We start from the raw sequence: 60,948 nt of genomic DNA on the forward strand, positions 1-60,948 counted from the left end.
TTATATGAGTGATCACTATGATATTTTACATTCTGTTCTGCTTTATTCTATTTCACTTTTTGGTATTATTTTATAACATTTTAAATTGATTTCATGATCCACCAGTGGTCCTAAAGCTTGAAAAACACTAGTAAGAATTTCCTGAGAAGTTCTAAGTGTTGACCTCTCCTGCTTTAAAAATATTTGATACTAAGTCTGAAATTATGAGAAAAATTAAACGAGAAAAGATACGATAGAGATTGGTTAATTAATACAATACAATACTTTGAGACTTTCTCAGTTAAGGATATTTTATTTGATGAATTTTCACTTTTATTACTAGTATCATTCTCTCTATTACCCATAATAGAAGGCTCGGATTCATCTTCATAACCACCTCTGTCATCGAATCAGTCACCAAATTCTGTGGATTTTATCCTCACAACACATCTCCTATCTTCGTTCCTCCTTTCATCTTTATCTGGTTTAGACACTTCCCATTTCTCCCTGGATGATCACAGAAGCTTCCACTTACTCTCTCTGACTCCATCTCTCACCCCTCTGGTCCATCCTTCACCCAGCTGCCAAGACTTATCCTCCTCCTCACAGGTCACATGATGTCATTCATTGCATCTTCTGCCTAATGATTAATGCCTGAGCTCCTTAGGATGACGTTCTAGACCCTCCCTGCTTAGTTCTTTGTTGGCATTTACTATTTTAGATTAGATTCTCTCTCTCCCCATTAGGTTGTGAGCTAGGACTATATCTTTGCCTCTTTTTAAAAGCATACTATATTTGCCTTAGCGGGTGCTTAGTAAATATTTGTGGAAGGCACTGAACAGAACTTCCCTTCTGACCTTCACTTCTCTCTATAGTCCTGTGCACACCCTACATGTCATTTGCTGCTCTAATAATCATTCCCTGAATTCTCCTTTTATTAATTGATTAGTTTTTTATTTACTTTTAAAGAATGTGGATTTGCTCAAGTTTTTTTCTGGGCTGCCTTATTCTCTGTTTTCTGCCTGTGGAAATCCTTTTCGCCCTCTAAACACCAGCTCAAATGCCATCTGTTGCAAGAAACTCCCTTGGTCCCCAGCAGAATGAACCCCCACAGCTTAACAGGAGCTCCACTTTCTAGTCAATGCTGATGCCATCGTTCCCAGTTGTAGATTAGGTTTTTCTGTACCTGTCTCACTTGATTGCGAACATCTTGAGGGCACGGGACATGCCTTGTGCATCTTTCTAGTCCTTAGTGCTATTCCAGGTGTTGAATATATGTTCGTTTACTTGAACACACTTGTTGCATGTATCTTTCTAAATGCGGAGAACTTGAGCCTGCTCACAATCATTTTGAGTATAGGTCAGCCAAGTTTTAGATGGGCTATTTTAAGTTTCAGATCAGGGATTTCACCAAGCTTTCTAGTGTGAATTATCAGTCCACCCATCAACACTTTTTTTCAGTATCTATGGAGCACTACATGCTGCTGCAAATACAAAGAAGTGGAAAAGCCAGCTGCCACTTGCGTACAATGAAGGCCCTGTCGGATGGCCCTTCTCCGTGTGCCCATAATGACCTGTACCTTCTTCTCTCGCTGAACTTCCTCCTTGTACTGCACGTATCTGTTTCCCTGAGCTCCGTGAAGGTAGGGAGTCTCTCTTCTTCATTTGTTTACTCAGCAACTAACCTACCACCTGCCATAGCAGATGCTCAATAAATATTTATTGAACGAAAGAATGAGAGACAGAATTATAATGGATAAAAAAGAAGTATCAGATATTATGTCCCTCTTCAAGGAGCTTAGGGAAATGATTACCTAAACATTCTGACCATAATGTCCTACACTTAATAGACATTCGATACATTTTAATGAATTACAATTAGTGAAATGAGAGCCAATTTCTATGTGCAGGAAAAATGCTAAACACTTATCAAGAGGTTTAAGTGGTTGTCTCTGACCTCTAGGACAGCATAATCAAGTGTGAGGTAATAAAAATCTTCACAAATACATTACTCAACAGGTTGGGTTTCCTGCCAAATGTGTCTTAGAGATATCACTGTAAGCTGGAGTGGTTAGATAAGGCTTCCCAAAGGAAGAAGGTCTTTGTCAAGAGCTGTGAAAAGTCTGAGATTTTACCCTATTTGTAAGCTGAAAAGTTAGTCTGCCACATTTTCATAGATGCTGACAGAGGACACAAAGCTCCTGGGTCAGAGGCAACAGACTTGATTACCCACAGCACAGCAGGCAGCAGGAACTTCATGTTCGCATTGGTTTTCCTTGCCCTTTAAGTCTCATACAGGTGATAAGGAGCAGCCCAGGGAGATGCTGCACACTCTGTGGGTTTATATATCAGTCAAGGAACCCTGAGCTAAGGAAACCCCAATCTTCTAAAGGGGCCGCTAGCAAACCTGTCCACTCTTTGCCCTGGGAGACATTATCCTTATTATCCTAGTCAGAAAAAGAAATTTGTCCTCTCCAAGAAGCAGATGCTATCTCTGTGTTCCAAGGCTGTTTGCTATACAAACATCCTTGAAAAGACAGGCCACAACAAAAGCTGTCAATGCTTTTCCTAAGAAGATGGACAGGAACACAAGAGACCCATAAAGAATGTTCTTCCAACACTCTTAACTTGGTTCTTGAAGGCTGAGTGTGATTTGATCAAGCAATGGAAGAGAATGGATATACTAGGGGAAAGAAGCATTTCGCAAATATTTATTTCATGACAGACATTTCTGGGCCTTAGTTTCTTTACCTGTAAAATTGGAATAATATCTACTTCACAAGGTTGCTGTAAAAATTACATGAGGTAATGTATGTATGGTATCCAGCCTAGTGACTGACACGTAGCAGGTGCCAAACTGTTAGTTCTTTTCCATCTCCCCCAGAGTGTATAGGATGTGACTTTGGCAACTGCCATGACATTAAGAAAGGGAGAAAGAAAGGCATTTAACCAGTCAAGTCACAAACTTTTTTATTGAGCATCTACTATGTTACAGGCACCAGGCTAGACACCATGCCTGTCCTCTTAATGCTTATAGTCTGCTTCATGAGGAAAATAGAGGAGAGTAGAATTATCTTGCTTCCAGCAAGTAAATTTGTTGAAGGTATACCTCCAAAGTTTTACGGCCATGTCATCTGACCAGGAAGCCAGGGAACCATCGAGACATGGGAGGAGCATACACCTAAAATAAGAACAGAAAAATGCCAAAGTTCAGTGATGGCATATATCAGTCGACAACATGCTTTTTCAGGATCATGTTGAAAAAAGGATGCTAATAATCGCAGCAGGAAGATTTCATGTGAACCCTATCACCAGCTATGTGTGATTGTTAAATCATTCATTTGATAACATTTGAGCACTCACCATATGTTATGTACTGTATAGTCATAGGCACTGGAATTCGTTGGAGGATGAGATGGACCCCAAGGGACAAGGGATTGATGTTTCACAGTTGGTGTCAATGTTCATCTATATATGAATGGAGAGAGAAATGTGACAATCTGAGAGATACTATGAATAAGGTATTCAATTTAAAGATGATTAGAGTATTGATTTATTGGACAACCCGAAATTATACCTTGAATAAGGAGAGAAGAAAGTTGTTAAAATTTCTGTCTTTATCCATGGAGAAGGTAAACAATTATTTGTTATATTATAGACTGTATTTATGCCTGAAATATTTACTAGTAATAAAATAATCTTTCAAGAGAGAAAAGAGAGTTATAAAGACCATCCCCACTTTGGGGGGTAGGACTCGATAATTTAACAACTATATTAAGCCTGTTTAATGCATTGGAATAGTCTATGAAAAGGCATCTTCAGTTGGTTTTTCTGGATGAACTATAGTAATAGTTGTTTGTTCCTACCTTGTTTCCAGTGCAGTGCAAACTGGATTTCAGTTATTTGTCAAGAATCTACCTACTGGACTAGATTGTGAGAAATGGCACACATTGTTTGACAGCTGAGTGATGGAGGCTACCCACGAGAAGTGAATTACATTTGAAATGAGAAGCTGAGGAGAAGGGTATACAAGCAAAGCCAAAGGGAGCAGGGCTCCAGCTTTAGTTTTTATTACTCATGGATCATGAGATGGCTTTAGCCAATGCTAAGAGTTGGCCTCGTATTGGACAGCCTAGGGGACTGTGGGTCCAGCAGTCAAATGACTTGAAAGACTTTAAAAACTCTCCAGCTGCCAATCGCAGCCCCTTGCCTACTGCCCTTTGCTGCCTACCTGGCTGTTTTCCTTCACGTTAAATCGTGTTAGGACCTGGCTTTTCCCAGAGAGGGGAGACGCATTATTAGTAACACCACAGTTTGGATTTCTTTGTTTTGGCCTGAGTTTGTGAGAGAAACAAGAAAGTTCAGCACAAAGTGCTGAAGTGAGAGAAGAAAAGACTGGAGAAATCCCAGGTGAGGAAGCAGCTTCTCTCTTCCACATATTGTTTTCCCTAGGGGCCCCCTTGTTAACCAGATTTACTGCTAAATCTCAACAGAGATTCTAAAACCTTTCTGAACTAACGAAAGCGACAGTGCAGGAGTCATAATGATCCATCACAACAACTCTTGTCCTATCCAAGTCATGCTAGTGGCTGCTATCTTGAAAGGTCAGGTTCACACCAGTGTTTCCTAAGGCTGCAGGGCCCCCAAGATCCTTTCACAGTAGCATTTCAATGTAAGAACAGCTCAGTATGTAGAGTGCCATTTTTGTGAAAATGAAGCACTTTTGTCTTTGTTCCACACAAAATGCTTTTCTCTCTCTCTCTCTCTCTCTCTGTCTGAACTTGGCTCTGATTGGTAGAGTCCTTTGCATTTCTATTAGGTAAAGACAGGTGAAAGCAGGAATGGTGGTTATCCAGGGCTGAAGTTAAACCTTACAGAGCTCTCTCTCCTTGGCTGTCCCTCCTCCCCCACAGTGTCTATCAGTAGACTTCCAAGGAAGCTTTCCTTTAGCCAGCTGTTTGCTCCTACTTTACGCGACAGTTCTCAGTGTTCAGCAGCAACAAAGATCACTAATATTCCCGTTGGGTTTATCAGAAGCAACTGAGAACAATGAGCTCTTTCTATGTTGAAAAGAGAGATATAAAAATTATTCATAATGCTTACTTCTTCTCCCAACACATTCTCATCCCCATGGGCTCCTTTCACTAATTAGCTGTGCAAGTCTTCACACTAAAATTTAGCTACATATTATTGGTAGGATATCTTGATCTTTCTCCCTATACAAACGCAGTATATGCTTATATTTAAATACATTTTGTCTATGTTTCCAAAATGAATATATAAAAATAAAAGCTTATGAAAACATTACGTCTGATTCCATTGCTGAGATAAAAGTGCATTTCTAATTTGTCTACTCAGAATCATTGGGCCACTCTTGAAAATAAGTTCCTAGATAAGTCCAATTAATACAAAATATAAAGTTAAGATTAACATTTATGAAGCTCCTACTATGTATCAGGTGGTATGCTATGGATTTTACATTCATTAGCTTCATTTAATCTTCATAACACTGTGGAGCTATAAATTATTATCTACATCCTACAGATAAAGAAACTGAGATTTGAAGAGGACACGCAGAATCCAAGTCTGCCTGACTTCAAAGCCCGAGCTTTCTATTAAACTATATGAATATCTGAGTCAAAAGAAATCTTGGGGATTATCTAGAACACAGTGGTTTTCCAAAATGCACGAAGGTTATCAAAGGCGGTAGTACACGGAGACATTACATTTAAAATGCAATAAATGCCATAGTGAAGAAGTTCATTTCTTTTCAATGCTCTTTACATACTTCTGATAACTCAGTTCTGTTACATGTCTCTAACACTTACTCATCTTTTCTGTCATAGAAAGAGCAGGTCTCAGAATCACACATTTTAAAGACAATACCTAGCTAAGATATGTCTACATTTATTTTCATTGTAATTATTTTTATAGCTACTTTCTAGCAATGGCAAATGATGCTGATTTTTCCTCTTCATAGTCATGTAAATGTTTATTTTGAAAATAAATGTATTTAGATTTTTTTAAAGTGAGCTTAAAGAAAAATGGTTATAAATAATAGTTTAGTAGTATACACATGTGGTAAAAATCATGAAGATGCCATAGGAAATCTAGATTTTGGGGGTATGGATTTGGAGAGCCTAGGCTGAAACTCACATGATACAATTGAAGAAACAGAGGCCTAGAGAGATGTAGATAAGTGTCTATGACGCACAAGTTTCCTGAATTGCTGAAAAACGATCATTTACTTTTTAAAACATACAATTATCTCCTCACGAGCAGGTCAGTTTCCACTGTTGTTCTCCTGGTTTTTCCTGGTGGGGCATCAGACATCTTCTGAGTAGCAAATACAGATTGGAATTAAGGAAACAAGAAATCTGTTTCCTTCCAGAGCAGTCACATAGTTCCAGTTTTCTTTTACGCTGAATGGTGCTAAATTGAAGTGGGTGGTATTTTAGATTAGCTTGACAAACTGGGTATTCAGATTAAATCAGAAGTAGATATTTGGCATTTGTTTTTTTAAAATTTACGTTAATTTATTTAGATATTTCAATGTATAGCTGTCAGCAAATTCAAATATAAGCTGTAGCTGTTACAATAAAAAGGCTGTTTGCTGGTAGGAGAGCAGATAAACTCCCTAAAAAATTTAACAAGTGAAACAGTTTTCCAACATTACTTCTCGAAAGCATAATTATCAGAACAACCTCTTTGGAGGCCTTTGATGTAACTCTCCAAGTGTACCTCTGGCAATTTATTGCTTTCAGTACCTAGAGGTGATAATGTGCACTGCTTCCAATATAATATGCCTGCATTTCCACTCAGTTACTGGGGACCTACAAGATAAGCCAGTATTCTGCTCTATTCTAATGGACAGAGTGTCACTTCTTACCAGATAGACTTCCTGAGGCTGCTATTTAGGACTGGCAGATGTAGCATCTTTGTTTACAACACTTAAAATACTTCAACCTGGCATATATGAGCTCAACAGTGAATTTCATAAAATGAAAGGTTTTTTTGTTGTTCTTAGAACTGGGGTCCCCGAGTACAGGACTTCTGGAAAATAAATGGCTTTAACTTGTTATTTATTTTGTCCTTATTAAAAGGCAATAATATAGATCTGCAGAGATGCCACAAAAATTCACCAGCCTACCAATATCAGCAATAACTGATATGCTGGTTAGGAAAAGAATGGGGCAACACTGGGAAAAATACACATCTTTCATTAGTCTTTTATTACATTCTCAGCATCTACTTCCAGAGTTTCAACTACTACCTTTCCGCATCTGAATCCCAATCTCTTTCAGCTCCTTCCCATTTCGTCTCTTCGCCCCATGAGATGGTGATGTATAGTGAGAGGCACTGTGGTGTGTGGGCTCTGGGGTTAGTTTACCTGAGTTCGAATCCTGGCTCCACCACTTTCCTGGTTAAAGCATTTCTTTACCACTCTGTGCCTCACTTTCCTTACCTGCAATAGGATGATGCTATCTATCTCCTACGGTAACTGTAAGAATTTGATACAACTAAGTAAATTGTATTAGAGAGTGATAAATGCTATAGGAAAAAAATAGAGTTGGGTAAGGGGATTGGGAAGGTAGGCTGAGGGTGAGATTTAATATATATTTTTAATACAATATTCCTAAAATAAAACTCATTTTTCTAGGAAAATTAGATTCCCTTCTAGATTTCCATTTACTGATAATCATTTTCTTTGTCACCCAGGTTAAAAACTCAGTCACCTTAGTTTCTTCTCTATTTTCCCCATAACCTGCCATTAAATCCCATGTATTTTTCTTTTGCAACGTCTCGAGTCTACCCTGATTTGAGCACTTAGGCCTGCATTAATGTCATAGCCTAACTAGTATCTGCTTCTAGTCTCTCCCTGCTCCAATCCATCCTGCACTTACTTCACTTGCAAAGCAATCCCCATAACAGGGCTTACCCATGTGTCTTCCTCTGATGCCTACGGAATGAAGGTCAAACTTGTTTAGGGATATTCATAATCTGGCTTCAATCTGTCTCTCCAGCGCTCTCCTAGTTTCTCCTAAATATAACTTTCCATTTCAGCCAGAATAATTGACTTCTGTGAATTCCCCCTCTGCGCCTATACAATGTATCACGTTCTTTTCTAACACTCTGTTGCTAGTTTTCTCTTCCTCTTCGTAGAAGTGTCAGAAATTTCATTAAACTTAAAATTCCATATGGAATTTTGCATAATAACCTGACTTATGAAAGAATCCCAGGTGAGACATCCTCATGAGGGAAATGGTGTGGACCTGATCTCAGCAAGGTGGAAATGCTAATGGTAGGACTCATGGTTTCTGGAGAATCCACAAATAACTAAAGTTGTTTTGATACCTTTACTCAGCTTACTTAAGGACAGAATACCAGCTATTCAGTTTGCTGCCAAAAAGTACAAACAAGATTTACTTTTTCTAGACTGCCTGCCTTCTTTTCTCTCCTTGCTTAGAAATCTTGTTCTCACCTTTGTTCTTCGTTCTTTCTCAGCCAAGGATTCCCTTTCATGAGAGCAAATAATTTGTGTAAAACTAACTTAATACTTGTTTTTTGAAATAGGAAACTTTTGTTTACGGTTAAAAATATATTGTTAATGACTCAAGTGATTAAGAAGTCTTTAGAAAAGCAAATCCATTTTCTATGCAAAAAAAATCCAACTGTTCATTTAATGGGGTTTGTGTAAAAATACCCTTGCCACTGGTGAATATCAAAGCACTTTTATATTAATCCATTTTCTTCTGTGAGGTCCTAATCCACAGCAGGCTACCATCTTGATTTCTCAGCAATACGTCCATTTGAGACTTTTCAAGCTGCCTGCATGTAAATGACTCAACCCATTTCTATTACTTCATATGGCTTTTAATACTAGCGAGCTACACATTTCTGTCACATAAAATGCAGACTTTCCCAAAGACTTATATTAATGCAAATGGTAACCTTCAATTGTGTCAGTCTTCAAAACTACAGGATCACGTACCTCAAAAATAATAAATCTATTATTTCAGAACTGTCACCAGCCAAAATTATTTTTATTCTTTCATATTTCAGGTTTCCCAAGGGGCTGGCTGGTCTCTGGGCTACTTTCAGTGAGTCCCTGAGTAGACTTACTACCCCTTCACCACCGTGGGGCAAGACAGCCCATCAAGTCTTCTTCAAAAAACACAGCCTGGGCCAGCCCAGGTGGCCTAGTGGTTAAAGTCGGTGCACTTTGCTTCGCCAGCCCGGGTTTGGTTCTCAGGTGTGGACCTACACCTCTCGTGTGTCACTGGCCATACTGTGGCAGTAACCCACAAACAACAGAGAGGAAGACTGGCAGTGGATGTTAACTCAGGGCAAATCTTCCTCAGCAAAACAAAACAAACAGCCTGTTTCATCCTCCCAATTTGCTTAGCTCTTGCTTACTATCCTCTGTAGACTGACTACAATGGTGTGTTTATAACAAGCACTTCACAAATATTTGTTTCTGTATTGGTTTGATAGAGTTGCCATAACAAAGTACTATAGACTGTGTGGCTTCAACATTTATTTTCTCACAGTTCTGAAGGCTAGACATCCAAGATCAAGGTGTTGGGAGGCTCGTTTTCTTCTGAAACCTCTTTGCTTGGCTTGTAGATTGCCGCCTGCTCGATGTGTCCTCACATGGTCTTTCAGCTGTGCATGCACACCCCTGGTGTCTCCCTGTGTCCTAGTGTCCTCTTCTTATAAAGCTAGCAGTCAGTTTGGATTAGGACTCACCCTAATGGCCTCATTTTATCACTCCTCCAAATATAGTCAAATTTAAAGTAGTGCGGGACAGGGCTTCAACATATGAATCTGGGGGAAACACAATTCAGCACGTAAGTTTCTTAACAAAGAGATTCAAACTGTTACTTATGGTGTCTTAAAAGATTTTGGCTCTATCTTGGGGACAGTATTAAATTAGTGTCAACAGTAAAGGAAACTTATGTACGTCACGTGGAGAGGAAGGGGGAACACGCAGGGTTCACCTGAAAACCAGACCTTTGATCATGGGCACCTAGTTTGCCCTACTAGCCCAGTTCTATGCATAATTCTTCAATAGCCCTGTGCTCCGCGCCCAATGGAATTGTTGCGTGTGTGTATGGTGTTTGCACGTGTGTGTACAAACACACATTTGATGTATTTTAGGTATTTGGCAAAGCATTTTACACACACTAAATCTGATCTAATCCTCAAAAGTCTGTGAGGGAGGATTTTCCCCATTTCTCAGATAAGGAAACTAGATCTCAGAGGTAACTTGCCCAAAGTCACTGAGCCAGAATAGGAAACCAGGTAAGTCTGTCTCCAAAGCACAGCCCAAGATTGTGGTCTCCTGGCTCCTGTCCTGTTCTCAGGTGAGACTCCTGCTGTGTAGGGTCCTTCATCAAGCTATGGCTCAGCACCTGTCAACTCAGCAGTCTGGTGCGCCTCTGCCATGATCCCAAAAGCACAGGCAACAACAGAAAAAATAAATTAGACTTCATCAAAATTTTAAAAATTTGTACAGCAAAGAACACTATCAAGAAAGTGAGGGGCCGGCCCCGTGGCTTAGCGGTTAAGTGCGTGCGCTCTGCTGCTGGCGGCCCGGGTTGGGATCCCGGGCGCGCACCAACCCACTGCTTCTCCCGCCATGCTGAGGCCGCGTCCCACATACAGCAACTAGAAGGATGTGCAACTATGACATACAACTATCTACTGGGGCCTTGGGGGGAAAAAATAAATAAATAAAATTATTTAAAAAAAAAGAAAGTGAAAAAGCGACCCACAGAATTAAGAGAAAATATTTGCAAATCATATATATCTGATAAGCGATTAATATCCAGAATATATAAAGAACTCCTACAACTCAACAACAAAATAATTAAAAATTGGGCAAAAGGCTTAAATACATGTCTCCAAAAATACACAAATGGCCAATAAGTACAAGAAAAGATGCTCGACATCACTTATATCAGTATGAAAATGCAAATTAAAATCACAATTGGATACCACTTCACACTTATTAAGATGGTTATTACTTAAACAAAAACAGAAATTAAGCATTGGCAAGGGTGTGGAGAAACTGGAATCCTTGTGCCTTGCTGGTGGGAGTATAAAATGGTGCAGGCACAATGGAAAACAGTATGGCAGTTCCTCCAAAAATTAAATATAGAATTACCATGTGTTTCAGCAATTCCATTCTGGGTATACACCAAAAATAATTGAAAGCAGGGACTTGAACAGATACTTGTACACCAATATTCATAGCAGCATATTCACAATAGCCAAAAGGTAGAAACAACTTAAACGTCCATCAGTGGATGAATGGATAAATAAACTGCAGTAAATACTTAAAATGAAATACTATTCAGACTTAAAAAAGAATAAAATTCTGACACATGGTACAATATGGATAAATCTTGAAGACATCATGCTAAATGAAATAAGACACAAAAAAACAAATATTCCACTTATATGAGGTACCTAGAATGGTCAAATTCATGGAGACTAAAACTAGAAAAATGTTTACCATTTTTCTGGGGCTGGGGGAAGGGGAGAATGGGTCAAGTTTCTGTTTGGATGATGAAAAAGTTCTGGATAGTAATGACAGATGCACAGCAATGCGAATGTTCTTAACGTCACTGAACTGTACAACTTAAAAATGGTTAAAATGGTAAATTTTATGTTGTGTATATTTTACTACAATAAAAAATATGGCTACTGTGAGAAATTGAATTTTTAACTAATTTAAAGTTTAAAAACTGATATTTGACTCAGTTATTGGAAAACTTTTAAGCATGTCTGGAACATGTATGTAAATTTCATAAAGTCCCACAATGTAAAGAAACTCTTACTCGAAGTATAGAAAAATATAATCTCACGTGTATCTGAATTGCCAACTTTGTTTTCAAGCCTGGGGCAATGTTGATATAACTATCTCCTTTTACCATCTGGGAAAAAGTATTCCATTTTACACCTCAAGCCTAATTTTACACTGTAAATTCTATAGCCTACCTTTAAACAGTCTTCAATCATACATAAGCATCTAAACATTTACAGAATAACTATAGAAACATAAGTTGAATTCACAGCAGCACATATTAAATCAAAAGTACATGCCAATATCACCAAAATGGTTTTATTTGTCATTGACAACATGCACAACACTGCAATTTTATCACTACTTTGTTTGCTTTAAGTATTACTTAAGTATGCATTAAAAATATAGGTTTACATTTCAGAAATGTAACACATTAAAGAAGTCCTCTGTAAACATAACTCCTTCTCAATATATTTTCCTGCTTTGTTTCATACATAAATAACTTAATCTACAAAGTCATAAATAAAACTATTAACTCTTATGGCCTAAAAGTAAATACAAACTTTGGAGCGTGCCAAAAGTGTTCTCTTTACGATTTTATAAATAATAATATGCAGTTTTTTCAGTGTTTATTATCAAACAAATAACTTACCATAAGTTGCTACTCTCTCCCAACCAATTCTGCCAATAATAAACCTTCCAGTGCCCTTGCCATGCATTTGAAAGTCAAAATAGTCAAAAGACTCGATTTTTAAATACAGCAGTACAGAAGGTTGCCATTTCACCATTACTAAGCCTTAAAACCACTTTAGTTTGTGTGCTAACAGAAAATGCTGCTCAAGAGTGAATGCTTGTACTATCATTTAAATGGAAGCTAACAAATTCTAAAATTTCTTAAGAAACAAAACCAGATTAAATCGGTATTAGTGTTGGAAAAAAATATTCCATTGAGAGTGTGTTACAGGAACAGAATCAATACTATCCTCAATTTTCTAAAATTTATTTTGAATCATCACTTTAGTTAGTTAAAACTTTCAGGGTAAAAATAATGACACACAAAAATTATCTCAGAAAGGTATAGTTATAATTCCTGATACAGAACATTTGATTATTTTTGTTTAATGACTGGAAATCTTTATTACTTTAGAAAATATTAATAAACTTGTTGAAAGACACCTCCTATTCAGTGATTTATTAGATAAGCACTCAAGATGTGTTAGGTAAGCACTCAAATTATTTTTATGTAATAAAAGTAAAAAAGGAATTTTGCATGTTGGAAATATTTCATTTTATGTATTTTTTTTAGGCCATCATTCACAGAGTATAAAACTTAGAAAGAAAAATATTGTCAATTAATATTCTCATTAAATTTAAATGACTCAAATGATAAATACTAAGCTAATAAGCACTGTCATTACTTTTAAAATCTAAATTTCTTAAAGTTTTATTTTTCAATCAATACAAAAATGATCTGGTTCACCCTATTAACTGCCAGTCAAACTTTGTGTTTAAAAAACTAAATATTCTTTGTTAAGAGCAGATTACAACAAAAGTTTTCTGTACTCTTACAAAAAACAAGATTCTGATATAATGAATCTAAACCAAAATTCACAAATGGTGGCTGAAATTCTGTCAACTTTCAGCCCAAAACAAAATAAATCCAGTTATTATGCATAAACAATTCAAAATTAAAGTTTATAATGGAGATGTCAACAAGTCATAACTACCGCATTACTACTGATGGGTTCCACTATACTTCAACCAGGCACAGCAGATGTGCAGAACTGATGGACAGGCTGCTTAGAAAATTAAAGCTATCAGAGCTCTAAGTAAGGAATACATAAATACGAACAGAGCAATGTCAAAGCATAAGAGCTGTTAAAAAAAAGATGTGACATAAACACATCTGATGGTTCTCTCTGTAAGCCACTTTCCACTGATTTATAAAGCTATGGTTTTATAATTCTTTTAAAAAGGAAAATGTTTCTACACTGCTGCATGCAGTAGTTTCACTGTACATTCTTGACTAAAATGCAATCTTCAAATCTTCTTGCAGAGCTTGACATATCTCATCAGGATTTCTCCAGAAAGTCAGGTTGTCATATTTTCAGCAGCCTAGAACAAGAAAAGTGACATTCATTAAAGAAAACCATGGAAATACCCCATGGAGATAAATTTGTCAATACTGCACTGTCACTAACAAACTCCTCCCCGGCATTACACCCAACCGCTTTCATCAGGAAAATGCAGTGGTTTTCACTTTTTCCAGTACATTAGAACTACCTTTTGAACTGATTGCTAAGCTAACAGATTATTCTATCATCTTAAATAACACAGTTAACGTAAAAATATAACGCTACTTGAAAAATTAACCGATAGCAGACCTTATCCACACAGTCTTTATTAGTTGGCCTGTTTCTGCATGTTTCACTATAGTGTGAAAAAGGGATTAAGAATGAAAAAGACCTTTCTGTTGTGCTATAATGTGGAGAAAAAAGGGCAAAAGAATACTGAACACATGGCTAATCCTGCTTCACCTACACCACCAACCATTACACTTTCTCTAATTATTCTGCAGAAATTCCCAGACGTCATACCATTCATCATAAGTGATTTGATATATATTTCTAAGACAAAGATTTGAACAAGTAATTTCTTAATGCCAAATATGAAAATAATGATTTTATTTTATTTTTTTTTATAATTTTATTTATTTATTTTTTTCCCCCAAAGGCCCAGTAGATAGTTGTATGTCATAGTTGCACATCCTTCTAGTTGCTGTATATGGGACGTGGCCTCAGCATGGCCAGAGAAGCGGTGCGTCGGTGCGCGCCCAGGATCCGAACCCAGGCCACCAGCAGCGGAGCTCGTGCACTTAACCGCTAAGCCACGGGGCTGGCCCTAATGATTTTAAATAAGTTTAATTTGGTCAACTTTTAATTCATTTACATTTCAACTTTCTAATTAAAACCTGCTTTTAAGTTTAATCTAAGTTCAGAGATCTTTCATAAAAATCACTATTGACACTGAGAAAACCACGGATAACTCAATCTGAAACATTCTCTTTGCAGTCAACAGAACCTAGCTTGTTTTTCCATATAGTTGGCTATTCTAATTAGCCTTTCTCTTCTTTGCGTTTACTAGTCACAAGAATTAGAAACTAGTTTGAAAACAATTTCCCTTGTTCTAAGAGGTTTCTTACCTCTTTCTACCCTTATAGGTTCTTAGATCAGCTTTGGTCACCTACCCTTTCCACACTCTGTCTTCTTCCTAACCCCATTCTCAGAATCATCTACTTCAAAGAAGACTTGAAATAATATACACAATTTTAGAATTTTTTAAAAATTAAAATACTTTACTCTAATGCAATTTAATTTGTCTTGTCTCATTCCATTTTCATACTAATTTTAAAGGTTCTCCTCCCAGATACAGAAAATGAAACAAGTATTTTCCTTTAAACTAAGTCAGCCATCAAACTTGTGTAGCTTTCATGTTACACGAATGCAGAACTACTTTTTGAAAGGACAGCAATGGCATCCTAAAGAACTATATAGTTACCAAATTGCCATTAAAGATTCCAAAAATTTATAAGCATTGGCCCTGGGAAAAACCAACTTCAGTAGTCCTCTCTTCCAAACCTTCCTTTTCTGCGCAAGTTTATTCCCTCCTCTGGGAGAATGAGTGGGGACATGGGACTTATTTAATCCCTCATTTCTCTCCCAACTCCAAATTCTACACCTTCAATGTCTTCCTGCTGCAGGAGACCTTCCAACACAGTGAGGAGATACATCACTCACCCTAAGATGTCAGCGATAGTACAGGACAGCTGCAAGAAAGGTCAAGGCTCAGTGCACAGGAATGCAATCAGAGTATAATTCACAGCACCCTGGCACGAAGGCAGAAGATACAGGAAAGTACACTTGGCCTAGAATTTCTGAAATCACAATATGTAAATAACTGCTTACACATAAATACTAGCACTGCGGAGACAATACAAAAATTCAGTGATGATGAAAGAAACAGTCACACAAATAAATTCTATTTTTTTAAAAATGCACCTAATTAACAGTCTTATTTATGCTGTAGGAGAGACATATAAGGCGACTTATCCATTGCCGTTAAGAAACTTATCTAATTGGGCAAACACAACTAGCTACTTTTACTATAAATGACTTAGGCAATAAGAATACACAAAAAAGACAGGCAAAATAATTAGTTTTTTTTTTTTTAATTTTTTGTTTATTGCAGTAACATTGGTTTATAACATTGTAAAAATTTCAGGTGTACATCATTGTACTTCTATTTCTGCATAGATTACATCATGTTCACCACCAAAATACTAATTACAACCCATCACCACACATATGTACCGAATTATCCCTTTCACCCTCCTCCCTCCCCCCTTCCCCTCTGGTAACCACCAATCCAATCTCTGTCCCTATGTGTTTGTTTATTGTTGTTATTATCTACTACTTAATGAAGGAAATCATGTGGTATTTGACCTTCTCCCTCTGACTTATTTCACTTTGCATTATACCCTCAATGTCCATCCACGTTGTCACAAATGGCTGGATTTCATCGTTTCTTATGGCTGAGTAGTATTCCATTGTGTATATATACCACATCTTCTTTATCCATTCATCCCTTGATGGGCACTTAGGTTGCCTCCAAGTCTTGGCTATTGTGAATAACGCTGCAACGAACACAGGGGTGCATGTACCTTTGCAAATTGGTGTTTTCAAGTTCTTTGGATAAATACCCAACAGTGGAATAGCTGGATCATATGGTAGTTCTATCCTTGCTTTTTTGAGGAATCTCCATACTGTTTTCCATAGTGGCTGCACCAGTTTGCACTCCCACCAGCAGTGTATGAGAGTTCCCTTCTCTCCACATCCTCTCCAACACATGTTGTTTCCTGTCTTGTTAATTATAGCCATTCTGACGGGCGTGAGGTGATATCTCATTGTAGTTTTGATTTGCATTTCCCTGATAGTTAATGATTTTGAACATCTTTTCATGTGCCTGTTGGCCATCTGTATATCTTCTTTGGAGAAATGTCTGTTCAGATCTTTTGCCCATTTTTTAATTGGGTTGTTAGTTTTGTTGTTGTTGAGATGCATGAGTTCTTTATATATTTTGGAGATTAAGCCCTTATCAGATGTATGGTTTGCAAATATCTTCTCCCAATTGTTAGGTTGTCTTTTCGTTTTGTTGATGGTTTCCTTTGCTGTGCAGAAGCTTTTTAGTTTGATGTAGTCCCATTTGTTTATTTTTTCTATTGTTTCTCTTGCACGGTCAGATGTGGTGTTTGAAAAGATGTTGCTAAGACCGATGTCGAAGAGCGTACTGCCTATGTTTTCTTCTAGAAGTTTCACAGTTTCAGGTCTTACATTCAAGTCTTTAATCCATTTGGAGTCAATTTTTGTGTATGGTGTAAGGTAAGGGTCTACTTTCATTTTTTTGCATGTGTCTATCCAGTTTTCTCAACACCATTTGTTGAAGAGACTTTCTTTTCCCCATTGTATGTTCTTGGCTCTTTTGTCAAAGATTAGCTGTCCATAGATGTGTGGGTTTATTTCTGGGCTTTCGATTCTATTCCATTGATCTGTGTGTCTGTTTTTGTCCCAGTACCATGCTGTTTTGGTTACTATAGCTTTGTAGTATATTTTGAAATCAGGGAGTGTGATACCTCCAGCTTTGTTCTTTTTTCTCAGGATTCCTTTAGCTATTCGGGGTCTTTTGTTGTTCCATATAAATTTTAGGATTCTTTGTTCTATTTCTGTGAAAAATGTTGTTGGAACTTGGATAGGGATTGCATTGAATCTATAGATGGCTTTAGGAAGTATGGACATCTTAACTATGTTAATTCTTCCAATCCAAGAGCACGGAATATCTTTCCATTTCTTTGTGTCTTCTTCAATTTCTTTCAGAAATGTTTTATAGTTTTCGGTGTACAGATCTTTCACCTCTTTGGTTAAGTTTATTCCTAGGTATTTTATTCTTTTTGTTGCAATTGTAAATGGGATGGTATTCTTAATTTCTCTTTCTTCTACTTCGTTGTTAGTGTACAGAAATGCAACTGATTTTTGTATGTTGATTTTGTATCCTGCAACTTTACCATATTCGTTTATTACTTCTAAAAGTTTTCTGGTGGATTCTTTAGGGTTTTCTATATATAAAATCATGTCATCTGCAAATAGTGACAGTTTCACTTCTTCCTTTCCAATTTGGATCCCTTTTATTTCTTTCTCTTGCCTGATTGCTCTGGCTAGGACTTCCAATACTATGCTAAATAGGAGTGGTGACAGTGGGCATCCTTGTCTGGTTCCTGTTCTTAGAGGGATAGCTTTCAGTTTTTCACCATTGAGGATGATATTAGCTGTGGGTTTCTCATATATTGTCTTTATTATGTTGAGGTACTTTCCTTCTATACCCATTTTATTCAGAGTTTTTATCATAAATGGATGCTGTATCTTGTCAAATGCTTTCTCTGCATCTATTGAGATGATCATGTGATTTTTGTTCTTCATTTTATTAATGTGGTGTATTACGTTGATTGATTTGCGAATGTTAAACCATCCCTGCATACCTGGAATAAATCCCACTTGATCATGGTGTATATACAATTTTCTACATAACTAAAGAACAAAAGAAAAAACTAGATGTTTCAGACCAACAGTTCCTTGCAACATTTCATGATGTCCTTGACTTACATTTTACACATTCTAAAACAGAGATAAGCACCATACAATTTAATTCTAATTACTAGGATTTCTAGGTAAAGATAGTAGAATGAAGTAGGAACAGTTTCTCCTTACTCTATTTTTAGTACCAAAAGCAATAAACAAAAAATGAGAAAAATTCATTAACAGTAACCACACAAAAAAGGGAGAACTACCTTATGCTTATAAAATCTGTAAAGGGGCAGGCAAAGAAAGGCAGCTGTGGCTCAGCGCAGTTCTGAACCAACCAGCTCCCAACCCCGACCCAACATAGCAGTTAAGAGAGAAAAGACTAATCTGGAGAGAAGCAACTGAGGAAGGTTATTCTTTTTTAATTCAATGAAATTAAATATAATATTTTTATTTTTAAAGTAGCATGATACTATCTAGAATGATGTTCACCAAATATTATCACCAGTTATCTCTTGGGTGATCTTGAATAATCTGTTTCCTTCTTTATATTTTCTGATTTAAATATTTTAAAATTATGAGTATACATTTTTTTAAATAAATGTTATACAGATTTCCAAAATTACTTTAAAGAGAACAAGAAAAATTTCTAATTAACATTTTTCTTCTTTGCTAGGAACTTTTCAGGATCTCCTCCCTGCCTAGCTTTTTTGTTCTGTTTTGTTTTTTTGCTAAGGAAGATTCACCCTGAGCTAACATCTGTGCCAATCTTCCTCTATTTTGTATGTCGCCGCCACAGCACAGTCGCTGCCGAGTGGTGTAGGTCCATGCCCGGAAACCGAACTGGGGTTGCCGAAGCAGAGTGCACTGAACTTAACCACTAAGTCAAGGAATCAGCCCCCTCCCTGCCTAGTTTTAATGAGATACTGGTATACTGGTTTTAGATTATGGGAGAAATGCATTTTAAGAGGCTCCACGTGTGTATGTGAGACCGATTTTCCATTCAAAGGGGCAACACTTTCTGATTTTGTTCATCTTAATTATTGATTTTGCCTCCTATATCTCACTATGGTTCACCAGATGTGGAATAACCAGTATACGCAAAGCTGACAAAGCTATGTTAAAATAGGTCATTCTGACTCTCCTATCCTAATACCTTGGGTTTTATTTCATCTAAGAAAATGCTATGCCAAAACACTTCTGTCAGTTTCTCTTCTGTCAGTTAACCTTGCTTCAGCTAGGTTATTTACCTCTGGTTCCCTTATAGCACTCAAACTGCATTACAATACAAAAATCTCTTCCTATTTTACCTCCCTATTCTCTTTCAAACTCCAGCATGAAGAACAAAAATTCCTGCAGTTGTGGAAGATGTGCATTAAATAAATCCTCTTCCATTAGAATTTTGGAAATTTATTGATGAAAGACTATACGCTACTTCTTATTTTTATCAACAGGGTTATGACAGAACACTAAGCCAGGGAATGTTCCCATGCTACAGTCCATTGACTGTTTCACTTCTAATCACCAACTGATCTTTCTTAAATGGCAGACTCAGACATTTTTTAGAACTTACTGTAAGTGGAAACTGGGTAGTTAACAACTCTGAAGTCAGACAGTACAACATCAAATCCTAGCTCAACTACTTATCTCTAAGTCTTTGGGAGAAGTCAGCCACCATAAGCTTCAGTTTTCTTAGCGGTCAACTAACAGTAGTATAGTACACATCATTGCTGTGACTAGAGAGGAAATAATGCAAGGAAAGCCTTTGGTGCACAGAGTTTGGCAAAAGGAAAGTACTCATAAATATCAGCTATTCTTATATTATTCGGTTATTTTTCTTTCTGTCATATGAAAGCAGTAATTGTGAGTTAAAGAAATAGGAAATTTGAATAGTTTTTATGATTATTTTAAAAACCTGATTTAAAAAACTGGAAATCTTACATGTACATCTGACAAAGGTTCACACCCAGAATCTCTAAAGACTACCAATAAAAAAGAAAAGGACAACCCAGAAAAACAGGCAAGCTACCTAAAAAGATATCTCACAAAACAAAATTGCCCAAAACATGTGAAAAGGCATTCAACCTTATTGGTACTCAAAGAAACACAAATAAAACCACATAAGAAACCCACACACACTCAACAGAATGACTAAAATTAAAAAGACTCACAATAACAAGTATCGGCAAAGATGTGGAGCAAGGGAAACTCATACGCTGCTGGTGGGACTATAAATACAACTACTTTAAAAAGTTTGGCATTATCTATTCAAGTTGAAGAAACACATAACCTAAGATCCAGCAATTTTACTTCTAGATACACACTCAAGAGAAATGCATGCATACATGCATCAATAGACATGGACAACTATGCTTCCACACTGGAAGCAACCTAACAGCATTTGCAGTAGATGGAATAAGCTGTAGTACATTTGTACAATGAAACATGATTATTACAGTGAAAAGGAATGCATTACAGCTACACACAACATAAATGAACCTTGTAAACATAATGTTAAACTAAAGAACCCATAAAAAAAAGACTGCTGTAAGATTCCATTTATATCAAGTTCAAAAATCTTACAAAATTAAAATGCAGTGTTGAGAGATCCATGCTTAATCAGTAAAACTGTTAAAAGTACGAAAGTATCTCCATAAAAGTCAAGACAGCAGTTAGAGAGGAGGAGAGCAGGAGGGAGAGGTTAGTAATAGGGGGAGCGCAAGGAAACTTTTAGGGTGCTGGCAATGAGAACTGTATGAATATTCTCTTCATGATAAATTTTTGCTCTGTAAATGTGCTTTGTTTACCTTTTTGCGTATTTTTTTTTTGTGAGGACTGGGCCGGAGCTAACATCTGTTGCCAATCTTCCTCTCTTTTTCCTTCGCTTGAGGAAGATTGTCGTTGAGCTAACATCTGTGCCAATCTTCCTCTATTTTGTATGTGGTATGCTGCCACAGCATGGCTTGATGAGCACTGTGCAGGTCCACACGTGGGATCCCAACCTGTGAACCCCAGGACACCGAAGCAGAGCACGCAAACTTAACCACTACACCACTGGGCCAGCCCCTGCATAAGATTTATTAATTAAAAAGTTTTAAAAAGCACAAAACCAATGATCCAAATCAGAACTTACTGGAGTGTCACTTAATCTGAGATGGGTAAGCTACATGTTTTATAATAGTCCTATTTCCTCGAAGAAAAAAGACTAGAGGGAAGCCACTTTGTCCTTGGACAAGTTTTAAGAGGGACTAAACTTGAAGTTTCAGCATTCATGGTGAGTTAGTACTATATAAACATGGAAATAAAATCACCTGATATTTTAAACTAGCGTGTGAAAGCAGGAGAAGGAACACAACACTTTTCCTGTTCCCAATCTCAGCAATTAAAAGGTAGTGAATTTGAATCTGAAACACGGCAGTCCTCTGGGCCCATGTTGGCAGCGCTACTTAACTGGCCTCAGCAGTTCCCTGGTCTCTGAATCATTCTTCCCTTTTCTTGAAGGATAAATACATGTTCACAGCCGGGTAGCTCTATCAGCCTCATTTCCTGCCTAGAGAAACTCAGAAGTCTGACAGCCTTCCTACATTTTGTCCCGTACTGGGCCCTTTCAGTCCAACCCAGCCATGTTTTGTGCTGAGATGGATGACTGGATCTATGAGTCACACCTCTAAGCTCTTCAGCAAAAGCTGGCCCAGAACCACTCTTGGCCTTCTCTCCAGAGCATACTATCTGGATAGGCTGAGAATTTTCCAAAGCAAGCACTGGTTCCTTCTTGCTTACTAGTTCCATCCTCAATTTCTCATTCCTCTTACATTTTACTATAAGCAAGGAAGAAGAAATCAGTCTGCACTTTCCATACTTTGGAAATTTCCTCAGCTAAATATCCAAGTTCATTGCTTGCAAGTTGTATTTTCCTTCCAACAGTAGAGTAAAGTTCGGCCAAGTGCTCCGTCACTTTATAGCAAGGATAGCTTTTCCTCCAGTGTCCAATAACATGTTCCCCATTTCCATCTTGAGACCTCACCAGAAGCACCTTTAATGTTCATAATTCTAGCAAGATTGTGTTCATAGTGATATATGTATTTGCTAAGATGACTGAGGCTTTCTCTACAGCTCTTCTCTCTTCTTTCTGAGCACTCACCAGAATCACCTTTAATGGCCACAGTTCTAACAACAGTCTCTTCAAGGCCATCTAGGCTGTTTCTATGAAGTGCCTTAAAAACTTTCCAATCTCCACCCATTACCCAATTCCAAAGCCACTTCCAGTTTTAGGTATTTCTTACAGCAGCACTCCACTTCCCAGTAGTAAATCTGTATTAGATTTCTAGGGCTGCCACAACAAAGTACCACAAACTGAGTGGCTTAAAACAACTATTCTCTCACAGTTCTGGAGGCAGAAATCCAAAAACTAGGTGTCAGCAGGGCCATCCTCTCTCTGAAGGCTCTAACAGAGGACCCTTCCTTTCCTCTTCTTAGCTTCTGGTGCCTGCCGAGAATCCTTGGCTGCCTTTGGCTTGTAGACGGCATCACTCCAATCTCTGCCTTTGTCTTCACATGGCACTCTCCCCTCTGTGTCTGTCTTCATACGGTGCTCTCTTTGTGTATCTGTGTCTAAATTTCCCTTGTCTTATAAGGACATCAGTCATTAATCCAGTATGATCTCATCTTAATTTGATTACACCTGCAGATACACTATTGCCAAATAAGCTCACATTCACTGGTACCAGACTTGAACACGTCTTTTTTGGGACAGACACAATTTTACCCACAACACAAAGAAAATTCCAAACACAGTTGGAGACTTCTGGGAAAAGACAACATGGTCCATGAGAGCTGCAATTTTTGTGATCTGAACATCAGCTACTAAGCTCCTGGTCTTCAGAATTTCTCCTGATGGTGACAGAAGCTAGTCTAATCACGTTTAGGATCTTGCAGACAACTTCACCATTAATCATTTTCTAAATAAAAGCATCTTTATTTAGAAAGAACTAACATACAAATCTCTACCTTTAGTGCTTCAGTGGCCTTGCGAAGTTCCTTAATAACTGACGATAAAGCTTCTGGGTTAATTCCTTGTTCACAAAGCCGTACGCAAATAGAGAGAGTTTCCATATCTAAGCCAGTATTCAAAATTCTTGAAATCTCAAGCAGAACTGAAAAAAGACAGAAAAATTTAAAAACAGAATCTTACAACATTTAAAAATATGTACATAATACTTTTGTTGTTAATTCATATAATACTGCATAATACCAAAGAATTAGCATTGCATCCCTAGATTTGGAAATTGGCATGTAATACTGTCTTGCCCTTACTTAGCTCTAGAAACTTAAAAAATAAACTTACAACCTCCTTCCTCATAACTGCTATTTATATCTTGGTTTATATTCTACCTCTCATTTAATATCTATCTAAAATTTATGCATCATAATCAGGATTATTCTGAACATTTCCTTACTTTTTAGTATTCTTTTACAATGTAATTTCATTAGTCACATAACGTTCCATTTAAGGAAACACCATACATCACTTAACCTCTCTACTACTTTAAGAGTTAGGTAGGTCTCATGTTTCCCCCATTAATAGTGTGATAAGCATCTGCACATACGAACTAAATTTTATTTTATTAGGATAAATTCCTAGAAGTGGAACTGCTCAGTCAGTAATATACATATTTAAGGCTTTAAAAGTATTCAGTAGAAACTTTTACAATTTGACAAATCTTTGTCAAATCTAATAAAAATGAAACCTTATATTTTTTAACTTCATTTTTATAGTATTTCATTTTATTATTATAGTTTATAAAACATATAGTTATAAAAATATTTATTATAGTTTATAAAACTATTTGTCTTTGACATGAGAAGCACTAGCACAGACAACCACAGGATGTAAATACATTCATTCACTCCATTAAACTTTTGTTTTATGGTGGCTGTTTCCCAGAATGTGTTTAGAAATTTTTAAGTGAATGGTCAACATGTTATCTGTTGTTTCCTGTATCATTTTCCCTTGGCATTACACTTAGAAAGTTATTCCTCACACAAAGATTAAATAATTATTCACCAGTATTCTCTTCTAGATTTGAAAGTTTATTTCTCCTCCCTCCATAAACATTTAAATATTTAACTCTCTGGATTTTGGGTCAAAGAATCTCTAACTTTTCCTTTCAAGAATAAGTCAGTTGCCCCAATACTATTTATTGAATGATCTATCCTTTTACCCCTGAGTTAATATGCTGCCTTTATCACACAGTAAATTCCCATATACCTACAGATTTGTTGCATGTCTATCTTGTGCCAGAGAAATAATTTTAACTACTAACTTTACATTGCATGTATAGGTTAAAGATACCTTTATTACCTTTCATTATTATAAGCCCTTTTATTCTCTCAGTGAACTTAAAAATTTTGAGTCGGCTGGCCCAGTGGCGCAGCGGTTAAGCGCCCACATCCCGCTTAGGCGGCCCAGGGTTCGCAGGTTTGGATCCCGGGCACGCACCAACGCTCCGCTTATCAAGCCATGCTGTGGTGGTGTCCCATATAAAGTAGAGGAAGATGAGCACGGATGTTAGCCCAAGGCCAATCTTCCTCAGTAAGAGGAGGATTGGCATCGGATGTTAGCTCAGGGCTGATCTTCCTCACACACACAAAAAAATTTTGATTGATTTCAAAAACAAATTCCATTTCAATTCTGATTTGAATTGCATGAAAACTATCTATTATTTTGGGACAAATGGGCAAGCTAACAATATGAAGTGTTCTATTAATTTAAGTCTAAGTCTGTCTGAAAACTTTCATAGTATTTATGATGATCATGAGATGCACTCTTCCTACTTTTCCATATCAGACATTCATTTTCATCTCTAGAAGTTCAATTTGAGTCTTTTTAAAAATATGTCTTCCATGCCTTTAATTAACTTTTTGAACACATGGAGTACAGTTTTAATATCCTTGTCTGCTAATCCTAACATCTGTGTCAGTTTTGGGTCCGTTTCAACTGACTGAATTTTTCTCATCATGGGTCGTATTTTCCTGCTTTGCATACCTAATAATTTTTGACTGAATTCCAGACATTGTGAATTCTGTCTTGTTGGGTACTAGATATTTTTGTATCTACATATTCTTGAGTTTTGCAATGAGATGCAGTTTATCTGGGAAGAGTTTGATCCTTTTGGGTCTTTTAAGATTTATTAGTAAGGACCAGAGCCCTGTTTAGTGTAGGGCTAATTACTCCACATCACTGAGGTAAGACCCCCTGAGTCCTCTACCCAATGTCTTGTGAAGTGTGAAGTTTTCCATTCTGGCTGGTAGATACAGGCACTATCCTCAGTCCTGTGTGAGCATTATGATTCCCTCTAATCCTTTCAGATGGTTCTTTCCCCAGCTTTGTGGGTACTTTCCTCACACACATGTGCTAATCAATGCTCTGCTGAATAGTTGAGGGAGACCTTTCTGCAGATCTCTAGAATTCTGGGTGCAGCTCTTTCTTCTCAGGTACTCTGTCCTTGAAACTCTACCTTCCTTGGTCTCCCTAGACTCTTAAGCTCCTTCTGCTCAAATCAGGGTGTCCACTGCATTCTGCCTGGGCTCCCCTCTCCCCCCACTGCATCGTGGCCTGGAAACCCTCTGAAGGCAGTAAGCTGGGGCAACTATCCAGCTCACTTCGTTCATTTCCTGTCTCTCAGGGATCACTGGCCTTCGCTGTCCTTCGGTGTCCAGTGTCTTGAAAACCACTGTCCTGCATGTCGTGCCTGGGTTTTGTTGGTTGTTTCAGGTAGGAGGGTAAATCCAGTCCCTCTTATTCCATCTTGGCTGAAAGCTGACAACACTTCTCATTTTCATTTCTTCAGTTTTGATATGCCAACATACTAACACTTTGCTCTTTAGTTGTATTCAGGGTGTTATTCATGTTACCTGTTGAATTTAAGATTTCTAATTTCCCCCATAATTGTTTGTTCATTTCACAGGTAAGTGCTTGTTTTTAACCACTTCTTATTTTGTGACTGTTCTTGTTGCCTTTACCTACTTGAGACTACATTCTTATCTTAACCTATTTTTGAGATTTCTGTTTTCTGTTTCTTCAAGCATAAGCAAGTGGCAAAAGAGAGTGGTTAAAAGTGTGCTCTCTGGAGCCAGACTACCTGGGTTCAAATTTCACTTTCATTACTTATTTGGCAAGACTACCTCTCTGTGCCTTCACTTCATCATTCTGTAAAATGGGGATAATAGTACTTACTTTATCGGTTATGGTGAGGATTAAAGGACACACTTAGAATGATGTTTGGCATATGGCAGTGCTCAATAAAAGCGTTAGCTATTACGACTACTTTCTTTTTTTCATTTTTCATGTTAGTTGTTTATGTTTTTTATCTGCCTTAGGTGCTTAGTGATTTTTGGCTGAAAGCTCATTTTCCACCAGGGGACTTTTCTTGGATATCCTGGATTGGTGATGCGTTCTTGGACAGGTAGTCTCACACTGGTCTCTGGATCAGGCCTTGTAGAAGCATCCTGGCTCCAGACCCACAGGACACATGGATGGTGCTTCTCAATCCCTGGCCGTGGCAGATGGCACTCTCCTGGCACCAAGCTGCACTAACACAGGGCAGCGTGCTTCATCAGCTTCCACTCCCAGTCCCCTGCTGTGGTTCCCATCTGCTCCTTTCTCTGGGGGAAACTTCTCTCTTTCTAATCAATGGAGACTTCCCTTTCTTGTTTTTGAACATGGTTAAGCTGATAACTGTATTTTAATATTATTTCCTGTCATTTTTACATGCTTGGAGCAGAAAGTTTCAGCAAGCACTTCATCATCAATTTTGATAGTGAATCATCAATTTCTTTAATTTATAGTTTTGATTGTTTTCATAAATGGATTTCTGCCTTGCTCTTGCATATTCTAAGTGGTTAGCGCTGATACTCTAGGATATTACTTATTTTTATTTTGTAGCCAGCCACCTTAACATACTCTACTGAAGCCTCTAACAGTTTTTCAGTTGATTCTCTCGCGTTTTCTAGTCAGATAACCCTATCACCTACAAATAACAGTTCCGCGTCCTTTTTGATAGTCTCTTTCTCTTCTTACCCTGCACTATTTGCTAAACCTTTGATATCAATGTTTAAAAAAAGAGCAGTAAAAGCAGGTATTCCCAATTTTATTTAGAATGTATTTAAAATTAACGTTAAGGATGATGTTGGTTTCATATAACCATCCTTTAGCATGTTAAAAATTTACTGTTTTCTTTTGCTAAGACTTTAAAATGAGGAAAAAAATGTGGAGTCTTTTCAATACCTTTTCATCAACCACTGAAATGACCAGGTAGCTTTTCTCCTTTGACCTAGTGAGGTAATGTATTATACTGACAGGCCACATTCACAGCTGAAGAACACCGAGCTTGGGAAATTCGTAGCAGTTAGCAAAGCTTCTCTTTATCTGGAGGTAGATGTTACCTCATCCCTCACTGTTGCTCACTATACACACAACCCTGAGAAACAGCAGGAGGAAAGAGCAGTCAGGACCTTGCATTCCTGGCACATGGAACAAGAATGTGCAGGAATGCTCAGGGCTCATGGAAGACTGCATCTCCCAATAGTGAATGCGTGATGTCTGAGGCTAAGTTACAAAAGGCAATATAACTTCCTCCGGCTCTCTCTTGAGACACTCTCCCATGGAACCCAGCTTCCAACTGTGAGGAAGCCCACAGGTTCCCAACAACAGCCCCTGTTGAGGGGCCAGCTAACAGCCAGCATCAACTAACAGACAGTTAAGTGAGGAAGCTTTGAGATGATTCCAGACTCAGCACTGTCTAACTGCAATGCACGAGACACCCTTCGTGAGAAATACCTAGATGAGCCTGAACAACACCCAGGACTGCAAGACAGAAGTACTTTTTGTTGTTTTATGTCACTAAGTTTGGGGTCCTTTGTTATGCAGCAACAGATAACTAGCACACATATTCTGACCCTATGCCAACTCTCCAACAACATCATCATCATGACCATCATCATTAACTGTTTCTGACAAATTCTCCTCTCTCTCCCGTTTTCTCTTCATGGTAGAACCCTATGTATAAATGACAACTTTGTTCATGCTTTTCTCCTCTGCCTTTTCTCTTCCCTCCATATAACTCCATGCTGTCTTTTAGGTCCATCTCAGTACTACTGTTACTTCTTGTAAGCTTTCTTTTAAAATTCACACTGATCTTTACTTCCTAACTTTACAAACTGTCTGTAGTCAATAAGTATTTCTGTAGTGTCTACTGTTTAACTGGTACCTGTATGTATTTTGTGCCTACTACACTACTGCTGGAAACATAGTTGTGAACAAGATAGATATGGTCCCAGTTCTCGCGGACACTGCAGTCTAGAAAAAGAGACAGATATTAAAATAACTGATTCCAGTTGTGATAAGTAAAATAAAGGAAAAGAGCAGCATACTTTCAAAACATATCACAAAGGCATCTTACCTAGTTGTACAGGACACAGTGCTTAGGAAAGACTTGTCTGAAGAAGTGACAATTAAGCTTAGTTGTCAAGGGTGAATAGGAATCAACCCAACTAATGCAGAGGCAGGAGGAAGGGCAAAGACTAGGAGCCAAGAAAATAGCTTGTGCAAAAGTTCGCATGCTGGGGAGAAATTGGTAAATTCACAGCTGAAGGCAATGTAATTAAAGGGGATGAAGAGGTGTAAAATATCAGATGAGGCAGACATGAAAATCCACCCAGGCCCTATTGAAGATTTTAGAACTCTGGGAAGCTACTAGAAGATACAAAACGGGAGCGTGACAAAATCAGATTTTCAATTTTAAAAGACTTTGGCCGCATAATACAGAATGGATCTTGGAAAGTGGTAGAACACATGTGGAGAGGGAGTTCAGCTAAATTATTGCGATTCTGGTGAAAGACTGGTGGGCACTGTGGACAGGAGGGACAAGTGGTCAAATCTGAGATGGATGAAGAACTGAAAAGTTCTTAGTGAAGAAAAGAAGACAGGAGAGGTGAGAGAAAGCCAGACTGACTCCCAGGTTTCTTCCTCACATGAGTAACTAGACCAATGGTGGTAGCATGGATTATACGTTTGTTTCACTGACACTGCCTTGTACACTGTGGACTCTCTTAACTCCTTTTTCTAGCTTACTACCTGATATACAAAGTAGTATTACACTGGAAGAGGTACATTTTTATAATTGTCAAAAACATAATCACTAGTAGTAAAAAAGGGATAAGGAAAATTCTAGAATATAAGAAAATAAGAATTAAAGTATGAAGCTATCAATAAAGAGTATCTAAAATTTCAAAATGTTGAAAAGCAAAAAGAGGCGATAGAACACACTGGAGGAAAGAGAGAGGTAGTTGAAAGAGCCTGACATTTTAAAGAGGGAGTGTGGAAAGAGAATGCTGAGGATCTTAAGAGTGACAGTAGAGGATCTTATGCAACAGATTAGGGCCAGGATCAATCAGGTTCCTTTCAGAGTGATCTGTGCGCACAAATAACAGAAGTCCACTGCTTCCTCCCCTGTCTTTATCAAAATCCTTTCAATTCACAATAAAATTACAAATATTTGTAGCTGAGTTCTACAATCCTTGCAAATCACTGACACCCATTAAAAGATTAAATCACTGTTAGCTGACTCTAATACTGACAGGAGAGAGGTGGTAAGAGGATGAGGAGAAATAGACTAGATCTTGAAGGAGGGGAGTCAGACTCAACAAGCTTTGAACACTTCAGTTAGGCTCTCATGGATAGTGAAACCCCTCATTAACAGAATTTCAAAAATAATTGTGTTTGAGTAGGTCAGCCCAGCCCCTTGGGCAAGCTAAAGTTTTATTTCTGGGAATGAGGGTGGAGGAAGGTGGGATTATAAAAGACTGCATTTAGGCCTTTTTCAGTTGAGTGTATGGTCAATTATTTACAGTGCAAGTGTCACTGTTTCCCTTTGTGCCTGAATCATTATTGACAGTATGAAAAATAGTCATTAACTTAGCAATAATTTCACTTCACATTTTACGTGACTGTCTTGGACCCGATTATGGCATGATAGCAGGGATTTTCTGTAAGTTTACAGTTCTAATGGACACAACAGTATTTGGCAGCCACATTTAACAAGGCTGAGGGCCGGGCCCATGGCTTAGCGGTTAAGTGCGCGCGCTCCACTACTGGCGGCCCGGGGTTCAGATCCCGGGCGTGCACCGACGCACCACTTCTCCAGCCATGCTGAGGCCGCATCCACATACTAGAAGAATGTGCAACTATAACATACAACTACCTACTGGGCTTTGGGGGAAAAAAAAAGGAGGAGGATTGGCAATAGATGTTAGCTCAGAGCTGGTCTTCCTCAGCAAAAAAAAGAAAGAAAAAAGAGGAGGATTAGCATGGATGTTAGCTCAGGGATGATCTTCCTCACAAAAAAAAAAAAAAAAAAACAACAACAAAGGCTGATCCGCTGCCTACTTGGGGCTTTCTTTTTACCTTCTGGTGTGTGGCCAAACTGCATGCAGAGGAACAGTGTTCTCTAATCCACACATTCTCTCCTCCAATTTTTGCTTTTTTAAAAATATCTGGCATTTCTTCACTTTTTCATGTTCTTACACTCTCTAAAATCTTTATTTTACACACAGTTCTCTCAGTAAAAATCTTGATGATGGAACCAATACAAACTATCAGTTCTCATTTCTACATCAGTAGTTCCAACAGAGATAAAACGCTGAGTTTTCTATTCAAATAGGATCCTGTGGCCGTAGACAATAATGCTGTATACATATAGCTTCTCTGTACATAAATCCACTTACAGGGCTGGCCTGTGGCTGAGCGGTTAAGTGCGCGCGCTCTGCTACTGGCGGCCCCGGGATCGGGTGCACATCAACGCACCGCTTCTCTGGCCATGCTGAGGCCGCGTCCCACATACAGCAACTAGAAGGATGTGCAGCTATGACATACAACTATCTACTGAGGCTTTGGGGGAAAAAAATAAAATTAAAATAAAAGAAAAATCCACTTACAAAACAAAATTAATAAGTTTTGATACATCAAGAAGGATGGGAAATAGGCTGAATATGATGTTAAGAACAAAATTCTATTTTTCAGAAAAACTGCAAGGAAGATACTTGGTAAGTAAAAAATTAGATGCAAAGGCTCTAATAATATAAGTAATTCTGTGAAAAGGAAAGCAGCAGCCAGTGCAGAAAAAGCCAGAAGCCTTATCAGAAATCTCTATAAAGAAGGGTTATATTAGGCAGTGGAGCCTACAGTGAAGGAGACAGAGGTAGGATATGTAGGCCAATACTGCTTAGCGAGAATTCCATGGGGTTATGTTTTAACAGAGATAGAGGGTGATGTGGGTATCCCCTGGAAAATGCAAAAAGCAATGTCTAACATCCATCAAACACATATATACATAGATGCGAATAAAACAGAGACAAAGGAGTCTGTAAGCGGGATGCCATTTTAACACAAAAATAATACAGTAACTATCTTTTAATGATCACGTTCAATATGCCTTTACCTAGTTATCTTATTTAAACACTCACGATAACCCTAGGAGGCAGTAACGTCATTCTACACACACACACACACGCAGCAGACTTAAAGATGTTTAAGCAGTTTGTCCAAGTTCACCACTAGAGGTACAAAGTGGCAGAGCCCGCATTAGAGCTTAGAGAGAGGGTAACTCCAAGACGCTCAGTTCGTCTTCTACCACCTGTGTGTCGGCTTTAAGCCGCACGCCTCGGGGCGCGAAGACAGAGAAATACACTACCGGCCCCGGACACCGGCGTCACCCGCTCCATGACGAAAGTGGGGCGATTCTGATGAAGGGGCGACTCGTTCATTCACCGAATGCTTAAAAAGCGCCTACTAAAATGCAAAGGACAAAGAATGTAGCGGTGACCGAAGAGACACGGCCACGGTGCGCACAGGCTGACAGTCTGGAGGCCTTCCACGGCGCGCCCCGCTCGCGACTAAGAGGAAGGGACTCACTGGGCGCGCCGCGCAGGCTCTGGCGCGGCAGGAGACGGGTGGGGTGGGCGCGGCGCGCGGGGCTGGGCAGCGAGGGAAGGACGCGAGGACCCGGCGCGGGAGAGGGGCGTGGCGCGCGGGGAGGGGGCGCGGGCGGCGCGCGGGGGTCCGGCGTGGGACGGACGGGGCACGCGCCGGGCTGACGTGGAGGCCCAACGCCGTGCACGCGACAAACTACGCAGGAGCGAAGAGACAACTCTCCAAAGATGGAGACACCAGCCCTGCGGCCCCGGCGGATCGCCTGGGAAGCTCTTCAAAGATGCCGTTGGGGGCAGGAACTGGACCTAAAGTCCTGCTGGGCTCACCCCCGCCTGGGGGCCTTGGCTCTGGGAAACGGAAGCGAGGTAAAGGGGGCGAAACGGGCACTCACCGTCCATGGTCTCCCTGACCGCGTTCAGATTCGCCGCCGCCGTCGCTGCCCCGGCGCCGCCACTACTCGCCATGGCGGAGGCCGAGGGAGGTGGGAGAAGGGCCTGACCCGGAACTGGAGCGCCTTCCTTTCTCCTGGGCAATCACACCGCGCGTCCCCCGCTCACGCCGGGCAGGCTCCGCCCCTCGCGCTCGTCGCCGGCGTGAGGCTGCGTTGATTTGAATTTGGAGCCTCGTTACTCTGCGCGGAATGTGAAGCGAGGAGTTGCCATTCGAATTTGCTACGCGGCCTCAATGCGATTGGCTGGTTCGCGGACAGCGGTGCGATGCGATTGGCCAGTCGCCCACAAGCCCCGTGCCCTGGTTGGCCTAAGACAGCGCGGAAGCGGGGAGTTAAAGAGTCTGCCTGTCGTGGGAGCTGGTCTGGCCCCTCGGGAGCGCCCTGGAGTCGCTTTGGGGGGCTTCCTTTTTATACACACCACTAGGTACGTTCTTTGTAGTTCTTGGCCTTTCTTGCTGTCTCGAATTGGAGCGCTTCACGTTTCCCGGCTCCGACCTGCCTGCCCGCTCGCCCCGGGGTGAATGGGAGCAGCGAGGGAGTAGGTGCGGAAGAAAGGGGTGCCAAGAAAGAGTGATCGCGTAGGGTTGGGGGTGACACCGGCATGAGTGTCCTCCTCTGCTCTTCTTCCCGAAGCCAGCTGCACTTCAGCGTTCCAAGAAGTGGATTTTTTTTCTCTAGTTGTAGCGCCCTGTTGACTGAAAGTAAAGCAGTCTTGCCTTCAATCCTGGGGGTCTTAGCGAAAGGAGGCTGTCTGAGGCGAGGCAACTAAAGGGGGTTAATTTCCTAGCCTCAGTCAATCGTACTTCTCTGACCCGGGCTGATGTGCAAGTAAGGCACCCGTGCACAAGCTTTCTTGTCTCTCATTTGCTTGCTACAAATACTTGTTGTTTAGTAACTGCAGTTTGATAGGGAATTGCTGGGTTGTCTGAATGATGTTCAAGTGTTTAGAGACTTGAGATAATGAATAAAAACACTATAGGTATAAGTCCTTTAGTTGGAAAAGGATTTGTGCTTGTAGTAGCATTTAGTTGCCTCGAAGGCGGACGTGAACTCAGTCATGCTTGGTCAACTGTTGCTTAAAAGCCACTTCTCTGAGCTCGTTAATTCTTCTGCAAAATGGTATCACTAATACATTTCCTTTCTAGCTTTCAAGGTTATCTAGAGGATCTCTTGAGAAAATGTATGTGATGCTTTTTGTAAATTATAAAAAAGCCCAAGAAGTTAGGTTTTGAGTTCATGCTTTTGTGAAATATATGTTTGTTGAATATATTTTAATTGTCAAAATGAATGTCTATGGAACTTTGTAGTTCTATTATACATACTTCTGATTTCCTTTTAGTTTTTTGTCTGTGCTATGGGAGATGTCAAAGAATCAAAAATGCAAATAACACCGGAAACTCCAGGAAGGATCCCTGTTTTAAACCCTTTCGAAAGTCCTGGTGATTATTCTAATCTCCATGAACAAACTCTCTCCAGTCCTTCTGTTTTTAAATCAACAAAATTACCAGTAAGTTATGCTTGACTAGTGTTTAAAAATAATTTTAAATGTAATATCTTTCTTTACAAGGTAGAGGGGAAATTTATCATGGAACATATATATCTGGAATGTGCTTTTTAAATTGTTCTTTATAGTGTAGTGGTTGGGCTAAAAATAAGTTAGCTAGAAGATTTTTTTTAGTTAGCATTTCTCTCTTTTTTTTTTAATTTAATAGATAATATGTTAGTTTCCTGCAACTGTGGATGTACCTGGATACTATGGTTGATGATATGTCTACAAATACCATATTAGAAAATAAGCCATGTCATCTAATTATCTATTCTCATTTACTCAGCAAACATTTGAATGCTGCTGTGTGTCAAATACAGTGCTAGGCATAGAGGTTATACCTTGAACAGTCCAGGTCATTAGACACAAACTCTCAAGAAACTTATACTCTAATGCAGGAGTCAGCAAACTTTTTCTGTCAAGGGCCAGACAGTAAATATTTTAGGCTTTGCGAGTCATCTCGTTGATGTACAAATACTCACCTCTGCCTTGTATCACAAAAGCAGCCATAGACAAAATAAACGTGGCTGTGCTCCAAGAAAGCTGTTTTTTGTGGACACTGAAGTTTGAATCTCATGTAATTTTCACATGTCATGAAATGCTAATATTCTTTTGGGATTTTGTTAACCATTCTTAGCTTGCAGAGTGTGTGAAAAGAAGCCAGTCTCTACTCTAATGGGATAGACACAACTAAACTAGTGACCACAGAATATGATAGGTGCCATGGTTAAGCAATGGTTAAGCATAAGAGTGACATGGAAGGGAAGGTGCTCTTGAGGGGATTAGGGAAGCCTTCATCACTTGAGCTTATTCTTACTGTTATGGGCTACATTGGAGAAGTTCTTTGGAAGTCTGATCTTTTAACCTAGTAAATTATCTACAAACTGGGTGGCTCTTTATGCTACACTTTCACATCAGCTTGAGCAGGTATGCACTAGAGGAAAGTTTTACAGTTACACAGTTTCTGTTTAGTCATTAATCTCACCTTATGATTTTTAATTGAATCATATAAATTTTAATCAGTCTTAATAAAAATAATTGAAGGACGGCAACTTAATCCTCAAGGCCAGAATGATTGGCCTCTGGGGTTTTTAAGCCTGAATTTGTCAAAAATATATTCTGAATTACAGATTAGCATTTGAATAAGTTTTTGGTTTAGTTGGATAATTGAATGCGAAAGGGCAGTGCTAGTTGCCATTCGTAATTATTTCAAGGATCAACTATTTAAGAGCTTTTGCTGGCACTTTTGTAGTTAGAACTTTGTTTAATTTCAGTTCATTTTTAGTGAAAGTAAAGACTTTTGATAACTCTAGGAGATTCTTACTTGGGCATGTTACATCACTGATGAGTGTTAATTGTGGAATTTCTATACCTTTAATGCTCTACTGTAATTTTTCTATTACTATGTAAAAAATCACCCAGAGGGAAGAGTTGGATATTTTTAAAGAGATACAGTCAAGTCAGTTGATTCAGTGTGATTTGATTACCATTTGCCTTTTAATTTAGTGGTGAAGTCAAATTTTAAAATATGATCTGTAAGATATTTTTATATTGTAACCATTTACATTATTTTTGAAGCTGATGTTGGTTAGCATTTTAATGAACTATGTTAGTTTGCTTTTACTCATAAGCTCACTTTTTTTCCTTAAGACTCCAGGGAAATTTAGATGGTCTATTGATCAACTAGCTGTAATAAATCCTGTAGAAATAGACCCAGAAGACATTCATCGTCAAGCTTTATACTTAAGTCATTCTCGGTAAGTTTTCCTTTCTTGCACGTAAGTGTAATAACCCACTCTCAAGTGAAGAGAGAGAGGAAATTCCAGAGTGAATATTTTTATATGTAAAGATATCAGGGAAGAAAAATAATGATACAGATTTATCCTATGTAACTGAAGAACTGTATCCAGAAAGATTTCCTCACTGACAGTTCCAAATCTGGGTAGGAGTTGTTTTCTTTTAGAGATAACCTTCCTCTGCTGCTTATGGGACAACTCTCCCTCCCCAGCATTGGTAGAGGGAGGGCATTTTGAAATTTGTACGTTTCTACCTAATTGAGGCTTCTGCCATTGAATTTTTGTTTTGTTTTCTTTTTTGGTGGTGTAGGGTAAAGCAAAATGCTATTTCATTGTCATCTATGTTTAGGGAAGCCAAAAATCCCCTTACCAAATTAAGACACATTGAATGGAAGGGTATCCATTAACAACAGAGAGAGCTTTTCTAGACATCATCCAACTTTGATGTGGGACACTTGGGGATCTGAATTACATTGTCTTGAATTCACCTAGTAATCAGAGCAGCCTTAACTTCTTTGTTAATGTGTCGTGTAGGTTTCCGACTACTAATGTGCCTCAGACTTGTGCTGCTTACTGATGCCTAATGTAGTGAGACCATGCACTTCTTTGGTGGAACAGACCTAGTTTTTGATTACAAATTGCAGTATTCTGTAATTACAAATTACTGATAGCAGTATTCATTAATAGTTCGAGGGACTCTTTTGTTGATGTCAGTTTTATAGTCTGATTTTTTTATATTTGAAAAAATATCACATACTGGCATGACCAGCTTTTAATTTTCAGTCCTAAGGTACATATGTTGTCAGTTCAAAATAATAGATAATCCTTTTCCCTTTAACTTTAGAATTCAATCACGCAAAGATGCGCACATGTTGAAATGCTCTTGCAAATATTTGTCTGGCTCTTCTATCCCTTCCTCTCTTGGCTTGGTAACCTGATGACCATTCCCTCATAATTAGTTAATGTTCCTCCAAAGTGTTGTAGAAAGGGAATAGAATGGAGATAGAGCATAAAAAGATTTTAACTTAAATCTAAATAATACCTTTGAAAAAGAAGGTGAAAAATAATATCTAAAAGCAAATGAGTCACAAATGAGACTAATTTTTTATCTCACACAAACTGTGTGCTTTATTTTGCCTCTTCTCTTCAGTATATTCAACTCTGGGCAACTATTATCTATCAGTCAAGAGATATTTGTTGAGCACTATGAGGCACTGTGAGGAACACTGAAGAAGGATAGAATGTTATTCCTGCCCTCTAGAGTCAACAATACAATTAAGCAAAGTTGTGACACAACATTTGTATAGTTGTTAATAAATGATGTATTGTCTGGGTAGGCTTATGAAAAGAATCTTGGTGTATTTCAATTGATATATTTATAATATAGGAGAGGGGAAAAGAGTGGGAAAAGACCCTAATTTTAATGTAATTTACTAATGTAATACAGTGAATGGTTATGGCTTCTACCAAGGGTAGTGAGTATACTCTTAAAACATGTTGAATCATTTTTAGAAACAAGCACTTGCTTCCGATGTCTCTTCCTGCCTAATCCGAGTTCCCTATTTCAGTGTTTCTGACCCTTTTCATGCCATGCTACACAGAAAGAATGATAACTGTAAGGCATACTGGTGAAAACAAATGAGTTTGTCCATACAGGAGGTGAATAATCCCAAAATCCTAGCGCCCCCCCCCCCCCCCGCCCACACACAAGGATCCATTCAGGGCATGCCTGTAACCTGTGTACATCATGACGGTGTCGTGTGGTGTACTGGTCGGGGTATTCTGTCCTCTATGACTTTTAGAACCTTCCGTGATCTCGCTCTACCGTATTTGGCGAGACTGATTTTCACTGCTTCCAGCAATCACCTGAATACTTCAGGTTCTTAAAATCCCTCTGATGAAGCAGCAAAAGGTTTCTGAATGAGGTAATGCTAGATCAGAGCTTACTAATACTTTATGCTATTATGATGCACTGTCATTTTGACCTGGTTATGTCCATGATAAGATGAAGAGAACTGAGTTATTATCCTCAAAATGGCTGTTGTTCAAGCTGAGATATGTAGATTATCATGGTAGTCTATTTTCTTGTAAATCTCATACTTGAAAAACCTACTTGATTTTAATTTCTGAAACATATACATTATCATATAAGCTTCGTTAAGCCACAAACAAATATATACATGAAAAAATTTTGAGAGGAAAAAAGTGTCATACCAAGTTATTGATGGAAAGCAAATATTCTTTCCTGCAACGGATTAAAGAAGTGGTCCTACAAGGCTAACTGCTGGGTCCTTGGCAAGTTTATGCCTTGTGCTTGAGACCTGACATTTTATATTAAACCTTATAGCTGATAAATTTGTGTTGCTGTAATTGCATATTGTATCAAAGTGAGGGAAAAAAAAGAATTCATTTGGACAGAACTTTATATTGTTGATATTTTATTTCATAATAATTTTGCCTATTTATTCAGAACTGTAAGGATGATAGTTTATTTTCTATTTCAGAGTAAGAGTTGATTCTAAATTATAACTATGATAAACTTGCTATAATTGAAGAAAAAGCATTTGGACAATTTTTAGATTTCTGTGGAATGAAATATTTCTGAATTTGTGGTGATTAAAGGACAAAGTTTATTCAAATTACTTTAGTTGTTAATAGTAATTTTTAAGTTATATCAATGTAAGCCTTTTCAAAGAAAATACTATTCCATTCACATTATGAATGGAAAAGAGGAAGGTAAGCCTTACTAGCACAATGCTCAATATCTAAATACCGTCATTTACTAAATGTCATAAGATGCCAGTTTTTCTTTTAAAATGAGCTTAACATTTGCTAGTTTTCAACAGAAGGAAATTATTTCTTTGAAAGGTTATTATTTTACATGTTCAAGCAGCTGAAGTAATGGCATGGTTATTTTTCTTCTTTATCTCTGTATAGAATAGATAAAGATGTGGAAGACAAAAGACAAAAAGCCATTGAAGAGGTAACTTAAATCTGTTACTGATCATTAAGCCAGTGAAGCATCAATTCTGCGTGTGTCACCTCTTTTAGGAAGACTTCCTTCAAATCCTTTACTGTCCCAACTCTTCACCAACCTGCCCATCCCCAGCTATCTTAAGCGCCCGTCTGTGCTCCCAGAAGACCAGTGTTTTTCAGCTATTCTGGTGCCTCTCATTGTACTTATATGCTATTGGAATGATTGGTTTAGTTCTTCTCTCCCCTAAACTGAATCCTTTTTTGGCCAATATTGTGCTTCATTCATCTTTTCCTTCTCAGGGCCTAGCACAGTTTGTCTTCCTGTGCCTTCCGAATATTGACTAGCACAAACAGAATTCTGTTTCAAGTTGGAGTTTATGTAGAGGAGGTTCAATATTTTCAGACATTGAAAATCTAGATTAGCATTGGTAATAGTTTTATCTTTTGTTGTTAATTCTTTGGATTTTTAAGATGTAGCTATTTCATGAAATGTCTTTCTGCTAAATATAAAAAGTATATCAGAAACGTAGGATTTTTTTTTCAATAAAAATAAGGAACTAAATTTTTCACTTTTTGCTTGCTTTGTTTGCTGAACTCCTCTTAGAGTGTAAGTAAGGGTTATCTATGTAATTGTTTCCTCGGAAAGTCTTTATGTCTTGGCAGCAGTTTTTATTTTTCCTTTTTCCCCTCTCTAGCCCCTTCTGCCCACCTCTATTCCTTAGCTCTACTTGGCTCTTGTGCAGCCCAAAGACTTCAGCTCTGACGCGTTCAGAGATCAGGTGGTGTGCCAGCCCCTTCTGCACTTATTTTTCTAGTGTATATTTCAAATACAGCCTGTTTCTTAGAAAACAGTTTCATATAATTTACTCTTGCCAAACATTATCTGCTTCTTAATCTATCTAGTAACTTCACAATTTTCGTTCTAATCCAGTCACTTGATTTCTACCCAGTTGAATATTCTCAGACTCTTTTCCATTTCCCAACATTTTGGAAAATAAGCTCTCTCTTTCGAATCCTTAACTTTTTAAAGGAAAATTCAGCAGGGAACTTAAGAAAAAGTCAGAATGAAGATTAGGGTTAATGTATCAGAAACAAATTAATGCATCAGCAACAGATTAAATTTTTTCATATATATATTTGAAATACAATAAATACATGCACTACATGGTAAAAACAATGAAAAATTCGAACTGCAAGGAAAAAATAGAAAATAAAAATGAAGAGTCTCTTGTTCCCCCATCCCACTCCCTAAATTTAACTACTGTAACATTTCTTGCATATGCTTTCAGATTCATTTTATGTATATAATAGCACATATCCTTTAAATATTTTACACAATTCTCTTACTGTTTTGCATCTTGCTTTTTTTGCTTAATAATTTTTCTTAGATAATTTTTGTTATTAGCACATACCAATGTTTAGTAATAGCTTAATATTCCGTACTATGAATGTCCCATAACCTAACCCAGCCCCGGTTGATAGATGTTTAGGATGTGTTTGGTGTTTTTCTATCACAAATAATGCTGCAGTGATCACACTTGTGCATATATCTGTGTGTACTCGAAACGGACTTGCTAAGTCAGAAGATTTGTGTTTTCAGTCTTGGTAGATTTGGCCATATTGCCCTCCCAAAAGGTTGTACCAGTTTATACTCCTGGGCACATTATGATACTGTCTGTTCTCTCATATCTGCAATACTGGTTATTATCAAACTTCTTAATTTGTGCTACTCTTATTACTTTAAAAATTTCATCTTGTTATTTGTATTTATATTTCTTTTATTTTGCATGACCTTATGTATTGCTTCATAAGTTTATGAGTCCTTTATATTCCCTTTTCTCTGGGAATTGTCTATATCGTCATCTCTGCTCCCCTCCCTCCCTTTTTTACATCGTTTCCTCATGTATTCATAGGTAGCTTAGCCAAGGAAATTAGTTCTTTGTCATAGATAGGTATAGTAAAATGTAAAGAAAATGTTTTGAGTTGCCCCCAAAACAGAGAAGGAAGGGGAAAATACTGTATTAGGCTTAATCAATTTTATATCTGGAATGAAAGAGGAAGGACATTTATCCAAATGCTCTATCTCCGTTTGAGTACCCTGGCCAGTGGTGTGCTGGTAAATGTTCAACAACTGGCCCTCTGGTTGTGGGAAGGGGATGCGTTTTAGTAATTGCTGCTATCCATAGTGTAAATACTCCACCCATGGCAGTTTCAAGTTGTTGATGTGACTTTACTGAATGGGAGAAGAAGTGCAGTGGTACACCATTATATGTAGGAGTCCCACCCTATAGCTACAAAAGATGTAATTAACCTCAAGAGCATAAATATTGATAAATATAGTAAAATAATTAGTAAGTGATGATTTTGAGTACTTATTACCTTTATTTTTAATATAATTTATCATAAGTTTGTGTAATTTTATTTTTAATATTGGCTTTGTTTAACAGCTGACACACACAATTCCTGAAAATTTAACAATTAGATCTGATAGCCGGTACAAGCCACCTCCAGCACACCACGCATACTGGCTTACTTGTATACGCCTATCTCCATTTATTCCTTCCCTCTTCATTCTCCCTTTTGTCATTCCCCCCCAAGAAATGGAGGAGAAATTAAAAATATTTTCTGTATGATTAGTGCTGTTAGCTTAATTTGAAAGTTTTAAATTTAAGTGGTTGATTTGAAGTTTTAAGATTTCTCTTTATATATACTTTAAACTTCTTCCATTTTACCTTTGGTCATTTATGTTCTTAAGTATTAAAATTTTAAAATGTAACTATAAAGTCAGTATATAACGTGTTTGATGGTTACTTGAAAATAACATAGATACCTTTTCATGTTTGCAAGGGGAATTTATGCCTAATTGTGTGACTTTAATTTTCCTAGTTTTTTACTAAGGATGTCATCGTACCCTCTCCTTGGACTGATCATGAAGGAAAACAGCTTTCAGAATATCATCCCAGTAAAGGTATTAAAAATCATGTGAATGAAAATCATAAAATCATAAAAATCAGTGAATATAAAGCAACATATAGTGAAGTGTCAGTTTATCTGCTTTGGTAGGAAGCTTGCTATAAATTAAGTTTCTGGATACCAGAGGATTTAACTGTTTAAGGGTTAGGATTCAAAACTTGACTAAAATGTACTAAATTTTGTTTTTGGCATTCTATTCTGAATTTAACTTTTCTTCATGACCATTGTGATTATCAGTTGTGGTGATGGGTTTAGAGAATCCATAAATACAGAAATAGTTGATACTGAATATAGACCTGAGTTGTTAATGATTTTTGCAGTGATTTTTAAGGTTAATTTTTTAAATGAAATCCTAAATTGCTTTGCTTTTTGCTAATTCGCTGATGTCTTATAAAAGTAGAGGAAGGATGGACATTTACATGACCTCTGGGACAGGATAATACAGCTGATTATCTGCAAAATTAATAAGGAAATTGAGAAGCAAGCCAGTAATCTTCCAAATATTTTTCTACCTCCAGGAAATAGTTTTCTTATATTTGCGTTCACTGCCCTTTGGGTTGTGAGCAGTGTTCGAATATTAGTTGTATACATGCATTTCTCATTTCAGTGGAATTGCCCACTCTTCTATGTAACATACATTAATTATGCTCTCAGTATAAGAGGGAATATTTGCTCCATTGTTTATCAAAAACACAACAATAGAGAGGCAGCCCCATGGCCGGGTGGTTAAAGTTCACGCTCTCCACTTCGGTAGCCAGGGTTCGTGGGTTCGGATCCTGGGTGCTGACCTTTGCCACTCATCAGCCATGCTGTGGTGATGACCCACATACAAAGTGGAGGAAGACTGGCACAGATGTTAACTCAGGGCTAATCTTCCTCCACACACACACACACACACACACACACACACACACACACACAAAGAGGATTGGCAGTGGATGTTAGCTCAGGGTGAATCTTCCTCAGCAAACAAACAAACAAAAAACCCACAACAATAGTAGGTTAAATGGACTGAGCACTTTCCATGTGCCAGGACGGTGCTCAGTGCTTTCAGTAATTCCTTACAACTCATATAAGGTAGATGCTGTTATTAGCCTCATGTTATAGGTGAGAAAACCTAGTTTTAGAAAGGTTGGAGCACTTGTCCAGGGTTACAGAGATGATAAAAGTGGTAGAGCCTGGATTCAAAACTAGGCATTCTCAGTTCAGATTCTGTATTCTCAGGCATTACAAAGTAAAGGTAGCGTGCAAAAGTGAGTGCAGACGTGAGTTGTAGACTTGCTGCTATAAATCAGAAGGGGATTACCTTGATCAAATTATTCAATCTCTTTAGGCCTCAGTTTTTATTTGTAAAATAAAGAGGTTAACTACATGGTTATATGTTAACATCCCTCCCAACTCTAAAATTTTATATCCAAGGTGACATTTTCATAGACACTAGTTTTTCCCTCCAGATTCTTTAATGTTGGGTTTTTACACAGATGAATTAACCTTATGTGATCTTTTTTGTTTTGTTTTTTGTTTTTGCTGAGAAAGATTCCCCCTGAGCTAACATCTGCTGCCAATCTTCCTCTTTTTGTATGTGAGCCGCCACCACAGCATGGCCACTAACAGACAAGTGGTGTAGGTCCACGCCTAGAAACTGAACCCACGCTGCTGAAGCGGAGCGTGCCAAACTTAACCACTAGGCCACTGGGTCTGGCCCTGTGATCTTTTTTATAACATCATTTCATGTTCCAAGTATCTTGTTTTAGTTAAAGTGATACAGGATCAGGAAGATGCTAAAAATGCTACAGCTTCTTTGATATGCTAATCAAGCCCATGATGACAGAGTGCAGTGGTTAATAGGGTGGGCTCCAGAGTTGTGCTTTCCAATATGGTGTTGGGAGGTAATTCTCCATAGGTCTTGAATTTCTATACATCTTGTGAGGAGTGGCATGGACAGGTTTTGTTTCAAACTATCTTTTCAAGGAGGTTTGTATTGTGAACACCCTTGGAAGACAGAGATAGTATGTCCCTCCAAAGCAGAAGGTAGGTTTGTTTTGCTGTCCAATATGATAATGACAGTGTCTCCTTCTGGAGCAGGTTTGCTTGCAGCAGGAATGGGATTTCCCAAGCTCAGGGTTCCTCAGCTGTGACACAAACCCACTGTGTACACTGCATCCACTTGGGCTGTTTCATGTCGCTTCTAGGGGCAAGGGGACTGACATGAACATGAAGCTTATGCTGCCTGCTGTGTTAGGAATAATGAAGTCCTTTGTCTTTGACCCAGAGGCCTCGTGTCTTCAGCCAGCACCTATGGAATATTGACACACTAACTTGTTAGCTTTCAAGGAGGGTAAAATCTCAGACCCTTCACAGTTCTTGACATATGGTGGCCACTAGCCTCATGTGGCTATTTAAATTTAAATACATTAAAATTTAAAATTTAGTTTCCTGGTCACACTGTGGACATTGCATGTGCTCGATAGCCACATCAGTGAGAACTATATTGGCCAGCACAGACATAGAACATTTCCATCATCACAGAGAAAGTTCTACTGGACAATGCTACTTTAGGGTAGAGGTTGGCAACCTTTATCTATAAAGGACCAAATATTAAATATTTTAGGCTTTGCAGACCACACAATTTCTGTCGCAACCACTCAACTCTACTACTGTACTATGAAAGAAGCCACTGATGGTACATAATGACTGAGTGTGGGTGTGTTCCAGTAAACGTTATTTACAAACACAGGCAACAAGCCAGATTTGTCCCATGGGCTATTGTTGACTGATCCTTACTCTAGGGTAATATTGTCTGGGTTTGAATTGTGCCCAATACAGCTTACTAGCTGTGTGACTTTAGGGGAGTTACTTAGCTTTTCTGTGCCTCAGTTTCCTTATCTATAAAATGATGGTTATTATGAAGATTAAATGAGATAATACCTCCAATATCATGTACCTAGCATATGGTAAGTGCTCAGTATTATTTACTTAAAGAATAACAAAGGAAATGTGAGTCAGGGGGAAAAATGATTTTGTTTGTACACATTGGCTTATGGCATCAACTTTTACTAGTATTTATGCAGCAAGGTGCTTTAATGAGTACCCTCATGTGTTTTTGTTTGAGGACTTGAGTGAGAATTTTTTTGGAATATATACATAGACTGAGAATTTCTGAGTTACAGGCTGTGTTTCTACCTGGTTTGACTATGCAGTGCCAGACTACTCTCCAGAATGGCTGCGCAGTCTACGCGGCCACCAACAGTGCCTAGGATATCTTATGTCCCAAGATCCCCACCAACCCTTGGCATTATCCAGCTTTCAAATTTTTGCCTTTCTAATGGATTGTTTGACATTCTAAATGATTGTTTTAATTTTCATTTCTCATATACTGATGGCCTTTTTTACTTCCTCTCTTGTAAAATGCCAATTTATAATTAATTGGTCATATTCCTGTTGGAGTTGTCTTTTTTCCCCCTGTTAATTTCCAAGTTACCTTTATAATGTAGTTATATTAGTTCTGAACATTTCAGATATCATCTCCCATTCTGTCATATATGTGTTCTGTTTGTTCTTGATGTTTTTGGTTGCATAGAAATCCTTATTTTGGTGTAATCAAATCTATGCATTTTTTTCCTCATTTGATTGTGGTCTTAAACTTATTTAAGAAATCCTTCTAGGGGAAACAACCAAGGCAACACTTGCAATAGAGTTGAGAAGTGCTGTGATATTGCTGCTGTAGGTGTCTGTCTGATCTAAGGAGGTCAGGGAAGGCATGCTGGTAGAAGACACAATTTAAGCTGAGACTTGAGTTAGCCAGACTTAGGGAATGGGGGAGTAAGTCAGAGAGGAAAGACTGTGAGAAATACCTAGAGGTGAGAGAGAGAACCTGTAGTTTTAAGGTACTCAAATAGTAATGTTTAGTTGGAGACAACCACGCTAGAGACAAAGACAAGGTTTTTGAAGGGCTTCTATGCCATGAAGGTGTTTGGACTGCAGCCTAGAGACCAAGGACATAGTAGGGTTTTCGGCAGCAGAGTGCCTTGCTTACATTTGCTTTATAGAAAGTCATGCTGCCTACAGCAAAGAAGGCATTTGAATCTAGAATTTTATTTTTTATTTTATTTTTTTACTCATTCTGATAGTATTTAATAGACTTTAACTCATTCACCCACTCACTCATTCACCCATTTATTTATTTAGGATTCTTAGGTTACTAGTCTTTATTCTGTTATCTTAATTTAAACTTTCTGGGTTTTTTGTCTCCTTGTTTTTTCCTTCTTTTTATTTTGCTTATATTATCCATTTTTGTCATTGTGTGTTTTAGTTTTTTTATCTGGTGATTTTCAAGTTATAAAGCTTAATATTTAGTCATTAACTTTCAATTTTTTAAAAAGTTATCTGCAGCCTTATTTTTGACTCTTGTCATGAAAAAAACTGAGCATGGTTTTGTCAGATTTCAGCTTTTGTCAAAATGATCTGGCATTTTAATTCAGACAACTTGTCTAAACCCATTTTGGAAAAACATTAAGCATCAGAGGGTCTGTCTGAGGACTGAGGATGGCTAACATGCATGCCCAGCTTTTATGGTTGACATCGTGGAGAGCAACCATGCTTTCCTTAAAAGATATTCCTTGGTGCCTCCTTATATGCTATGGTAATCCTTCAGGTTTTATCCTGTGCTCCCCTAAAGTTAAAAACAAATAAACTTAACAGTAACGTGCCAAATTATATACTTATGTATGCAGACATTTATTTTTTAAATGTTGTAAAATAAAAGTTTCCACTTTCATTTTTTACTTGGGAAAAGTTACCCTAAAATAAATGAAGAATATAAAATGTCTGATTTTTAACTTAAAATGTTTACAGGAATTAACATAAATAATGAATCTCCAATTAGAGGAAAGCTGACTATCCATTCTGAGAAAAGCAATGGTGAGTATGAATATAATCTGAGAAGAAGTATGTTCCATATTAAGCTACATTTGATATTAAATTCTGTTCATGTGCTAACACTTGACGCTGGAATTGAAATTGTTTGCTTTTTATGAATGAGCTATATGAGAGCTGACTTTTAAAAACAGAATAGAGGCATTCGGCTGTATTTTAGAAAGAGCAATATGCTGTTTTCTTGTTCAAAGCATGTGAATTGATTTCTGGTTTTGGAAAGCATTCTTTTGAAAATTTGTTAATGTTGGGAAATCTATCCCCAAATATAGATTGCTGAATTCTTCTTTGATTCAGGTGCCACCAGCATAACCAGGAGTTAATTTTCACCATTAACAGGTTTACAGCAGTGCTGGACAGTATGGGAAAGCACTTATTGGAAGGTGGCATGTTATACAATAGAATGCGTAAATGAAATAATTCAGCTTGGCTGGAACATCATGAGGAGATAGTTGATTGGGAAGCACGTGCTAAATTGCGTGTAATGTGCTTACGTTGATTTATCCATGTTTGTATTTGTTTATCTGTTTGCTTCCAGCTGCTTGTCAGACATTGCTGTCTCTTCCTGTGGATTTTAATTTAGAAAACATATTAGGTAAGTACTGTATTTGTTTAAACCTTTAATAACTTAAATAAAAGGTTTTGTTTTGATGGCTTTTTGTAAATGGGAATATGTGGCAATGCCTCTTTCTGAAGAAGTGGGGACACTATCCTGAAATTTCTCCTTTTTCTTTAACATGGCCTGAATTAGCCTTTTATCATAATGAACTTTACTATAGACATAAACTATTCATGGATACATCTTACTGGTATTACCTATACTTATAACGAAGCACTCAAAAAAGAAGGAATAATTTCAGATTTAAAACATCACATATGCAATTAAACTTTGCCCTCTTTTTTGAAAAAAATTCAAACATATAGTACATGCTGGGTTTTAAAAATCAGATAACTGAAATATAATTGCTCTTCAAAATGACCAGCTTTGCCTTTTATTCTGTTAATATTAAATATAGGTGACTATTTTAGAGCTGATGAATTTGCAGATCAATCTCCTGGAAACCTTAGTTCTTCATCCCTCCGAAGAAAGCTATTTTTAGATGGCAACGGAAGTATCTCTGACTCCTTACCTCCAGCTTCTCCGAGAAGTCCTCATAGTGGTGCTCAAGCCTCGCTCGAGGTTTTTTACTCAATAGATTTATCTCCTGTACGCTGTAGGAGCCCTGTGCAGACACCGAGTTCGGTAAGAAGTGTATTGAACGTGGCTGCTTAGTTTGCTATAGATATGCTTGGACCTAGATGCTCATATTGCTTTCAAGAGGAATAATTGTCTTTTGGGTTCCATATTTCATACAGATTAGCCTAGTTCACATTTTGTCATTAGTCATAAGAATGTTTTTGGTCAGACTCTCCAGTTTTGTATTTAGAGGTATATGGGATGACCAAATTTATCATGAGTCTCAAGGAATTTCAGTTGTAAGTTATTTACTGAATTATGTAAGATTTTCAGTATAACACAACTAGATTGACATTCATGGAGTAACTTAATTTAAAAGTTTTCGTAAATAGCAGCTTAGTATGAAATGTAATGGTTTGTATAAACACAGTGCATTTATATTTTATCTTGACTAATATATTCTATTTCAAAATTTTGTAACAATCTTTTGAACTGTCATTGTTACAAGATGCCTTGCCTTTTGGCATCATGCCTTTTGCTAAAAGGCAAAGGTGGCATCTTGCTTTTGGTGAATGACCAAAGTTTATATGACCTAGTTTATAAATGTGTTTCAAAGATGAAGATAAATAGCATGTGGTATATAACAGCGTGGAGAAAGAGAACCATATAATTTTATTTGTTTATTTTTATTATAGGGGCAGTTTTCTTCTAGCCCTATTCAGGGTAGTGCAAAAAAATACAGTCTGGGAAGTATAACCAGTCCTTCACCTATTTCTTCACCCACTTTCTCACCAATTGCATTTCAGATAGGAAAGACACCACTCTCAGGTATGTCTCATAATAAAATGCCTACTTTAAATTTTTATCTTGTCAGTGTTTGTTTTTAAAGAGGCTCTTTTTAGCTTGTTTTTTACACATACCTTGAATTTACCTTTCAAGACTGCAATTCTCAGCAAAGTTCTCCTCTAGTGTTAAATACAGGTCATTTGATTAGTAGTATTTATGTCAAACATTCTTCTAAATGGAATCAAAAAAAGATGGCAATGTTAGAGATAAGTTGGTTTTAGTATGCCTTCTGACCTATAGGTTCAGACTTCGGTGATAGGATATTCATATTTTGTAAAGATATAGTCATTTGAGTAAGGTTTTTAAGGTAAATATAGTGCATGGAAATTTACGTATTTCTATTGGCAAAAAAATTATAGCACTTTTTGAAAATTTTCACAAAAAAACCAATACATAGTAAATAGAATTGGAAAACTGAAAACTGTATTATTGTTAGTCTTTCCTTTATGTATATATGTGTATATTTGTGTGTATATATAGCTCCACACATGTATGGACACACACACATGCACATATATATACGTATTTATAATTCTATATCCTGCTTTGTTCACAAAGCATTTTACTATGAGTATTTTCACAGGTTATTCAAGTCATTTATTATTGTTTGAAACCATGATTTTTGAATCACTATGTAATATTCCATTTCACAGATGTACCATTTGTTTTATTGATAAACATTTAAATTATTTCTAATTTTCCTTTATCACAAAACCAATGATTATCCTTGTATATACATTGTATTGTACATATTTATTTCCATGAGTAAAATTCTCAGAAGTGGAATTATTTGGTCAAAAGGGGTGAATGTTTTTAAGGCTCTTGAGGAATTTTGTCAAATTTTCTTCATAAAAGTTTGCACCAATTGGAATTTTCATCAATAACGTGTAAGAAAGTCAGTTTTCTCCCTATCCAGAAACACTGGTCTTAACTGTTATTTTTGATGTTTGTTAATTTGTGTTTGTTACACAAAGAACTCCTACTGTTTTATTTATTTATTTTTTTTATAATTTTATTTATTTTTTCCCCCAAAGCCCCAGTAGATAGTTGTACGTCATAGCTGCACATCCTTCTAGTTGCTGTATGTGGGACGCGGCCTCAGCATGGCCAGAGAAGCGGTGCGTCAATGCGCGCCTGGGATCCGAACCCAGGCCACCAGCAGCAGAGTGCATGCACTTAACCGCTAAGCCACGGGGCCGGCCCCGAACTCCTACTGTTTTAATTTCTGTATCTTTGATTATTATGATGCACTCTTTCCAAATGTTTACTGGTCATTTGTTTTTTGTGGAGGTTGGGGGGATTATTAGTTCAGAGAAGTGTTTTTGTTAAACAAATGGTCTCTCATTGCTTTTTTGTGTGTGTGAAGAAGATTCAGCCCTGAGCTAACATCCGTGCTAATCCTCCTCTTTTTTGCTGAGGAAGACGAGCTTTGAGCTAACATCTATTGCCAATTCTCCTCCTTTTTTTTTTATTTTTCCCCAAAGCGCCAGTAGATAGTTGTATGTCATAGTTGCACATCCTTCTAGTTGCTGTATGTGAGACTCGGCCTCAGCATGGCCAGAGAAGCGGTGCATTGGTGCGCACCCGGTATCTGAACCCAGGCCGCCAGTAGCGGAGCGCGTACTTAACCGCTACGCCATGGGGCTGGCCCCTCTCATTGCTTTAACTTAGTGTTTTTTATTATTTGTGTGGCTGAACACTTCATCTATTTATTTACCATTGAGAGGATTGTTTATGTGCTTCTGCCCATTTGTTTTAATTTTGTTTTTAGTAAGCTAATTAAGTTATAAAAGCTATTAAATTTTAAAGCATTTTGATCATTTTGATTATCATTGTTAAGCTCCTTATTATTGCCAATATTATTTTACAGTCTTTTGTTTGCCTTTTCATGTTGCTTACAGTATTTTGCATAAACACAAATAGATTATTACATATTTCATTTACCAGGTATAGCTATTAAATTGTAGCTGTCAGCTGGTTTGTCTGGTATCTTTTATAAATGAATAATATTGTTGTAGTAGCAATATGCTTTTGAGGAAATAATTCTCAGGGAATAAAATATTTTGTTTAATTAAAAAAGGGAAAGTGGGGGCCGGCCCCGTGGCGCAGCAGTTAAGTGCGCCTGCTCTGCTTCGGTGGCCCGGGGTTTGCAGGTTTGGATGCCGGGCACACACCAATGCACCACTTGTCAAGCCATGCTCTGGCAGCATCCCATATAAAGTAGAGGAAGATGGGCACGGATGTTAGTCCAGGGCCAATCTTCCTCAGCAAAGAGAGGAGGATTGGCATCGGATGTTAGCTCAGGGCTGGTTTTCCTCACGAAAAAAAAAAAGTGCCAGAGAAATTATTTTTGAAGAGCCTCATCCTGCTTATTGAGACACATTTGTATGTGCTATTGTTTTTAACAGCAAAATTTTGCTTTAATAAACAACACAACTGTTACAGATACCCAGTTTTTCTGGCGTGAAACATGATGATTACCATTTAGTAATGGCTTTTCCATTTCCATGTTTTTATGATGTAATTTTTCCCTCCCAATCTTTTAGAACAAAGGAAGTTTACATTTCATTCTCCTGAGGCTTCATCTGGAACAAATTCTAATGGAATTACTAATCCATGTATCAGAAGTCCTTGTATAGATGGCTGCTCACCAATTAAAAATTGGTCTCCTCTGAGACTGGAGATGTGTAGAGGTGGTACTCAGTATCGGACCTCACTCATTCGGATTCCTTTTACTCTTGAGGCTCACAGTGAAGTTGAAGAAGATAAAGGGACTGTTCCTTCCACAGATGCCTCGTCACCTGCCATGGACACTGCTGGAGTACACCTGCGGCAGTTGAACGGTGACGCTTCTCCATGTGGCCCACGTTTAGTGGTGACTGCCATGTCTATTACACAGAATCAGTCTGGTGCTTCTGAGAAAGAATTAGCACTGCTGCAGGATGGTGAAAGTGAAAAGGAGAATAATACTGTGGATATGGTTGATCCTATAGAGATAGCAGACGAGAACACTTGGATTAAGGAGCCGGTTGACAATGGGAGCTTACCCATGACTGATTTTGTGAGTGGGATTGCCTTCAGCATTGAAAACTCTCATATGTGCATGTCACCTCTTGCAGAAAGCAGTGTCATTCCTTGCGAAAGCAGTAACATTCAGGTAAGTTGTTTTAATATTCTATAGTCCTTTACTTTGTTCTCCTGGTGTTCTTTATCCTTTTTTCTAAGATTATAGTAAGAAAGAAAATGGGTTAAATGTGAGGACTATAGCATTATATAATATTTTTTTAAAATAGCAATACTAGGTGATACAAGAGGGTAAGTTTCTTTTAATTTGGACTGATGATGCATATTTAATATTCACATTAACTGATATTTATTTGGAGTGGGAAAAGAGGAGAGCAGGAAAGAAGTCAGCTGCTCTGTTTATACAGGCAGCTCCTCAGGATTCATCTCCCTTTTATGTGGATCTAGTGCTGAAGGAATTAAATTTCTGGTATAGTATTTGTATTCTAAAAATACAGTAGTTTTTGTCTTTCCTTTATATGATTTAGGGATAAAAAACATAAAAACATAACCCTTTTATGTATATAATTTTTTTTTTTTTTTTTTTTTTTTTGTGAGGAGATCAGCCCTGAGCTAACATCCGCCAATCCTCCTCTTTTTTTGCTGAGGAAGACGGCCCTGAGCTAACATCGGTGCCTATCTTCCTCCACTTTATATGGGACGCCGCCACAGCATGGCTTACCAAGCAGTGCGTCGGTGCGCGCCCGGGATCCGAACCAGCGAACCCCGGGCCGCCGCAGCGGAGCGCGCGCACTTAACCGCTTGCGCCACCGGGCCGGCCCCAAACCCTTTTATGTATATAATTTTTGTAGTTTTCTTTTAGAAAATGTGATTTATAACCAGCATTTTTCGTGTAATCGTACATTTCCCATTTTCAGTATCTGGCAACAGGAAAGCATGATTCATTTGACAAATACACTTCATAGCCAGCAGTTACTTTCAGAAAGACATTTGTTTCATTAATTGTGGTGTTCTTTGAGCTGAGAATTTTGAAAGAATTTCAAAATAGTCAGAAAGGCAATTCTTACCTCCCATTTCATAGTAACAATATCTAACACTTAACGTAGCTCTTGCTATATGCCAGGCATTATTCTGAGTACTTTACATTTGTAAAGTTTAATCTTCACAACAGTCTTGTGAAATAGTTGTAGTGTTATCTCCACTTGACAGATGAGGGTTGGCGAGGTTAAGTAAATTACTGAAAGATTATATAGCTAGTAAGTGGTGAAGCCAAGATTTGAATCCTGGCAGTCTGGCTGTAGAGTCCGTGTTCTTTAATCCAAGTTTATACTGACTCATAGTAATAGCTAATACTTAAACAGTGGTTCAATGTGCCAGGCATTCTTCTAACCACTTTATATATATTAATTCATTTAAGTCTCACAACAACCCTATAATGCTTTAGTGCTGTCAAATTTGGCATGCTGTAATATAAAACTCGTAGAGGGATTCTAAATGACCCCAAATTAAATGTAATCTTTTGCTCATATTTTTATGCTTGTATTGTCTACTCTCACTTTGAGGTTCATTGCTCAAAAAAAACACACTAGAATCACTTTTATATGTTTTAGCTTCTAAATTTGGCTCATAAGTAGAAAAAGCATATACAGTTAAACTTAGCCTTAAAGATATTATCTTCTTTTTCTTTTCTTTTTTTTTGGTGAGGAAGATCAGCCCTGAGCTAACATCCATGCCAATCCACTTCTTTTTTTGCTGAGGTGGACTGGCCCTGAGCTAACATCCATGCCCATCTTCCTCCACTTTATGTGGGACGCCGCCACAGCATGGCCTGACAAGCGGTGTGTCCGTGCGTGCCCGTGATCTGAACCCCGGGCCGCCAGCAGTGGAGTATGCGCACTTAACCGCTATGCCATGGGGCTGGCCCCCATTATCTTCTTTTTCTCACTTTCTTTTTTCAGAGCATTTATAGAAGAATCATCTAGTAGTTTTGTTGAAATACACCTTAATCATCCAATCCAACTCCCTTGGAGGCCTATATCACTACTAAATTGTCATCCACTCAGCTTGAGTACCTGCAGGGGGATGCCAGTCCATTTTGGGACTTCTCTTACCATTACAAGCTTCTTCCTTATATTAAATTAAAATCTGGTTCTGTCTGTGATATCTGCCCATCGGTCTCAATTTTACCCTTTGGGCCACAGCATAACAATGCCTACCTTTTGCAGGGCATTTTGTAGTTTAAAAACCTTTCTTACATTCTTATTTTCCTACCACAGAGGTAGCTTTCAAACATTTGAAGACAGCCATATTTCCCAGGGCCTTTTGACTTGCTTTATTGTGGACGGTTCGCCTCCACGTGTGGTACACAGCTGTTGTCCTGGAATATCCTTTCCTCCTCATCCTGGGAATTCCCTTCACCTCTCCTGTGTTCTCGGTCCTGCTTTCTGTATCCCATTCCTGTCTTTCCTGGTTTACTTCTCACTTTACTGGAACACATTTTCTGGTAGCTTTCTCAGGAAGAGTACGTTTTTCAAGATACTCTTGTCTGTCTGATCACGTGTTCTTTATTCTCACATTTGAAAGTTTGGAAATAATTGTTCTTCAGACTTTGAAGGCATTGCTTCATTGATTCTATTTCACTGTTGCTGGTGAGAGATCTGAAACCATTTTAATACTCGATCTTTTGTGTATGATCTCTTTTTACCCCCTTTCTGGAATATAAGATCTTTTCTTTGTCCACAGTGTTCTGAAATTTCAGTGATTCTTTGGTGTGGGTTTCTTTTCGTCATTTGTACTGGGCGCTCAGAGGGCCTTGATGATCTGTAAACTCCTGCCCTTCAATTCTTGAATCTTTTCTGGAATAATATCTTAGGGGCCGGCCCTGTGGCATAGTGGTTAAGTGCGCACGCTCCGCTACTGGCGGCCCGGGTTCGGATCCCGGGTGCGCACCAACGCACCGCTTCTCCGGCCATGCTGAGGCCACGTCCCACATACAGCAACTAGAAGGATGTGCATCTATGACATACAACTATCTACTGGGGCTTTGGGGAGAAAAAGTAGGAGGATTTGCAATAGATGTTAGCTCAGAGCCGGTCTTCCTCAGCAAAAAGAGGAGGATTAGCATGGATGTTAGCTCAGGGCTGATCTTCCAAACAAACAAACAAAAAAAAAGAAGAATATCTTAGATTTCTCCTCTATTCTCGGTGAACTCTTTTTGAATCTCCAGTTTTTAAAAATCTTTTCACTATATTTTTTATCTCCTTTTTTTTCTAGTTTTTGGGAAATTTCCTCAGCTTTATATAATAACCGTTCTATTGAGTTTTTGTTTCTACATCTTATCTTTAATTTCTAAGGTTTGTCTTGTTTTGTTTTTGGTATTAATTTATAAATCTATAGCCTGGCTGGCCGAGCATTGCCTGGTCTGGCCTTTGCCTTACTCTCCAGCCTCATTTTTTTTCCCTTCGTCCTGTTTGTTCCAGTCACATTGGCTTTCCACAATTTTGAATAACTATGTTCCCTCTTGTCAAAGAGCCTTCGCACACACTGTGTAGAATTCCTTTCTATTCCACTTTGCCTAGTTAACTATTTATTTTTTAGCTCATAACTTAATGGTCATGTCCTCAAAGGAACCGTCTCTGATCACACTAGCCAAGCTAGATCTCATTGTATGCTTTCATAATTCCGTGTACATTTTATATTCTTTCCAATCCGACCATTAATCCAGCAATCATGTATGTTTTTGTTTATCCCAGAGCTTACAAAAAAAATTGTATGTAATAGCTACTCATTAAATATTTGTGGAATGAAAGCAGAATGAGTGCATAGGTAAGTTCAACCAGAAGGACTGCATGATGTGAGAAGAAGAGTGGGCCAAGGTTTGGAAGCCTGAGGAAAAATTGAGAGGGTGGATAAAGGAAGCAGAGCTTCCTTTAGGAGACTGAGAAGGACCAGCCAGAGGGAAGGAAGGAACACTAGGAAAGCATAGTGTCATGGAATATCTTAAGAAGAAAGAATTGTTAGTATTGTCAAAATAACAACAAAGGATATAGGGCTTTAACAGTGGTTGCTGGATTAGTAACAGGAGTAATTTGGTCAGGGAGCAGCCTCAGAGTGGGGAGGTGAGAAGTGAATGGAAGGAAGGTAAAGAAGGTGAAGTAATGAAAAAATTAGATAATTCTTTGAGGAACTTTAGTTGTGAAGGGAAAGATTATCATAGCTGGAGGAGGACATTAAAGTCCAAGATCTTTTTGTGGTTTTCTTTTCTTACTTTGTTTTTACTTTAGATGGGAGAAACTAGCATATTTGAAGGAGAAGAGGAAAAAGAACAAAGTAAACTAAGAATTGGGCAGGATAATTATTAATAATAAGTATCAGTTGTGTGTCCTTTCAAGTACCAGAGAGCAGGCCAAGTATTTTACAGTCAGAATCTAATCCTCATGATACCTTGCAGCAATAGATACAATAGATACCATCTGTTAACGGAGATTCCTTTTATTCGTGAGGGAACTGAGACACGCAACATGGGATAGATTCTGGAGTTCTGCTAGGAGGATTAGCAAGGTAACCTTTCTGCTGTTATAGGAGGGCAGGGGGCCAGGATGGGCGTGGGTGCAAATATTTATAGCTGGGGGGCTAGCATGTCTTTAAAGAACATGGGCTTGGGAAAGCAAAATGGCAGATTTATTTCCTAGCTCTGTTGGTTTTATAAATTTCAGAAAGTGAAAACTTCTTTGAGCTCATTCCCTCTTATTTAAAATGGAGATAATGGGATTATAGGATAACAGTATGATCGTTGTGATTCGAGTTAATGTGAGGAAACTAACAGTCCTGAACACGGTTGGGTTTCGGTAAGTGATGGGAGAGTAAGTTCTCTGAAAGGTGGCAGGCGAGAGAAGGGACAGAGAAGGATGAGGATGAGAATGATGAGGGAAGGGCTCAAGTGCTGAGGCCAGATTTCAGGGAATGCATTGTAAGTCACAACTGTTGTCAGTTGTGAACCATCCAAGGTTTTTTGAAAGACCACATCTGATTTGTGTGGGAGAATAATAAATTTAGTAACAATGCGTAGGATGATTGGCAGTAGAGACACAGTTTCAAGGCAGCATAGTCCAACTGGAAGAATATAAACATTGCAATCAGAAGTAAGTTTGAATTCGAGTTATGTTATTTACAGGCTGTGGGATCTTAAGGTAACATCCACTTGACAGTGAATAGAGCATGACTTTTTAATCCTATTTAGCACCTCATCCTTCTCAGCTGTGAAATGATGCTGACACCACCTTGATGCCTGTGGGGAGTAATGAGATGATCTGTGTTGTCTGGTTGGTACATAGTAGGCATTGACTTTAGTAGTGATCTAGATGAGAGCCAGTGTGGTCAGCCACCGTCTCATGGGGTGCCCATCCATCCTTCTCTTTCTGTAGAAACTCCCTCTATGTCTTACTTACTCCCTACTGTACTATTAACTTTTCCCTTGGTGTATTCAGTTATGTATTACTGTTGAATTATATAAGCCAGTGATTTGGCACTGGTCAATAATAAAAGGAAGAGTAATTGGCAGATTCTCTGGAAGCAATCTGATAATGACATTTTTGACCAGATAGCTGTCGAATAATAGCAGGGCAAGGTGTTACCCCTGGGATGTAATGTAAGATTCTTTTTCATACATCAAAACGGATTTATTTAAATGGGACGTGACTCCCAGTAGTCAACATATATGCATCCACCCCTGAAAACTGGGAACATTTTTCTTAAGATTATGATAGAATGCACTTTCTAGGCTATTCTAATGTTTGTAATGAGGGCAAAAGTACAGTCTTTCCCCTTCTCTCTGATCCTAATTTGCAGAAAGGGGGTTAAGTGCAAGGTGAATCCCTTGTGGGGTTTGTGTTGTTTCGGGCTCAGCACTGTGCATCTGTGAAGTTAATAGGCTTGTTGTAAGGAGAAAGTAAGAACAGTATTATATAGAGTGCCATACAGGGCCTGGCACATTTTTAGGCACTCAGTAAATATTTATCAAATATGTACCAAAACTGAAGTTCGCTAGAATCCTTTTTTTTCCTTTTGCTCTTTTGGGCTGTAACAGTGTGTCCTAGAATGCTACCACTTTAATCAAAATGAAAAGTTGAACTAACATCTAGAGCCATTATATATTATTAATGTATTACTATTATGAACTTAAGATTTTTATTTCAGCAGTGGATGTGAGTATAATGTAACTCACCTTTTAAAAAATGTATATTACCTTGAATATTCTTACAAGTAGCATGCTTTTTAGGTAAATTTTATTTAGAGAAGCAACCAAGCCATTCAGAGACAAGCTTGGTAAATGAGTTGGAAGGTGAAGATTGTAATCCTCACTTTCATCTACTGGGTGTGATCACAAAGTAACAGGAAAGCATGTTCTTAGTGGCTTGTTCACTGATTCTAAAGTAAATTACAAGATATATTTTATTAGAAGGACTTCAAAGTAAAGTGACTATTTTGAAGAACAACCAGTTAAATGTAGAACTACCTTTTATGTTTATATATTCCTTTTATATTTCACTCAGTATGATTAATATTAAATATTACATTGTATTGTTCAGTGGTGAATGATAGTATATAGTAATTCACTAAATATTTTATATGTAATTATATAAATCATATATTTTATATAAATATATAAAATATATTGTATATTTTAAAAAATATTTTAAAATAAATTTTCTTATTTAAAGTTCCTCAAGGGGCTGGCCCCGTGGCGTAGCGGTTAAGTGCGCGTGCCCTGCTGCTGGTGGTCCGGGTTCAGATCCCAGGCACGCGCCGATGCACCGTTTATCAGGCCATGCTGTGGTGGTGTCCCATATAAAGTGGAGGAAGATGGGCACAGATGTTAGCCCAGGGCCAGTCTTCCTCAGCAAAAAGACGAGGATTGGCATGGATGTTAGGTCAGGGCTGATCTTCCTCATACACACACACACAAAAGTTCCTCAAAATAAATTCTGTGGATAAGTGAATTACAATTTGCAGTGTTATCCTTGGTAATTTTCTTTTCCTCCTTCTCATTCCTGTCAGATGGATAGTGGCTATAATACACAGAATTGTGGAAGCAATATTATGGATACGGTTGGGGCAGAAAGTTACTGCAAAGAAAGTGATGCACAAACGTTGGAAGTTGAGAATAAATCTCATTTTTAACACAAAGGTATGGAAAAAACAGCAAGCTTGATATGGCTGTAGGTTATAAGTATTTACTAAACGTGACTTTTCAGTCTATTTTCTCCCTCCATTTTGCTTAAAATTTTGGCATCTGTTTATGCCTCATCCTGTCTTCAGTTCATTTAACCACAGGAGAAAGTGGTTTTTAAATCAAAATACTTCATTTTCCTAACTCTTCTGCTATGAGGGAGCAAAGAGGCTGGAGAAGGAGAGCTAACCCTACTTTAAGATTGGTACTTGAAATCACTTCCTTAAAACTCAAGGGGAAGAGGACTAGGAGGGCCAAATAGGAGGAGAGTCAGGTTTTTGCCTTTAATATTGTTTCAAAGCTAAACATAAAAAAGAATTTGATTATTAGAGAGCGAAATAGTACAATTGAGAGACTACACATCAAATTAAGAGTGTTCAAAGGTAAGGGCTTTTAAAATCCAAAAGCCTTCATAGATTTTAGATGCTCTGAATGAGATAACACTTGCGTATCTTACATACTAAGTATTTATACAAAAGTATACTATTGATGAGGACATTTAGATGAACCTTCTAGATAGGATGGTTATAACTATATATTCATATTTGAAGAAAGCCATCATAATTTTAGGCACTAATCAGGAGAATCTTTACCTTTTATATGCCAATTGATTAATAAGCACAATAAAACATCAGCAAGTGTGCAACTTAACTCCCAGATAAATACTAAGATTTAATATCAAGGCCACTTTATTTTCCCTTTCCTCCACTTTGTCATGAGGTGGGATTGTAGTTGTCCATTTAAAAGTAAGCAAGCAATTAAGATACAGGAAGAACTTTTTGATACAGAATAATGATTTGTAAAAAACCATTATCTTCACTGTCCCTTTAGAGTTCCTAATGAAATGTGCATTCATTTTAAAAACATTTCACATAATAGTTGTGTCCTTGAATGGTCCTATTGAAACTGAACATGAGGTATTTTCTTCTTTGACAGCAAAACCACACAACACAGAGGTGTTGATGAACACAGCAAATCCTCAATGCGGCAGTCCCTGGAATACCCAAAGACTATCACTGAAGAGCCCCTCGAATATTTTTTATGCACAAGATCAATAATGTGATTGTCACTGGGCAAAAAATTGCTTCAACTAATATGCTTAGCATTTTTCTTTCCCTTCTTAAATGTGAAAAATCGAGGGCTTAACTTAGTGACACAGGAACAACAGAAGAGCTCCTGGAACTTTCAACAAGTTGCTGAAGTACAAGTTTATTTTTTATCAATAAATATTTTTGTACTTACCTTGAGTGATGTATTTAACAAAAATCTTGAGAGTGATGACTTTGCTCCTAGCCTACAGGGTCAATGAACTGCTAATAGTAAGCCTTACTGGCAGCACTGAATTCAGCAGTAGTTCTGAGAACATGTGGAACTGTGAAGGTACTATGTTTTATTTTACATAAAAATGTGAATATACAGATGAATTTAAATTTATAACCTATGTGAAATAAATCTGATTTAGATATAAAACAAACTTAATTGAAGAGGTAGGGAGGAGCTTTCCAAAAATTTTCTTTTTTGAACTATTTGTTAATTTCTGTGAAATTCTTAGTTCCAGTGATAACTGGTCTAGTTACTACTTCGAAAAA

The 60,948-nt window shown here is 37.9% G+C and overlaps 2 protein-coding genes across 2 annotated transcripts; one reads left to right on the forward strand and one right to left on the reverse strand.

Annotated features, from left to right (window-relative positions):
* Window positions 1–12,092: 12,092 nt before the first annotated feature.
* Window positions 12,093–32,926, reverse strand: MZT1 (mitotic spindle organizing protein 1). Its single transcript, XM_058548294.1, has 3 exons — window positions 32,802–32,926; window positions 23,431–23,576; window positions 12,093–13,906 (listed from the first exon to the last, which is right to left on the reverse strand). The coding sequence occupies exons 1-3, from the start codon at window positions 32,872–32,874 to the stop codon at window positions 13,883–13,885; spliced, it is 243 nt and encodes an 80-aa protein (XP_058404277.1). The 5' UTR covers window positions 32,875–32,926; the 3' UTR covers window positions 12,093–13,882.
* Window positions 32,927–33,031: 105 nt separating this feature from the next.
* On the forward strand, window positions 33,032–60,601 carry BORA (BORA aurora kinase A activator). Its single transcript, XM_058548292.1, is given in 14 exon segments — window positions 33,032–33,285; window positions 34,201–34,368; window positions 36,058–36,164; window positions 39,141–39,186; window positions 42,066–42,147; window positions 47,007–47,072; window positions 47,623–47,679; window positions 48,101–48,327; window positions 48,957–49,089; window positions 51,654–52,264; window positions 59,188–59,303; window positions 59,305–59,317; window positions 60,296–60,317; window positions 60,320–60,601. Coding segments are annotated over 13 exon segments (1,731 nt in total). The 5' UTR covers window positions 33,032–33,285; window positions 34,201–34,215; the 3' UTR covers window positions 60,418–60,601.
* Window positions 60,602–60,948: the final 347 nt, after the last annotated feature.

This window comes from Diceros bicornis, chromosome 9 (assembly GCF_020826845.1).
Source record: "Diceros bicornis minor isolate mBicDic1 chromosome 9, mDicBic1.mat.cur, whole genome shotgun sequence".
NCBI classification, from domain to species: Eukaryota; Metazoa; Chordata; class Mammalia; order Perissodactyla; family Rhinocerotidae; genus Diceros; species Diceros bicornis.

What these genes read in the sequence shown, in the direction of transcription:
- MZT1 (XM_058548294.1), bottom strand. Translation starts at nt 32,874, where the DNA reads ATGGCGAGTAGTGGCGGCGCCGGGGCAGCGACGGCGGCGGCGAATCTG. An exon ending in GGTCAGGGAGACCATGGACG is followed by an intron (nt 23,577 to 32,801) that starts GTGAGTGCCCGT and finishes GTCTTTTTTCAG; the next exon opens with TTCTGCTTGAGATTTCAAGA. An exon ending in AGGCCACTGAAGCACTAAAG is followed by an intron (nt 13,907 to 23,430) that starts GTAGAGATTTGT and finishes TTCTTGTTCTAG; the next exon opens with GCTGCTGAAAATATGACAAC.